Source organism: Spermophilus citellus (genome assembly GCF_964194105.1).
Source record: "Spermophilus citellus genome assembly, chromosome: 5".
Classification (NCBI taxonomy): domain Eukaryota; kingdom Metazoa; phylum Chordata; class Mammalia; order Rodentia; family Sciuridae; genus Spermophilus; species Spermophilus citellus.
Genome location: NC_138186.1, coordinates 50,264,193 through 50,319,247, shown reverse-complemented (window position 1 = coordinate 50,319,247; position 55,055 = coordinate 50,264,193). Strand labels below are relative to the sequence as shown.

The 55,055-nt window shown below is 48.8% G+C and overlaps 2 protein-coding genes and 1 long non-coding RNA gene across 4 annotated transcripts; 2 read left to right on the top strand and 1 right to left on the bottom strand.

Annotated features, from left to right (window-relative positions):
* Window positions 1–11,972: 11,972 nt before the first annotated feature.
* Window positions 11,973–19,296, bottom strand: LOC308649398 (gametogenetin-binding protein 1-like; the record flags this gene model as incomplete). The annotated part of the gene is made up of 6 exons (XM_081294975.1): window positions 11,973–12,085; window positions 13,796–13,935; window positions 16,679–16,828; window positions 16,999–17,094; window positions 17,532–17,614; window positions 18,809–19,296. 6 exons carry the CDS (start codon window positions 19,294–19,296, stop codon window positions 12,032–12,034), a joined length of 1,011 nt encoding a protein of 336 aa, XP_081151101.1. The 3' UTR covers window positions 11,973–12,031.
* A 1,107-nt stretch (window positions 19,297–20,403) lies between these two features.
* BAK1 (BCL2 antagonist/killer 1) lies at window positions 20,404–28,297 on the top strand. The gene is made up of 6 exons (XM_081294552.1): window positions 20,404–20,638; window positions 22,659–22,753; window positions 23,718–23,850; window positions 24,161–24,304; window positions 26,185–26,365; window positions 26,461–28,297. Exons 2-6 carry the CDS (start codon window positions 22,690–22,692, stop codon window positions 26,563–26,565), a joined length of 627 nt encoding a protein of 208 aa, XP_081150678.1. The 5' UTR covers window positions 20,404–20,638; window positions 22,659–22,689; the 3' UTR covers window positions 26,566–28,297.
* Window positions 28,298–38,513: 10,216 nt separating this feature from the next.
* LOC308650496 lies at window positions 38,514–46,740 on the top strand. 2 transcript variants are annotated; one of them, XR_014022331.1, is made up of 3 exons: window positions 38,514–39,010; window positions 41,439–41,573; window positions 46,632–46,740. It is a non-coding gene; the product is annotated as an uncharacterized lncRNA (long non-coding RNA). The 2 variants fall into 2 exon arrangements; XR_014022332.1 differs by lacking the exon at window positions 46,632–46,740 and adding an exon at window positions 42,615–43,496.
* The last annotated feature ends 8,315 nt before the right edge of the window (window positions 46,741–55,055 follow it).

Sequence of the window (55,055 nt, the reverse complement as noted above, 5' to 3'; positions counted from 1 at the left end):
ACAGCAGCAAGAGTCCAGAGTAAGTGACAGCTGTCCTTGGATTTAACAAGTTATGGAAGATGAGGATGACTTCTCTGCCCTCAGGGTCCCCCAACCTGAGGGTGTCGTGGGACATGTCTCAACATGGGAGCTGACAACCAGACAGGCTATTGTGAGTGGGGGAGGGAGCTTCCATCCCTTCCACATTCGCTTTCCCTCCTCCAGCCTCCCAGGGCCTGGGATCTCACAGGGTGTCCACCTGCTTCACAGGAAGATTCTAAGCTTCTGGGTCCCTGCTTTGGCCCAACTCAACTCTTCTGGAATTCTGAGCCCCGGGGGTGGGGAGAGTCCAGGGGTTGAATCATTGCCCTGCTGACGTCCCCTCTTCAGTCCTGACCTCATCCCACGGTGGGTGGAGCCCTGGGCGGGCAATTCCACAGAAAGTTCCAGCTCTGCTTTCTAGCCCATAGGTTGCTCCTTTTCTTTTTCCACTAATGGACTTCATTTTGGGAAAACGGTTTGTTTATAGAATAATTGCGCAGATAATGTAGAAGTTTCCCATATACCTCAGCTCTTGATTTTCCCTATTGTTGCCATCCTGCATGCGTGTGGCACATTGGTTACAGTGATGAACCAATATTGATAGATTACTAACTCACTAAAGCTCATAATTTACATCAGGTGCCCCTCTTTTTTTTTCAGGTTTAGAGTTTTATTCCATTACATGCGTGGGAAAAGTCAATTGCTTATTATATATATTACTTCTACAGATTCCCTTGCTTTGGGGCTGGGATTGTGGCTCAGTGGTAGAGCACTCACCTAGCACAGGCAGGACCTGGGTTCGATCCTCAGCACCACATAAAAATAAAGGCATTGTGTAGATTACTCTTGCTTTAAATTTTTAAATTTTTATTTTTTAGTTGTTGATGGACCTTTGTTTTATTTATTTATATGCGGTGCTGAAAATCGAAGCCAGTGCCTCGCACATGCTAGGCAAGCGCTCTACCACTGAGCCCCAGCCCCAGCCCCTCTTGTCTTAATTTTTGAAAATAAAATAAAACTAAAATTCTAGATTTGGACTTCATCCATCCTCAGGCTCCCCTCTGAATGGTGCACATTTCCAGGGGTCGGGACAAATGCTGAAGGTCGTGCGTTCTGCCATCACAGTATCCCACAGAAGGGTTTCACCGCCCTGGGAGAGCGACTCCAGCGCAAGTTCCAGCCAGTGCTCTCCAGCCCACAGAGCGCTCTTCACCTCTTGGGAGATGTTATCCTCACCACCATTGAGAATGGTCACCATGGAGATGCTTGATGGATGAGGAAATCAAGTCTCAGAGAGATTAGTCATTTAATCTGCTCAAGGTCACATGACGGTAGTGACCAAGCTGAAACCCTCGCTTCCTTTGGGTTTCCTTAAAGCAGACCCTGAGGCCAGGGCTTAGGGGGAGATCCCAGCAAGTGAAAGCCCCACGGGTACCTGTGACTTACCTGCTGGACACTCTGTGGGGAGCAGATATTTACCCACTAACTCCTTCCCTCTCTGTGGCTCAAGAGAGTGAGGAGGCCCGGAGCACAGAGCGCTGCAAGGGCCTGCAGAAGTCAGAGGTAGGCTGAGGGCAGCCTAGGTCCTCTGCTTTTTCCTCCAGGTGTCTCCTCTCAATCATTTATCCTTCAAACCCTTTTGGGTGCTTGCTGGGTGCCAGCCCAGTGTGTGACAGGCAACATGCTGTTACAAAAAACTTTAGAGCGTAGAACCCCAGGGTCCCCAGAAGGAGAGTCCTGAGGCTGGGAGGACCTGTGATCCGCCTCCTCGAGGCCCAAGGGGTGTGTTCCTAGAGGTGGATTCCCACCAAGTACTGCCCTGCTCAGGTGTGACCAGGGATGAACCAATCCCTAAAGGACATTGGGACCCTCTTGCCACATCTCCCCACTTCTTCCCAGCTAAAGCAAAGGCATGAAGATGAGGTCTTGCCAAGGACCTACATGCCCCTGGTTGCTGGGCCCCTAGTCCCCACTCAGCTCCTGACCTCCTGAAGGCCTTTCACAGACATGGGGTGGGCACAGCTGAACCTCAGTGGCTCCTTCCTTTGGGTGGCACTGCCCTGGTCCTGTGCTCTATTGCTAAGCATAGCTACTCCCAGGAGTGGACCCAGGCACATCAGTGGGCCCTCTGGAGTTGTCCAGGGTTGCCTGGGGAGCAGAGGGAGGCTGCCCAAGGCCAGGTGCCTGCAGGGATTCAGAAAGGAGGAACCACCCATGGCCAACCCTATGGCCACCCCTATGGCTATGTTAGAGCACCAGTCTTCACTCACCCTAGTCCCATTTTACAGATGAGGAAACTGAGGCACTCAGAGTCACTCGGAATTGCAAGCAAACCAGCTAATGATGGGGTGGGAACTCAGCTACTTAACAGGTTGGTGAAGTTTGGGCAGCTCGTAAGGTGTTCTTGCTTTTCACATAAGGAAAGCTCACTGAGGTAAAGGGATTCATTCAATGTTTCAAATTAGTGACAGAAGTGGGAATCAAACTTGGATCCGCCTGATGGCAGAGCCCGCGGGTTTCATCTCCACGTTGCAGAAGGGTGGCAGACAGGAAATCGAGGAGAGAGTCTCACACACTCAGGGGTTATACCCAAAGACAAGGCAGAGCATGGTTCTCCTGCCCTTCAAGATCCTGCTCCAAACACCTCCTTAGCAGTGGCTGGGAGGAGCCCCAAAGTTGGGACAGGGATTCAGTCAAGGCCTGTGTCTCCATCCTCCAGCTACAGCCATCTAGATTTTTTCCTCGGGCTCTACCTCCCAGGGGGGTGCCTGGCATACTCCCTCAGTCTTGGCCTCTGCACTCAGCGGTGGGCTCTCTGGGCACAGTCTGGAAACCACACACAGGTTCTACCTGCACGATTCCAGCAAATTCCAACACCAATCCCTGCAGTTTATATCTCTTCTTTTATCCCCAGAGACAAAATGCACAGCAGTAGGAAAGGAGGTTAGACAGCAAGAAGTTCTTTCAAGTTGTCAGAAATGGAGATGAAGGCTTGGGTGGCAGAAGTTGTGCAGTTCTTTAAAAGAGGACTATGCCCGGCTGCCTGTGTAAAATCCCAAATTTAGGGGCTCCAGACTATAACTTTTGTTTTTTCCAGATCTCTGCTTTCAGAGCCTTGGTGTGGGAACACAAGCTTCAAGGTCACCTGTAGAACTTGTTTAGACCTCCAATCAGGACCACACCCCACAGCTCAAGCTGTTCCCATTCAAGGTCAATAACAATTACTTTGTTTTGTTTTGGGTATTTTTTTTTTTTTTAGAGATCAGTTCTAAATTACCCAGGCTGGCCTTAACTCACAATCCAAGTTGCTGGGAATATAGATGCACCACCATGCCCAGCAACAATGAGCATTTATTGAACAGTTACCACAGGTTCTTTATGTCTGTATCAACTCAGTTACTCCCCAAACACCCTATGGGAGGGGTGCTGTTGTGCCGACTTGACAGATGAGAAAACTGAGGCCCAAGAGTCTCCCAGGACTCTCCATCTCCCTGATGTTTGTTCATTCTTCAAGTCTTGGTTTAATGCCCCACCTCCTGAGAGGTCAAGGACCTCTGGCCTACCTCTTTTCTGTTCCCCACAAGATGGTTAGCACAGGGACCAACAGACCACCCTGCCACTTCCTACCTCCTAATCTTGAACACACAACTTCCTTAAACCTCAGCTTCCTTATCTACCAAGTGGGGAGAGAAAGTAGCAAGTGTGGAGATGTGGTGCATATTCAGTGAGACAGCAGACATCAAACTCCACCCTCGCACAGGGCTGGCCCTTCACAGAGGATCACCATTGCTAATTTCTTACATATATTCTTTTTTAAAATATTTTTTTATTTATACATGGGCCCAGTATCTTTGTTTATTTATTTTTATGTGTTGCTGAGGATCGAACCCAGGGCCTCACCTATGCAAGGCAAGTGCTCTGTCTCTAAGCCCCAGCCCCAGCCCCTTACATATACTCTCATGGGTCCTTCCTTATCATAGCTGTATGGATTTCCCCTCCCCACCCGATTATAACTGCACTGAAGACTTAATCTCATTAGCTTGGTCTTGGTTTAAGTTTCCCCAGATGCAAAGGTGGAGGAAACGGAGGGAAGACACCAGAACAGGCTTGCTGTCTAAGCCGTCATCATGGTGGCCAAGAGAGCCCGCTTCTCTGGGACCTGGGAGTAGGGTTACGACAGCCAGCCAGCCCAGGTGTTTGTTCACCGGCTCCTGGTGACCGGTCACTGCTCGAGGGCTGCTTCTAGAGATTTAACTCATCCCTCGTCCCTCATCAAGGCTAATGGCTGTGACCAATGGACTTGCCATAGCCAGATCAAAGGCCTTCAGGCAGAGATTGCCAAACACATTGACAAACAGCCTTCCTGGAGGCTTGGAGGACACTAAGAGACCTTAGGTCTCCCTCCAAGGTCCTTCCAGGTTCCAATTTGGGGTGCCAGAGCCCACAGGGCCAGGCCTGGCCCCAGCATCTGTCTCTGCCCTGCCCTACCTGTCGGGGACAGTGAGGGCCATGGAGAATCGGAAGTGTGTGTCTGGAAGGAAGTGAGGGGAGGGATTGGGACTCTGCACCTGGGTCTTGGGTTCAAGGGAGGCCAAGCCACAGCCAATCTTCAGGAACACTGGCGGCTTCCTGGCAGCCCGTGGTGGGCATGGAAGCACCCTCAGAGACTTCCCGTGGGGGACTTGGAGGACCAGAAAGGCCTGGTAACACATGGTCTGCAGTCCCCTCCTTGAGGTCCGGGCCATTTTGCAAGCCCTTCACAGAATTCAGCCTGTCCCAGCTGTCTCCCAACTGCTCTAACCTCCCAGCCAGCCCAGCCCCCAACCACATTAGCCCAGGGCCAAAGAGCCCAAGGCAGGCCAGTGTCCCAGTGGGCGGCAGCCAGTCACCCCTGACCCTCCAGCCCTCCCACAAGTAGTGACCTGTTCAGGTACACACAAGAGCTCTCAAGAAAGATTTGTTTATGAATGGGGGGGGGGGGCAGGATGTGTTCCAGCCCCTGCCCCTGGCTTCCTTGTGACTGGCCTCCATACAGAGTAGCTGCCAAGGTGACAAATGCCCAGCTCCAAGCCCATTCCAGAGGCCCGCCCAGGCCCTCTGGGTACTTCCTGAGCAGCAGAACACATCCTGTCCTTCAAGCCCCTGAAAGGAGCAACTTATCAAAGAGAAAAGGACACTTTGTTCAGGCCCGGCCACTGCCTCTGGTGGAGGTGCCATGTCCAGGCCCTGGCAAGGGAACCCCAGGGAACAGAGCCCCTGGGGGGGGGGGGGGAGAATGAGCAAGGCTGTGCCCCAGGCCACATGAGGACCCTGCCCCTCCTTTCTACAATCCCACCTTCTCCATCCCCCTCCCACCTGGGACTCCTGGTGGAGCTTTTCAAGACATATAAACATGCATTATCCCAAACTTGTCATCCTCCTGCCTCAACCTCCTGACTAGGCGGGTTTACAGGCATGCCCCACTATGCCCAGCCATTCAAGCAATGTTTAAGGAATGCCTTGTAGGTGCCAGGTAAAGCTCTTGGCTCTGGGCCCACGGTAGCAAACACAGCAGGGCACAACACTTGCCCCCAGGAAGCTTTTGTTCCAGTTGAGAGAGACAGAAAGAAAGCACATGAGTAACAAACACCATGTGAGACAACAAAAGTGATCAAGGAACAATAAAGCAGGGAAAAAAATACAAAAATAAAAATTGTAGGGCACAGTGGAGCTCCTCTGGTTACCCCCAGGAACTTAGGAGGCCAAGGCAGGAGGATGGCATGTTCGAGGCCAGCCTGGGCAACTTAGTGAGACCCTGTCTCAAAATTTAAAAAAAAAATTTAAAGGGCTTGGGATCTAACTCAGCAGTAGAGTGCCCCTGGATTCCAAAATGAATCACCAATACCTCAAAAATAAATTAATTAAAATTAAATTAAAAATAGAGCAGAAAAAACAGGTGCTTGCTTGCTTTACTTCCTCAAAAGTGGTTAAGCAATATCCTAGCTGGGCAAGGTGAGCACACCTGTAATCCCAGCAATTGAGGAGGCTAAGGCAAGGGAATCGAAGGTTCCAGGTCAGCCCCAGCAACGTAACAAGACCCTGTCTCAAAATAAAAAACAAAAAGGGCTGGCAATATAGCTCAGTGATAAAGCACCCCTGGGATCAATCCCCAGTACAAAAAAAAAAAAAAAAAAGGAAAGAAAGAATAAAGGAAAAGAAATATCCTCCTGAGAAGGTGACAGCTGAGAAATCCAGGGGGGTGTGGTAGTGAGTGACATTGATTCCTACAGGAAGAGTCTCCAAGGCAGAGGGAACAGCAAGTGCAAAGACCCAGAGGCAGGAGTGACCGAAGTATGCCCAGGGGACAGCCCAGAAACCAGTGTGCACAGTGCACGTGGAGTAAGAAGGAGTGCAACAGGACACAGGGTTGAAGGGGTAGGGAGAGTCAGAGGACCAGGTTTCCTCCAGGGTGGCATGTCTCAGCACTGTTGACATGTTGAGCTAGATGACCCTTTGCAGGGGGGTGGGGGGGTGCTGTCCTGTCACTGTAGGATGGTGAGCCGCATCCCAGGCCTCTGCCAGTAAATATCAGCAGGTCTCTCCCAGCTGTGACCCCAGACATGTCCCCAGACAATGCTAAATGTTTCCCAAGAGACAAAATGTCCCTCCTCCTCCATTTCAGAACCACTGCTCAAGTGTCCTGTCCACCCCATCTGCCACTGTCCCTAATCAGGCTCCTCCGTCTTCCACCGAACACCTTACCATGCCATGCTACAATTTACAGCCCTCTGTGGCTCCCACTGCCCCAAGGGTAACTGCCAGGCCACTCAGATGGGTGGAAGTGGCCCCATGAAATCCAGTCCCTGCCTAATTCTCACCACTCACCCTTTTCCTTGAGCCCCCTCCTCCTGCTAGCCACTCTGCTCACTCATTCTAGTACCATCCATTGGACCTGCCACTGTGCTGGACAGGGCTATGCACGACGGAGCAAACTGTTTGTCCACACCTGCTGTTTGTCCACACCGGGGGAGAGCAAGTAAACACATGCTGTGGGTCCTGTTAGCCCTGGTGCCAGGGAGCTTAAGGACACCCAGGGTGGGGGCGCTGCTGCAGCTGAGCTGCACAGGATGGGGTGATGGAGGGGGAGCCCGGAAGAGAGCAAAGGGCATCCTGGCACCGGGCAGGGCGGATGTATTGGGAGGACAGGGAAGCTCTGCAGGTGATTTAAGGCCCCAGGGAGGGCACAGAGTGGGGTGTGGAGCAGGATTGGTAAACATAAATAGGTGGACCAAGAAGGAGGCCCGGGTTGAGAGCCGACTCAGGGCTGGCTCTGCCTTGGCCAAGAAGGTGCGAAGTGGGGTCCTGGTGCAGACTGGGGGCTTTTCCATATCATACAGCTCCCCTGGCAGGCAGGCCCTGCTCCCCTGGGCTTCGCCTGTCAAAGGATCTGCTGCAAGTCCACATGGCAAAGGCGCCTCCTCCTGGAAGCCGTCTGGATTCCTCCCTGCTCCCTCCTCTGAGCTCCCCCAACTCATGCTCTAGCAACATCCCTGGCTGGTGTCCCCTGCACGGTCCCTCCCGGATCTCCTCCCTGGGATCCCGGCAGGTTCTATTAAGCCGCGGAGGCGCGGAGCCCCGCCGCGGGCGGAGAGCGAGGCCGGGGGAGCGGAAACTGCGCACAGTTCAGCGAGTCCCAGGTGCGCACGCTCCGTGGGAGCCTCGCCGCCCGACTGGCGTGGCCAGGACTCATTTACTGCGCTTGGGCGCACACATACCCAGCCACCTGCTGGTGCCAAACGCCTGGTCCCGGCCTCCCACCGCGGGCACCCACGCGTGACCCGGCAGCCCACAGGCCTTGAACCAGCCCCTTCTGGACTCCACGCCCCGGACCTCCCCGCCCCACCCTCTGGGTGGGAGGTACCACCGCTGAGGGGACCAGATCGTCACTTGAGAGGTGCGGACCCAGGGCTGCCCCCTAGCGATGAAGACCTCAGGGACGGCCTGCACCCCCAACCCCTTTCCATACAGTAGCAACCACAAAGGAGAGGGCCAGCCATGCCACCCTAACTGGCTTCCCTATCCAGGCCCCGCCTCTGGCAAGGGAGGCTTTCAAAGTGTAAACCACATCGCCCTACTCTGATAACAAAGAAACCCCCAAATCACTGATTAGCAAAATACATCAATCATCTCCTCACTTTCCTTCCAACCTCACCCCTGATTCCTCCCTCTCCCACTCACTCCCTTTTAGCCACTGGGATCTCCTTCAGGCTTCTCCAAGACATCCATTCCCCCCTCCTGCCTCAGGGCATTTGCACTTGCTTCCCCCCCCCCTTTACCTGTAATGCCCTTCTCCTGGATATTCCCAGGGCTCCCTCCATTGCTTCCTGCAGATCCCTCCCTACATATAACCTCCTCAAAGAAACCCTCCCATCCCATCACCCTAAAACACCATCTCTAAAGCCCTATCCCACTACCCCACTTCATCTTTCCTCCTAGTCACCTGTCTTTCCTCCTAGTCACCCCCCTGACATATTAGTTTATTGTTTGTCCCACCAGCAATAACTGAAGGCCCTGAAAAGTGGAGATTCCCCCCACCACAGGGCTGGGGACCCAACTCAGGCATGCTAGGCAAGCTCTTTGCCACGAAGCTAAATCTCCAACCTCAAAAGTAGAGGTTTCTTATGCTTTGTTTAGTGCCCAGAATAAGATCAGATATAGTAGACGCTTAAGGAAAAACATTTTTTTTTTTTTTTTTGGTTCCATGGATTCTTTGGGAACATTCTGAGCCAAGCAACAATTTTTGTTTGTTTTGTTTTTTATTTGTTTGGTTTTGGTGCTGGGGATTAAAGAGCCAAGAAGTCTTCATTCAGCCCACATGAGAAGCCTGTGATTCACCCATTTCGCAGATGTGGAAACAGATTCAGAGGCTGGTCTAGAGCCTCCACTGAGTCTCTCCCCTGCCTTTCTACTCTCCGTCCAACTCATTGTCCAGCTGTGGAATAATGCAGGTGGCTTTGCCCTCCCTCACTCCAGGACAGGCAAAGCTGACCGTTGGCTGAGCTCCCACACAGGGCAGGAGGCACCGTCTCCCTTGTAGATCCTGGCCAGGGGTCCACAAAGAGAGGTCTCATGCACCTCTTGGGGTGAACAGGCCCGCCTTTGATCCCATCCATATTTCCCCAGTAAGACCCACCCTGGCCCTCGATTCCAAATGCATCCCAAAATATCCTTTCAGTCTTTCTTTCAGCTTCCATTGAATCCCAAAAATATTCTCTGAGTGGACTGGGGTGGGGGGCGGCTTTTCTGCCCTCATTCCATAATACGTCAGGGGGTGAGGCAGTGAGAGAGGGCGACATTTGGCAACAGAGAGAAACAGATAGGAACACACAGATTCACGTAGACCAACAGAGAGAGTAGGGGACGATGGGAGAGAAGGGACGAACCCGGAGAGCGAGGAGGACACTCCTGTCCTCGTGGACCTGGCCAGGGCCACTGCCAACCCAGTTGGCCCTGGTGAGCAAATCAGAAAGGCACCGCTCTGGAGGACACCGCCCCGTGCCAGGGAGCAGGGCGTGGTGAGCTGAGCCTGGTGGACTGGGTTTCAGAGCCCCCTGGACCTTCAGCCAAGACCCTGGCCCAGGGCCCAATCTACATGGTGTGCCTGGAAGACATCCCTGCTATCTGCACACCGGGGGAAGGCAACTTTGAAAGTGACCTTGAACCTCTGCACTCACCCATGGGGTCTTCCCCCAGAGTAAGTCCTTGTACCAGGTCACCCCTGCCATGGTCCCCACGAGTGCCAAGCCAGGTCATTCACAAAAAACTGCCCAGGACCTTTGGGGCTGGGAGGAGGCCCTCGCTCCTACACCAGCACACAGATCCTTGTCCTGTGGCAGGGACAGCACCAGCGTGCCACAAGGCCCAGCCCACAGCTGGGAATCCCAGGAACTGAGAGGATGTGCCATAGTCTGTACCTCAGACTGGGAGACAAGGAGCAGGGAGGAAAAGGGCTTCAAGGTTCCAGAGGACCCACCATCTGCCCTCCAGGCCCCCACCCTTCCCGAGAGCCTGCACTCTGGGAGGAAATGATTAGCAGGGCCATTAGGGCACAGGTGAGTCATCTGGTCACAAGGCAGCCTCCTGGCTGACTCAGAGGCTGCAGATGCCCTTCCACCAGCCCTGCTCCACTCTGAGTCAAGGGCTCCAGGGTTCCTGGCCAGGAAGCCCAGGAGAGAGACCCCCACACACTGCAACCCATGAGAAACTAACCCTGGCTAACATCCCCAGCCCCCTGCAGGCTGCGGATGGGAAGTGGGATTTTGGACCCTCAGCAGGTTGGGTTGGGCCAGGACATCAGCTGCTGCAGTTTCCTTCCCTCCACCCTAACATGTGGCCACAGGGCCAGTCACCTAACAGCTGTTGTTCTCAATCACAGTGATTATTAAGGGTGGCCTGAAGCAGTGGCACAGGCCTATAATCTCAGCAACTCAGGAGGCTGAGTCAGGAGGATGACAAATTCAAGGCCAGCCACAGCAATTTAGTGAATGCGGTCCCAAAAATAAAAAGGACTGGGGATACAGCTCGGTGGTAGAACATCCCTGGACTCAATCCCCAGTACAAAAAAAAAAAAAAAAAAAAAAAAAAAGAATGGTCACCTCGATCTGTGTTGAACTTCAGTTCCACACCAGGCCCCAGACTGGACACAGTGGGGACACACAGGAAACGTCAGACCAGCTTCCTTGGATAGCTGTCACTCTGGGAAGAATGGAGGCAACTGAGCTTTCTTATACATATATTGGGGATGCTCAGAGCCTGGGACTGTGGAAAAGGAAGAGTTGGGGCCCCTCTGGGATCAGCAAGACCTCCTGGAGAACAGCACCCCCTGGTGTCCAAAAAAGGCCTGGCCTTCCTGCCCATGGGATCCTGGGAAGCCAGCCTGACCCTTCCATAGACCATTAGGACGCATGATTATGCACCCTCATCCCAAGCCTCCCCTCACTTCTGGAATTAGGCAGCACTGGGCCCTCCAGCAATCTGGACCTCTCCTGAGGCCATGCCACACCCCTTTGACCTGTCCTGCCTGGAATACCCAGAGGTGCCCAGCCGTGAGCATGGCACAGCATGGGACCTACCCTAACCCCATACCATGGACTTGCAGGGGATGGGTGCCCCAGCCTGAGGAGTCACCCCTCCTATATCAAACCCAGGGACTAGCCAGGTGCAGTGGGGGCACGCCTGTAATCCCAGAAGCTCATGAGGTGGAGGCAGGAGGATCGAGAGTTCAAAGCCAGCCTTGGCAACTCAGTGAGACCCTGTCTCTAAATGAAACACAAAAGGGGGCTGCAGCCATGGCTCAGTGGTTAAGTGCCCCTGGGTTCAATCCCCAGGACAAAAAAAAAAAAAACACTTAAACCCAGGGACCCCCTCCCTCGCCTGTCCCCCAGCCCAGTCCTCCTAAGGCTGGCCCCCGCAGTTCCAGGGCCCCTTTCCTGGCTTTGTCCCTGAGCTGGCTGGGCAGGAACTTCCTGTTGGAGAATTCCCGGATCCTCCCTGTGAGGCCACAGCATGGCTGGGAGCAGCAAGGGAGGGAATTCAGAGATGTTCCTCCTAACCCGGCAGAACTTGCAGGCAGCGGGGAGCCCAGGGCTGGGGTTCCTTCCCCATCCCAGGTCAGGCCTCCCTGCTCTCCCCACGCAGAGGCTCTGCAGCCAGCACTGTGCTAGAATCTCTGGGCACAGACTGGGGACTCAAGTGAGACCCCAATAGACTGGTCAGGGATGAAGGGGCAAGGTCCAAAGATAAAAGCCACGGAGGCCAAAGGCAAACCAGGTTTTTATTAATAACATCATAGGCCCGAGTCTTATGGATGGGGACAGTATGTTGGGCCACCCTCCAGATGCGAGGACACTGTTCATTCCAAAGCCCCCCAGGCTCTAGGGGCCTCTCAGATGTGTCCTGGAAGAGTGACGTGTGTTCCTACTACATGTGGGCCCAGGGGGTGGGACAGGACAGACTCTGGCCAGCAGGGGCCTCACTCCGGAGGAGGCCAGTTTCCCATCTCATCGATCTCCTCGAGGAGCAGATGCTGAGGGGCAGAAACGGAGAAAAGGAGATGCCTCCGCACCTGTGGGCTCCTTCCCTTCCCTGCTCTGCACGCCAAGACCCTCCCCTGCTCAGGAAAGAAGCACCCCGGAGCCACCTGTTCCAGAATCCCAAGGCTGGCTGGGTGCCACCAACCCGAGCTACCTCCTTGCCATAAAATGGAGACTCCATTCTCCCTTCAACTTGGGGGGGTTCTCTGCAAACCCCAGGACCCAGGTACTCCAGCCAACCCCTTCCCTCCCTCACCTCTGCCCTGGACGCCACACTTAGGGGACTCTGCACCCTTCCCTCCCCCAGGCCCCCAGCATTCTCCAAAGGCCGGGAGGTGGATTCGTTCCCCCTCAGCTTGGTGTCCCTAAGGGCAGAGAAGGAGAAAGTGGGGGTGGTAATGAGGATGAGACCCTGAAACATTGTGGATGCAACTCTGGCCCCAAAGCAAGGACTGGATAGGACCCCACTTGTATCACCCAGAATCTCCTCAGGGCCCTTCCATGTTGCTCTGCTGCTCAGCCTACCCCAGGACTGGGAGCCCTGGGACAGGACAGCCTGGCTCAAGGGACAGTTCAGAAGAAGAGGGAAGGAAGGTGAGGGGGAGTCCCAAGATTAGAGCCCTTTAGCATGAAAGGGAAAAAAAATGAGGGGCCTGCCCCTTAAAAGGGGAACTTGTGTGTTGTTCTTTTATTTGGCGGGGGGGTGGTACCAGGGATTGAACCCAGGGCACTCAAGTACTAAGCCCCATCCCCACTCCTATTTTGTATTTTATTTAGAGACAGGATCTCACTGAGTTGCTTAGTGTCTCACCATTGCTGAGGCTGGCTTTGAACTTGTGATCATCCTGCCTTAGCCTCCCAAGCCACTGGGATTACAGGCGTAAGCCACCGCTCCTGGCAAACTTGTATGTTATGGATGAGAGGACATGGGGCCTCCCATGACCTAGGCATTCAGGGAGGTTCAGGACAATGGGAGAGTGACCCCAGTGCCCAGTGTTTATAGTAATCACTACCCCAGGAGGTGAGGCATATGTCACTGTCCCCAGTGTGGCAGGGCCTTTAACTGTAGACCCTTGAAGGCTTAGAGTCAATGTCATAGAGCAAGTCAATGCCTGAGTTGAGACTTTGCTTAGAGACGTTGGCCTCTCAACTTGGGTTCATTCCTTCTGGAAGCCACATGGACATGGCAGGGGGGATATCAACTCAAAACAGCGCTGACACGTGTTCCAACAAGAGATCCATCCGGGCTCGCAGAGGAGCTGAGACAGGCCTAAGCTTTCATGGTGGGTGTCAAGGAGGGTGAGCAGTGAGTCGTCCTTGGTCTGCCCAGTGGGGTTGCTCCCTAGAGCCTCTGGGTGCTTGTGAGAGTGGGTGAGAACAGGGGAGAGAATAGAAGAAGAGCAATATCGCGTCTAACTTGATTTCAGCCTGTCTAGACAAATCCCCTCATTGTTGATGACTCTGGTTCAAGTGAGAGATGACTGAGGAAGTGTGTGGGGGTAGGTGAGGCACACATATGTGTGTCTGTGCCTGTGCATGTGAGTTCAGGGTCGCAGGATCCTGAATTCAGAAATGCTACAACTAAAAAGGGGTCTTCCCCAACCCTACCCAGGCAGTGGGGGCTGAGCCCTGAGGAGGTGGGAAGCCTCTTTCACCAACGTCCTCAGGCAGGGGCCTTGGTGGTCTGGGGTGGCCAGGCATACCTGGCCATCCACCATGCCAGCCTCCTCCAGGGTGATCTCTGGCCGGGTCAGCAGCTCCCGGCCCTCTAGGCTGCCCATCTTCCAGAGGCGAGCCTCTCGCTGTACTGCCAGAAGTTTCTTCAACTCCGACTCCACAAAACCTGAGAGCCAGAGAGATGGGCATATGTGAGATTGTGAAATATATATTTGGTCTTCATCCTGTTTCCTGGCATGCAACTCCTGAAATCCTTGGCATCTTCAAAGTGGTAAGTGTCTTTGGGTATGCGGATGGATGACTGAGAGCTGACAGCCCTTCTGCAGCTTGGGGATGCCAGCTGTCACCTGAGAGACCAAGGTGGTTTCAGAGGGTTGGGACTTTGACCTCTGCAAATCCAGCCTCCAGGGAGGGGAGAGGGGATGAGGGTTAAATGGATCACCAGTGGCCAAAGATTTAGTCAATCATACCTATGAAAAAGCAAAAGGATGGATCTTGGAGAACTTCCGGGTGGCTGAACTGCTGGGTAGCTGGGGTGCAGTGGCCGGTGGCCAGGAGAGGGTGTGAAACCCCCATGCCCTGCCCTAGGCTTCATCTGTACCCTTTGTGATATCCTTCATAATAAACGGGTAAAGGTAAGTCAAATGTCTCCTCTGTTCTGTGAGCTGCTCAAGCAAGTTGAGCTTGGGGAGGGGGTCACAGGAACCCTGACTGGTAGCTGGTTGGTCAGAAGCACAGATAAAACAACCTGGCACTTGAGACTGGCATTTAAAGTGGGGGACATGCCAGGTACGGTGGCCTGTGCCTATAATTCTAGCAACCCAGGAGCCTAAGGCAGGAGGATTAGATGTTCCAGGCCAGCCTTGGCAATTTAGCCAGTGGCTGAAGTAAAAAATCAAAAGAGCCGGGGGTACAGTGCAGTAGTAGAGTACCCCTGGGTTCGATCTCCAGTATCGCAAATAAATAATGTGGAGGACAGTCTTGTGGCACTAAGTCCTCAACCCATGGGATCTGATGTTCTCTCTAGGTAAACAGTGTCAGAGTCAAATAGACTGGAGGACCCTGGGTGGTTTCCTCTGCAGAACCTGGGGAGCTGCTCGATGGCTTCGAGCGTGGGGATGTACTGCCACACATCTGTATCACAGTATTTTGTGTTATGACAGCGTAGGAGAAACCGAGTTTGCTATTCCAATATTCCCAGAGCGTGAGAACGCAGGAGCAGAGTGGAACCAGGTGCCAGGGACCCAAGGACCAAGAGGGGGAGGCTGCTTTTCTAACCTCGCTCCAGCTCGGCCACCCAAGAATGCCCCCTCAAAGCTCTTCAGTTACCGGGAGCCAGCCAGGCCCTCCTACTCCAGGAAGGGGGGCTCCTCCTGCAAAGCCGAGATGTGAGGCTGCTCCTGGGCAGAGCATGGGGGGGCGGGCAGATCTCTTCACCCACATACTAAAGAGCTTGGACCCAGCCCCCGTGACAGGAGCCTGTAATCCCAGAGGCTCAGGAGGCTGAGGCAGAAGGATCCCAAATTCAAAGCCAGCCTCAGCAACTTAATAAGGCCCTAAGCAATTTAGTGAGACCCTGTCTCTAAATAAAATATTAAAAAGGGCTGGGGGGGGGGCTGGGGATGTGGCTCAAGCGGTAGCGCGCTCGCCTGGCATGCGTGCAGCCCGAGTTCCATCCTCAGCACCACATACCAACAAAGATGTTGTGTCCACCGAAAACTAAGAAATAATAAATGTTAAAATTCTCTCTCTCTTTAAAAATACATAAATTAAAATAAAATAAAAAGGTCTGGGGATGTGGCTCAGTGGTCAAGTGCCCAGGTACCACACACACACACACAAAAAAAAAGAAAAAAAAAAAAAAAGCCTGGATCTGTTAGTTCAATTCCAGCTCTGCTCATTACTAGCTGTGTGACCTTGGACATATTATCTAATGTCTCTGTGCTTCCCTGCTATAAGTGGTGATGATAACAGGACCTACTTCAGAGTTGTAATCTACCATTTTATGAAAAGTGCTTATGTGAGGGTCTGGTCACCCAGTGATGGCTAAGTAAATGTCAACAATTACTTTTGGGTTTTTTTTTTTTGGGGGGGGGTTTGGGAGGTGAACGTTGGTGCTGGAAATTGAACCCAGGGGCCTCATACATGCTAAGTACTCCCTCTACCACTGAGCTACACCCTGGCTCAATAATTTTTTTTCTTTCATTTGTTTTCTTTTTGTGGTCCTGGGTGTTGAACGCAGGGCTTCCTCTACCATTGAGCTGTATATCTCTAATCCCAGGGCTTTGTTTAAATTTTATTTTGAGAAAGGGGCTCCATAAGTTGTCCAGGATGGCCTTGAACTTGTGGTCAATCCTTCTTTCAGTCGATCCTCCTCCCTCAGGCTTCCAAGCAGCTGGGATTACAGGCCAACAGTGATTTCTGTCATATATTCTTTTTTGGTTTTGGTGCTGGGGATTGAACCCAGGGCCTTGGGCATGCAAGGCAAGTACTCTACCAACTGAGTAGATCCCCAGCCCCTGTCATATATTCTTACCAATTCTGATCCAACTGTCCTTCATGTTTGGGGCTGTACTAGGAGAGAGGGCTCTCCAGGGCTCAGACACAGCAGTGCATGAACCAGGGACTCCTCCCAAAGAAATAAAACCTCTGGGCTGGAGAAAGTACGGGGCTCGAGTGGCCCCACCCCAACCCTGCAGCCTCAGAAACCCTGAGGGACCCTTGCTGGACCTAGAGACCTCCAGCCCCATCACACACAGGTCCCCCATCCCTGTTGGTCATCTTAGGTCCTCTGATGCCATCTGGTGGTCAATGCTTACATTTTACTCTTGGACCTCGTGCAATAACAGGAGGGGCTTCCTGGGTCTCGGAACAATCTGGGAGGCGAGGGGTGGGGTGGAGAGTCTTACCCACTGTATCTGTGGACCTAAAAGTCTTGTGCAGTGGTGACTGGAAGCCAATAATTCTTGGGACACAGAGCTTGAATGAATTGTCTTCTTCCTCCATTTCCTCTTCCTCCCCTTTCTCCTGGAGGGGCAAGCCTTCCTTGAGAGGAAAGTCTCTGAGCAGGTGCGGAGGGCCAGGACCCCGAGCCTGCAGCCCCCACCCTCCCTCAAGAAAACAGAAAGTAGGAGAGAACAACAGTCCCCGAAGGTGAAGAAAGGAGACTGTTCCCAAGGGACCAAGCCACATAGCCTGGGCTCAGCCAGGACCCCACCCCCACCCCCACAGACCTTGACAACGGCTGACTTCTGGAGCTGCTTGTACAAACCAAGGAGGCGGTTCCAGGGAGTTCCTGCCTTGGAAGAGGCCAGCCTGGGGTCTCCTGTGGAAGGACAGCAGTCACTGATGAGCAGGTGGCTGGGAGGAAGGAGGGGTCCCGGGCCAAGGAGGTGGGGCAGGGTTACCAAAGGGTTCTTTACCAAACCCTTGCTGTGTGCCAGGCCCCGTTTTAGGCCCCCGAGGAAGCCACCTTGGTCAATCCTTGCAACTGATTTACTCTCATTTTATAGATGAGGAAACTGCTGAGGTTAACAACACGCCACCACCACACAGCCTGACGGAAGGGGGCTTCGAACCCAGGCAGTCTGACTTCAGCATTCCTCAGAAAGGGTCCTGTGTGCTGCCAGGCCCTGCACCCCTCTGCCTAGGGCCACCATTACTCACCATCAAGTAGGCACGCCTCCTCCTCCTCCTCCTCCTCCTCCTCTTCCTCCTCCTCCTCCTCCTCCTCCTCCTCCTCCTCCTCCTCCTCCTCCCTGCTGAAGGCCTCCGGGCTGACTTCCAGCAGCTCCGTGTACTTCAGGCCTTCTTGCTCCTCCTCCAGGGCCTGGGCCAGGTGGCTCCTAATCCCAAAGCACAGTCAGCTAGGGGAGGCAGGTGGACCCAGAGAAGGGGCAGTGACCTTCCCACCCCAAACCTCCCAGGCAAGGCTTTCCCACAGGCCTGCCTGGCCCCCTCCATTAGCCCTCTCCTGTGGGCCCCCTGGGGTCTTGGTCATGGAAGGAGCTATCCTCCCACCCCAAGAAAGTCAGTGTTGAGGAAAGAAGGAGACTGAGAGAGGCGGTCCCCCTTTCTCACTCAGAAGGCCCAGGCCCAGGGGGAGTGGGGAACCAGAAGGAGAGAGTCTGGAGGGCAGGCAGCGGGAGAGGGAGGCTGAGGGAGCCCACCCTGTGTATTCCCTCCAGCCCTTAGCCCATCCCCCTCTCTCCTGGTTTCCCTACCAATGCTGGGCTCCAAATCCAGGCCTCAAGTGCTTAGGCAAACCCTCCACTACAAAGCCACACCCCCAACCGCACCCTTCATCACCCTTTCATCCACAACCCTGTACGTGTGGAGGACCCCATGGGTCTCCCCTCCAAACCGTCATCTATAGACCTCCCCACTCTTTCTTTTTTTTGGTACCAGGGATTGAACTCATTTACCACTGAGTTCATCTTCAGCCCCTTTTATTTTTTATTTTGAGACAGGGTCTCACTAAGTTACTTAGGGCCTCCGTACATTTCTGAGGCTGGTCTCCAACTGACGATCCTCCCTCCTCAGTCTCCTGAGTGGCTGGGATCACAGGCATGTGCCTCCAGGCCCAGCGCAGACTCCCCAGCTCCTGATGCTCCCATCCCTTAGTCCTACTCCATCTCTGCCTTCACACCTTAGTGCTCTTCTAGACCCTTTACCCATCCACTGACTCTGCTCACAGACCCTCCCCAACTTGGGTTCCCTCATCTCAGGCCTATATCCTTCCCCCACCTTTTTTTTTTTTTTTTTTTTTTGTACTGGGGACTGAACCCAGGGAACTTCACCACTGATCTATATTCCAGTCCCTTTTTAATTTTTTTCTTTTGAGGTAAGTTCTCTCTAAGTTGTTGAGGCTGGCCTCAAACTTTCAATCCTCCTGCCTCAGCCTCCTAAATCACTGGGATTACAGGCCTGAGCCACCATGCCAGGCATTACGTTCAGGCCTCTTCCCAGTACCTCTACCTTAGGCTCCTGCCCCATCCGGGTCCCCAACACAACCACCCTCCTTGACCCCAGCACCTCACCTATCCCCTGAGTCCCCCGAGGCCTCCCCTGCTGGCTCCTCTTCCTTCTCTCGGTTCTCTTTCTTCTCTGACGTGTTGCCCAGCACCTCCAGGCTTCTTCTGGGAAGGATTGGCTTCACTTCTATGCACTGGGCTGTAAGCCTCAGGACCTCCTTGGGGTTAGTGGTCTGGGAGCCCATGTCCCCCATGCCCAGCCCAAAGGCCTCGTGCTGTAACAGGCGTGCGGAGCCCCTGGGCACGGCCACTGAGAAGGTACAGGGCAGCGAGGCAAGGGGCCCTGGCTCCCTCCACCCGGAGTCCCCCTGGAGGCCCGTCTTCAGGGAGGTGGTGTCCTGTTCTTGTAGCAGGCACAACTGGCCCCTGGCCAGGGCCTTGTCCGAGCTCTTTGGGTTGCCCTTGCTGCCCACCAAGCTTCGGAAAAAGCGGAACATAGGAGAACGGCCCAAAATTCGTGACCGTGATCTCGAGGTTCGAGCTGGGGCCTCCATCCTGAGAGGGACCCTGACTCAAGGAAGAGTCGCAGCAGCCCAGGACCAACTGCTTAAGAACAGGGAGTTTTCAAATTAAAACCTCCAGTTGGAGACTTCCAGGAGTTCTAGAAGGCAAAGATGAGGCGGGGGTGGGGGCTCAGTATGGGGTGGGGGACACAGAGGGGGATGTGTTAACTGGAGACAGAGAGGACGGGGTGGACGAGCAGAGGAGAGGGCGCAGTCTAGCTGGGCTCCAGGTTGACGAGGCTCCAGGGAGCATGGGGGACAAGCTGGGGGTGGCCATGGGGCTGGAGTCCAGGTCAAGACTGGATGGAGAAGAGGTTTTTGAGAGCCCAGAAGGCCTGGCAGGGGATGGACAGGAAGACTGTGAGGGAAGGGACCCTAAGGAGGAGGCGGGGGCTGCTGGGGACTCTGCACACACTTCTGTCCTTCTGTAGTTTATTCTGTGCTTGGGAACATTCCTGAAGCCACACAGTTTCTGTCCTCCCTCTTGTCCCCACTGGCCTGCCCAGGTTTAGGTGGTAGCACAGACTCCAGGGTCTACATTTCTGCTTCCCTGCCAGTCACCTTCAAGATTTGGGATCCCAGAGACTTCCAAGGTGCCTCGTTGCCCAGATTTGATTGTATATTGAATCCCAGTTTAGTAGTGGTATTCCCCGAAGCACCCACGAATCTGACCATGAACCCAGGTCGGTGACCTTGGGAGAGTTCCTCAAACCAGTAGAGCCAGCCTCACTTTGTCCATTTGTAAAATGGGCCTAGTCAACCATCCCGACTTCCAAAGGTGTGGGGAAGATACGAGGAAAGAATGATTTCTAAACTGCATTGCTAAGCTGAGGTGCTTAAGAAACTTCCCAATCGTGTTTTTTTATTAGTGTTGACTGAGGGAAGAGAGGGAAAATCAAGTAGGACTGGAATAAGGGATGGGGAAAAGCAGTGAGCCCCAGGAAGCCTCTCCGTCTGGCTGGGAAGTGGGCAGGGGGAGGGGGAGAGAGAGGAGGGGGAGAGAGTGAGGACCAGCTTCCCCCCACAGCCCGCCCAGCCTGTGCCTCCAGGCTATAGGCCTGTGCATCCGCATCCGGTGGCCACCAAGCAACTTCCTCTAGAGGGAGCTGATTGTAGCTGGGTGCTGCCGGCACCTCTAGGATCGGTGGAGCCGCGCGGGTCCCTGGGGCCGCACCAGGACAAGCAAGGGCTGCATCCTGACACCAGGAATGCACTGACACCGGTTCCTGGAAGCTGAGCCCAAAACCCTGCCGCTGGGAGCAGCCACCAGCCCTTGGGGATCTTCGGCCTTGGCCCTGCCGAGCTTTCCGGCTCTGGACCAGAGACTGGACAGGTAAGCCGGCAGTTCCCTCCATCTTCCCTAATCCTGCAAGTTTCAGCCCCAGCGTGAGGCAGAGAGCCCACCGAGAGCCGGGTAGGGAGGAGAAGTCTCGAGACTTGCCCAGGCAGGTCCCCATGCCCCGCTGGGGGTCTGGTCGCGACAGGCTACCTCTGGCTCCCCTTTCCCAGATAGCTCCCCCTCTAGCCTTGGCCCTGGATGGCCCTGAATGCCAGAGAACCAGGCAATTTAGCAATCTGGGGGGGTTGGGAGAGGAGGTCAGAGCCAAGGTCAAGGGTAGGGAATAATACTTTCACAGAGCTTTCTGCTGCCCCGGGATCTCTAGACTGGGTCTGGGGCCAGGCCAGGCGTATCTTCCTGGGGAACATCTTTCGTAGGCCCAGCAAGCCAAGGAGATGGGGGTGGAATGGGAAGTTAGGCCACTGGGATGGTGGGGGTAGGCGGAGGCCCTGGTGAGCATAGGCCGCCGGCTTTGGGGGCTGTTCTGAGACTCCGTCTGCTCTCCAGCAGTGAGCCCCTGGGGAGGAAGGAGTTAGAGGGAGCTGGCGATTCCATCAGCATCCCCTGGCAGTGCTGTCCCAGGGGGACCAGATTTTGGAGACCAGAGAAGAGGAAAGGGCATCTTAGGAAGAGGCTGGGGGGTGAGGTGTGCAGGCAAAGAGCTGTACAAGGCCTGGCGCCCAGGGGTGGGGGAGGGGAGGGTCTGCCTTTGCCTCATCCTTGTCCCTAAGAGGGTAGAGGTAGGAAAAACTGAGTGTACAGGTGGGTCAGTGCTCCGCTACCTCTTCTCAGGGAGCTCTTAGGTAACTCAAAAATGATCCCAGGCCTAAGCGGAAGGAGGGTGAGTGTGGGAATGTAGGCCTGGGGCCAGGTAGGGGTCTGCAGCCCTGGATACAGGGTGGGGCTGAATCCTCTTCAAGGACGGGAGGAGGGGCGCTTCCTGCCAGGGTGATGGAGGACACTTGGAAATAAGTGGGGCTCTGGAAGGGGCACAAACTGAAAGTGAAACCGTTGAAATCAGGAAATACTCCCTCTGCCGGAATCGAGGCCATGCCCGGACTGGGCGAAGAGGAAAACTGGGGCTGGGAACCGGAGCACAGGTGTATGGCAGAGCTGCGTGGTGTGAGGCAGGTTGGGGGCTGTGTCACGCTGACTCCTGAGGTCCTGCAGGAGTGGGGAGGGCACAGACGGGGAGTTGCCGGATGGAGAGAGCTGCCCCGGGGAAAAAAAGACACCCTCTGAAATCCCAAATCCACAAACTGGAAGAGAAGATAAACGGTGTGTGCACTCCTGGAGATCAGATAACCGTCCTGACCTGCCCCCGACTAGCTGTATGGCCTCAGGCACTAACCGCACCTCGCCTTCCTTTTCCCACCTGTCCCTGAGGGTGGTGATGCCTTATCTCACTGGGGTAGGTGGGTTTTCAATACTTAAGTGGTAGGAGTACACAGCAGGCTCTCAGGAGGTGTTTGCTGAAAGGTCTGAGTTGGAAAAAAAGTATGTTTCTGCCAGCCAGGGGCCCTCAAGGGTCACTGGCTGGGAGGGGTCAAATGTGGTAGTGTGGGCTAGAGAGCCTGCAGGTGGCCCTAGGAGTAACTGAAAGAAACCTCAACCTCTGAAACTAGTGATGTGAAATGGGACACAAGAGCCACCAGGGCATGGCTGTGACCTTACCCCTCCAAAAGGTCCTGATTGCCAGTACAGATACCTAGATACCTTGGTCTCTCCCTAATGCCTCACCTTTCTTTTCTTCTTTTTTTTTCTTGGTGGTGCTGGAGGTTGGACCCCGGGCCTTGGGCATGTGAGGCAGGCACTCTACCAGTTGAGCTGTATTCCCAGCCCCAACTGCCTCACCTTTCTGACCCCATCTCCTTAGAATGATGGCCAGTGAGTCATTCAGTGAGATCTCTTTCCTCTTGGAACATACCGCTGGGACCCAAGGTAGAGGCAGCCTCTCTCCGGTCCCTGGTCAGAGCCCATACCTATCTCTGCTTTTTCTTACTCATTCCCACAGGCTGACCCTGTCCTCTACTAAGACCTGAAAAATGGCATCCGGGCAAGGCCCAGGTCCTCCCAGTGAGGAATGTGGAGAGCCAACCTCCGATTCTGGTAAGGGTCTTCTTGACCATGAACTCCCATAGACACAAGGGTTATCTGGAGGCTGGAGGGAGCCCATGTGGGTAGGGCCGAGAGGACTAAGGGCTGAGGTCCTACCTCAGCTCAGCTCCTTGAATAAAGGAGGAATGTATCTCCCAGTCTAAGGCTGGTGGCCCCTTGGGCTCAGAAATGGGAGCTGGAGTTGGAGCTTGAGTCAAGCTTGAGTGGGCGGAGCCTGGGCTGGGAAGGTCCAGAGGTTGGGACAGGCCCAGGAGCCAGCATGCAAGAGGGCACAGTGCCCTCCCTGCGCAGAGGGCGGGATTGAAGGTGAGGAAGGAGGGCAGGAGGATGGGGCCTGGCTGTTGTATCCCTGTAGGAGGAGAAATAAGGAAGTGAACTGGCTTATCACTGAGCGGAGTCCGCCGAAAACTCATTTGTTGTGACTTGGGGGAGGAAGTAAGATGGCCGCCTGCCTTCTCTCTTCCAAGTGGATGGCAGGGAGGCCAAGCTTAAGGCTCACTAGAGGCTGTTCCTTGGACTTGGGGTTCAGGTCTCATGACTCTATCTCCCTTTGTGACTTTTCTTGGCCCAAAGCTACCACTTGGAATTCTGTCTCTCCCCAAGGCCTGGGTGCCTCATGCACATAGAGGTAAACTCGGGAGCCCACATGTCTGGAATTACTCCCTGGCTCCACTGCTGGTTCCAGTTGTGTGACCTTGTGCACATTACTTGGTCACCCTCTGCTGTGGTTTCTATAAACTGGAACTCTTCCCCCTTCCCAGTTGATTGTGAGGACTGAGTGAATATCCCAGCAGAGGACCCCAGAGTGAGCACTAGGTGTCCACCACGGGGCCGGAGGGGGAACATTTCTATCTCGGGTGAGGACAGTCATGGCTTTGAGGAACACAGAGCCCCCCACAAAGGATGCACTGCTAGGGTCCAGTCTTCCCTTGCTGACTCCCAGCTTTGATCTCAGAGCAGCAGGTAGTCCGGGACACGGAGGAGGTTTTCCGTAGCTACGTTTATTACCGTCACCGGCAGGAGCAGGAGGCTGAGGGAGCAGCTGCCCCTGCTGACCCAGAGATGGTCTTGGCCCTAGAACCTACCAGGTAAGCCCTAGCCCCGTAGGGACATCTATAAGGGGACAGAGGCTCATATGGGGCTATGTGTGGGTCCTGGGAGCCAGGGAGGCCTGGGGGGCTTCTCTCCTCCCATTACCACTCCTTTCTCATTTGGGTTCCCACTCCCATAAAAGATCATGCACCCTTTCTGACACATGCCTTCCCCTTGTCCCTGAGCCCCGCCTTCATGTCAGCTAACACTGTCAGGGACCTTCAAGGAGAGGTACACAAGGCCGGGGCCCCTTGGGCAGAACCCCTCTGCTATAAGCCCATTTCCCACTGCCTCCTACTCCTGCAGTACCATGGGGCAGGTGGGTCGGCAGCTCGCTGTGATTGGTGACGACATCAACCGGCGCTACGACTCTGAGTTCCAGAGCATGCTTGAACAACTACAACCTACAGCTGCGAATGCCTATGAACTCTTCACCAAGATCGCCTCCAGGTACCCGGCTGTCACTCTGTTCTGCTGTCCCGTCACCACTGTGCTGCACCCTGCCTATGTGATGGTCTCCCCAGCATGGACAGGCACACTCTTTCTTGTCAGTGTCAGGGGACATGTGTGCAGTCCCTGGTGTCTGTTAGCTCACATGTGGTCTTGGCGCCCCTCTCTCTCTCTCTCTCTCTCTCTCTCTCTCTCTCTCTCTCTCTCTCTCTCTCAGTTCCAGATTTGTCTTTTGGGCATAAGGTCACAGCTCTTATGAGTTCTGACACCAAGGACTTGACCGGTTAGATCAGGACACTGTGGGGGGCCCTGGGTTGGGAGGGTAAGATGGGCCGTCTAAGGATGGCCCAGAGATGCTAAAGGTACTAAACCCCCCCAGGACCTGGAAATGGCTCCCGATAATCTGGTACCTAAGAGGCAATCTCATATAGGGAGCAAAGCCACCAAAAGCTCAGTGGAAGAGTGCTTGCTTAGTATGTGTGAGGCCCTGGGTTCAATACCTAGAACCTCAAAAAAAGAAAAAAAAAAAAAAAATCCTGGGCTGGGGATGTGGCTCAAGTGGTAGCGCGCTTGCCTGGCATGCGTGCGGCCCGGGTTCAATCCTTAGCACCACATACCAACAAAGATGTTGTGTCCGCCGAGAACTAAAAAATAAATATTAAAAATTCTCTCTCTCTCTCTCTCTCTCTCTCTCTCTCCCCTCTCTCACTCTCTCTTTAAAAAAAAAAAAAAAAAATCCTGATTCAACTCTCAGTTTTTTTGTTGTTGGTGGTGGGTTTTTGTTTGTTTGGTTTGGTTTGGTTTGGTTTTGGTGCTGGGGATTGAACCCAGGAAGCTTTACCACTGAGCCACATCCCAGCCCTTTTTTATTTTTTATTTTGAAGCAGGTCTTGCTAAGTTGCTGAGGGCCTCACTAAATTGCTAAGGCTGGCCTTGAACTTGTGATTCTCCAACATCAGCTTCCTGAGTTGATAGGATCACAGGCATGTGCCACCACACCCAGCCTCATCCTAGCTTTGTCTCTAACTGCAGTTGTGAAACTTCTACCCCTTGGTCTCTTGATCTTTGAAGTAGGAAAAATACACTTAGAACAGTGTCCTCTTTTGCAAAGTGTCAGCCATCATTTCCACATGAGTTAGGGAAACAGTGTCAGGGAAATTTGGTTTTTTGTTTTGTTTTGGTTTGGTTTTAGTACCGGAGACTGAATTCGGGGAAACTCAACCACTGAGCCATATCCCCAGCCCTACTTTATATTTTATTTAGAGACAGGGTCTCACTGAGTTGCTTAGAACCTCACTGTTGCCTAAGCTGGCTTTGAATTTGCAATCCTTCTGTCTCAGCCTCCCAAGCCGCTGGGATTACAGGAGTGCACCATGGCACCTGGAGTGTCAGGGAAATGTAAAGGTGGTAAAGGTGCGAGTAGGTCATAGACTTACAATTAGTGCTCAGAGCTAAAATGTCTAGCCACCATGCCCCCATGCTGCTGTAATTCTGGGAGCTGTCCTAATCTCTCTTCTGTCGTTTTCTCTCTGCTGTCCCCTCGGGCTGCCAGGCCAGCAGCAACATCCACAGGTAATCTCCCTGCTTCCTCTGTCCGCTCATCTACCCTCTGCCCTTTCTGTGCCTTGTTGGCCTGTGGCCTTGGGAAGCTACACTCCAGTAGTAGCTCCTATGCCCTCTGAGATTTCTCCTTTCACAGAGACCCAGGCCCTTCCCAAATCAAGGCCAGACTAAGGCAGCCTCTGCGGCCCTGATTCGCAGCTAAGCCATTTAGCTTCCCATCTGGGAGAGGGGTGGGGTACAAGGAGGCAGGAGAGGGAGGGCAGGTGGAAGGGGCCCCCAGGAGCTCTCCACTGACCTGTGGCATGCTCTGCTCACAGCCTGTTTGAGAGTGGCATCAACTGGGGCCGTGTGGTGGCTCTCCTGGGCTTTGGCTATCGCCTGGCCTTACACGTCTACCGGCATGGCCTGACAGGCTTCCTGGGCCAAGTGACCCACTTTGTGGTCGACTTCATGTTGCATCGCTGCATTGCCCGGTGGATTGCACAGAGAGGAGGCTGGGTGAGTGCCTGGGGGTCACCCAATCCTTCCTGCTGCTGGGGTTGCCCTGGGGCCCGGTATCAGCCTTTCTTTGACCACCTTGTCTCTTCTGGCAGGTGGCAGCCCTGGACTTGGGCAACGGCCCAATCCGGAATGTGCTGGTGGTTCTGGCTGTGGTTCTGCTGGGCCAGTTTGTGGTACGAAGATTCTTCAAGTCATGACTCCTGGGGGGCCCTCTGGGGTTCAAGTGGGGACACCTGACTGGATTTTAGCCAAAACTCCCTCCCCTCTCCCCTGCAGGGGTTCCCCCCAAGAGTACAGAAGCTTTAGCAAGTGGGCATTCCAGCAGTGGACCCCGTCCAGGGGTCATTCAGGCCACACAGGTGCCCCAACATTGCATGGTGCTAATGGGCCCCTTCTCTGGGCACTATCCTGTCAGAGAGAGGCTGTAGCCTCTTTCCTCAGTTCTCTGGGACCCCCTTAGTCCTGTCTTTAGGGGGCTGGGGAGATTGATACCTTAGGGAGGCAAGAGGCTGGGAACCACTTCTTCCCAGGAAGTTCTAATGGTTTTAGCTTTTTATATACCCTTGGGAGGACCCATCCCCTTTCCCACCACTCTGTCCAGGGTCAGGATATCTAGGGTATGCTGGTCAGTGGATCAACCCTGTGCCCCCCAGGACTCAGCTATTCTGGAAGATCAGAGCCTGAGAGGTGGGACTTGAGTACAGTCCTGGCCCTCCCTAAACATGGCTCCCAGGAACAGGACTGGTTGGTGTAGGGGGTCAAGGACCTGCTCAGCTCCCCTCCTGCTCCGCTCCCCTCCTGCTCCCACTCCCCCACTCCTCCACTCCATGTTGGCCTTGTGGTTGGACTCTCAGGGATTCTGGGCCTGGGGTGTGAGGCAGAGGTGGGATTGGAGGTGGCAGTGCAGACTAGAATGTTCTGAACATATCCATCAGGACCCTCCAAGCCTGCCACCTTACCCACCCCCAGGTCCTCTCAGTTCTTCCCCTTCCCCTCACCTGAAACCACTTGTTTCCAATCCAGTCACTACAGGTAAAGACCCTCCCTTGGGTTCTTGGGTAAGCAGGTGTGCTGAGGCCCCTGCTTGCCAGTTGCAGGGCCTAGGGCTTGGTTTATTTTAAGAAAAAGGAGAGCTCAGAGGCAGTGTCTGAGTGGGAGGGGGTCTTTATCATCAGGAGCCATCCTGAAGCTGGAATTGCCTCATGGCCTGGGCATAGTGTAATCTGAATGGGAGAACTGTGAATACTTGAACTCCACCCCCACCCCACACTCCATGCTCCTCGCCTGCCTAGGCTCCTCCTGGAGGCAGTGGCAGTACCTTCTCTATCTTGCACAGCCTAGGGACTTGGGGACAAGGGGAGGGAAGTTGTTGATTAAGCCAAATGCAGAGAGGGGATGCAGATGGAGACTGCTGGCCACCTGACACCCTGTCCTCTGACTGTGTTTGGAAATAAACTGTGCAATCCCCCACCTGGTATTTCTGTATCCTCTGCTACCTCTCTCCATCAGGCTGGGGTGCAGGAAGCTGAGCATGCTGACAGGTACCTGTCTTATTATTGAAAAAGATCTCAGTAAGCCTCCAGAATTCTGAGATTGGGTGTTATTCTCCACCCCGTTGACTAGAAGACCTTGGTCCCTCCCCACCAACTCTAGGCCCTTCTCCATGGACTTCCCATTCCTTTGGGTTCCAGGTCATTTCTCACCCCTTTAAGAAGCCAGGGACCCTTTGACTACTGAGTAGGTATAGCAGCTACACAAGACTGAGGACTCCCTAGGCCACCCCAAGTCTGGCCTGAATTCCTCTCCCTCCCTGGGCCTGCTGCCTATGCTGGCTCAAAAGGCTCTTCTCCCCCACGTTAGTTCTGCCTGGGACACAATGTCCCAGCTCCCCCTTCCTGATATCGCCACAGGCACACCACACACACAGGGCTTTTTTCATTCTAGGAGTCTTGATTCTGCATGGGAGTCCCTAAAGGGAGGCAGTCAGAGGTGATAAAAATAACAAGCATGGGGGCGTTGAAATGTTCCAAAATCTACCAAGTCTTTTCAAGTCCTGGGCTCCCTGGTCTGTGTTTCTGACACCCTTCCAAAACTGTCACATGTGAGTCCAAGAGGACCCGTGACCGTGCTGGCTTGCCAAGCCCCTTTCCTCTCCACAAGGGCTTTAATAGTCTGTTTCACTATCAGTGGTGAAAAGGAAAAAGCAGAGGCTGGGGCAGTAGTGGCAGGAAGGATGGTTGCTGCAAGACCTGCTACAACCAGGAAGAGCTCATACACAACATTTATGTTACTATGTGCCAGGCTTTATGCTGAGAATTTATTATCAATGCCCAAAATTAAAGTTATGGGCAGCAGGGGGTCTAAGGTTGTGACTCAGTGGTAGAGCGCTTGCCTAGCATGTGCAAGGCACTGGGTTGGATTCTCAGCACCACATATAAATAAATAAAGGTCCATCAATAATTAATAAAAATATATTTTTTAAAACGTATGGGGTTGGTGCACGCGTGTGTTCTCGAGTGTCCACTTGACAGATCAGGAAGCAGGTTCCTCCCCAGAGTCACTCAGGAAGGAAAGGACAGGCAGCTAGCATAGGCTATCTGAATAATGGCTATAGGTTTTACTTGGAGACAGAAGGGCAAGGAAGCCCATGGTCTCGCGGCCATGTACCCGCCGTGGCAAAGGGTGCCAGGTGGCCTCTAGCTATCCCTGTGCAGCCGCGGAGCCACCCTCAATCTCACAGTGAGGCTCAGGGTGCGCGGCTGCCCGAGACCAAAATGGCCGCCGCTGCGTCGAGCACGCAAGCGTACCCTTTTGTGGGCGGGGTCTCCGAAGACGTGTCCCTTTCCGCTAGCTTTTGCGGTTTGGGGGATGATAACAGCGTGAGGCACTGAGGGAACAGCTGCGGATGACTTGCGGTGGGCAGTGGCAGGAACTGTGTGATCTTCTCTGCTTCTTTAAGAAAGGACTTGGAACACTATCCTGAAAGGCGTGGAGAGCCTCAAACGATTTTTGCCTTTTGGCCTTCACCTAATTGGGTTGGATTTTTTTTTTCCTGCGGTGCTGGTGAGCGGAAACCATGTTCATGCTTCTTGGGACTCTTCTCTGAGTTGCATCCATCTTTCTTTCTTTCTTCTTTTCTTTTTATTTATTTTGTCTTTGCCTAGCCTGGCACCCTCCACACCCTTTATTCTGCTACCAAGATAAAGTTTCAAAAACCTAAATCCAATGCATTCTGGAGTTGTGAAAACCAAGGGGATTAAAGTTAGGTTAGCCAGAATAAGCCAAGGGCTAGGGAACAGAAGGGAGCAGGAATTAAGGCTATTGAATCAACGAAACTTGTGGGTCGGGAACCCAGTGAGGCACGACTGTGATCTGAGTAACTCAGGAGACTGAGGCAGGAAAATCACAAGTTTGAGGCCACCTGGGTAACTTGGCGAGACCTGTCTCCAAATTAAAAATGAAAAAAATCTGGGGATGTTCAATCAACATTGCAACAATAACCCCCCACCCCCCTCAAAAAAAAAAAAAAAAAAAAAAACAAGTGAACTTACTTTATTCCTCAAAAGTTGTAGTTGTTCTGAAATTGGGACTTATTTCCACCAATATGTCTGATTCCTTGTAGTTTGGTACCCTTGAGCTCACAGGGAAGCCATGGGAAAGGAGCAGTGTTTAGCTGTCATCTGCTCAGTTCTACAGTTTCAGTATAAATATCTCTCCTTGTTGACAGCAGCCTTGCATTCTCCTAACCCCTACCCCCAAAGTTGCACCTTCATGTGTTTTGTTTGTTTGTTTTTGTTTTTTGTTCCAGGGATTGAACCCAGCGGTGCTTAACCACTGAGCAACATCTCCAGCTTTTTATATATTTTATTTAGAAACAGTCTTGCTGAGTTGCTTAGAGCCTCACTAAACTGCTAAGGCTGGCTTTGAACTTGGGATCCTCATGCCACTGCGCCAGGCATGTATTTATTTTATCTGCTCTGTAGAAAGTAGATTTTAGGTCACTGAATGTCCATTCAAATCCTTTTATTTGAAAAAATCCTTTTTCTAAAACCACTCAGTTTATTTGAACAAGTTTTTATCCTAGCCACCTGGATACCATAAAAATAAACTAAAATGAATTATTTAGTTAATTAAAATAAATGGAAACACCATATCCTGTTCCAATTTTACACACATCAAATGCATAGGCCCCTGATTCCAGACACTTGTAAAATGCATATTTAATTCAGTTTGAGCAAAACAAATACTCATCATCTGATGTGTGTGTGTGTGTGATGTGATGTGTGTGTATGGAGTTACCAAAGATTGCTGGAGGTGTTCAAAGTCAGGGATCAGAAGATCAGCAAAATCCAGTTTCTGGGGTGTTCTCACCAACTGCTGGGACATGTTAAAAATAAACATAAGGGGGAAAGATGAACACAAGGCTCCTGGGATATAAAAGTAAGATGTGGACACCAGGAGGATTCAGTTCACCGGGTAATAGAACAAAAAGTAATGAACTAACCTACTGAGAGAGCTGTGATTAGAAGCAGATCCCCTGGAAATTTTGATGAAGGATGCATTAGAGGGGGGATTTCGCATGACCAAGATCAGGTGATGGAGAACAACAGGCAAAACCCAGACTTGAGAAAAGTCCCTTCATAACTATGAGGACTGGCCTCAGAGTGCTCTGAGACCAAGAAAGGCAGACAGTTCCTGGATTGCATAGTTCTTGGGGGACTTACTGATGAAAGTGTGGCCCTGAGCAGCAGAGAGACTAGTTGGAGCCACACAATTTGGGTTAGAAAGAGGGGCATATTTGCATTAGGACAAAAGGTAACTTCATCTAGGTTGGAATGAACCTGGTGTATCTTAAGCAGTCTCATACCTAGAGCTAGGGTCCGATTATCAAGTCCCACATATGACCCTAATGGTTTTATCTATTTATGGTTTGCTGAGAAACTATGCAGGAAAAACCAGGTTAGGGTTACTTGGGGGATTGATGGCTATGACTCAAGATAGCTTCAATCATATCAAAATGAAGTGGTATAATGGTTGACACAAATATTGAAACCACAGAATCTTCCTACACCTGGAGTATGTGACTTTGCAATGGATGGGGTAGGCACCAAGAGTATGCATGTGAGGTCGTGAAAGTGAGTGTGTGACATTTGGTGAGTAACAGGAGTAGGGATTGATGGTTAGAATCAACGTAGGAATCAATTCAACTCTTAGCCCCATTTTTCTCAACACTTTCTTTGCAATCTTGGAACTATCCCTGGTTCCCAGTGCCTCAACCTTTTCCAGTCAGCTTTGGCTAAGGACACAGCATAAAGACAGCTCAAAGCTGTGTGCCCCAAGACATCACCAGGTGAACCTATTCTGTGAAGTTCATGGCACAGACTTATGTGATAACTGGCTACATGGAAGCTGGACTCACCAACTTTCTCATGTTTTGACCTAATTCTCTCTAACCTGACCTCTGATCCCATTGAAGGCTGTGGGAGACCAAACTTTACCATGACTGAGTCACTCCCTGCCTGGGTGATGAGGCTTCAGGCAGCAGCTGCTGCTAGACTGCCCCGTCCTTCTTGGGTTCCAGTGACAGTGTCTTGTGCATGGTGGGCGTGCCTTCCTACAGCCCCATGGGTGGAGCTACGCTCACCTGTTCTTTTGTAATATCACCCCTTTCCCTGTTTGGGATAGAATGTTCCATGAAGACACCCTTTGAGTGTCCCCTTCTCTTACTTTGCCCTTGGGTGTGGCCTACCTAGATGTCAATCAACCTGCTGACAGTGGACATCATCTAGACTCAGCCCCCTGAAACCTGACCCCTTGCCTCATTTGAATGGCTTCTCCTCAATAAAAGGGGTCAGCACGTACAGGCTCTCTCTTTTTTCTGAAGACCCTTAAGGTCAGAGGAGCCGTTACAGCAACCCCAAAGAAACAGGTATTTGTGTCTCTTGTGTGGTTATTTCGTGCAGCCCAGTTAGCCCAGTTCCCCTGGAGTAACCCCTGAGTGTTTTAGTCACAAAGAAAACCCAGCAGAAGGCATCTTTTCCAGTTTATTTCTAGTGGATGGTTGGGCTTCCTCAAGAATATGAACAGTGGGCTGGGCATGTAGCTCTGTGGTAGAGCACTTACCTAACATTCACAAGGCCCTGGGTTCAATCCCCATCCCTATCTCTATCTCTCTATCTCTCTCTCTCTCTCTCTCTCTCTCTCTCTCTCTCTCTCTCTCTCTCTCTCATACACAAACACAAGAGCCCGGTGTTGTGGCACATACCTGTAATCCCAGCAACTCCAGAGGCTGAGGCAAGGAAGATCTCAAGTTTGATACCAATTTGGCAACTTAGGATAACCTCAACATAAAAAAAGGACTAGGGTTGTAGCTCAGTGGTAATTCACCCCTCAGTTCAATCCCCAGTACTGCAAAAAGAAAACAACAACAAAATGTAAAGAAGGGCTATAGGCAGCACTAAAACCCAAGTGATACCCTAGTAAGGGACTATGAGAATTCCCCTGGTAGTATGTGTAGTATAATGTGTAATGGGAAAGTTTTTGTTTTTTTTTTTTTTGGTACTAGGGACTGAAGCCAAGGGCATTTAACCACTGAAACATCCCCAGCCCTTTTAAATTTTTTTATTTTGAACTAAGTTGCTTAGGGCCTTGCTTAGTGTGTGAGGCTGGCCTTGAACTTACAATCCTCCTGCCTCAGCCTCCTGAGCCACTGGAATTACAGGTGTGCACCATCACACCCAGCAAGACTGTCTTAACATGACCTTGGACTTTCATTCTGGGTGGCCTGAACAAGGGCCTAACTCTCCTGGTGAGAGGAGCCACACCTAGGCTCCCAAACTCAGCTTATCACAGGACTGGGAACTGTTCTGAGTATCCCACACATGGCTTTGCCTTCTCTGAGCATCATCCCTACCCTCATGGAACACTATAATATGCACAGGCCTACAATGTCCAGGCTGGCATGGAAATCAGCTGAGGCCTAGACACATTTGACATAAATTCCTTCAATAACAAAGTTCTTAAGCTGTCTTCCAGGAAAAGCCTCCAGGTTCTTACTAAGGATTCTTAGGGTTTGGGGCTAGGGATGTAGCATAGTGATAGAGTGCTTACCTAGCAAGTACAAGGTTCTGGTTTAAGTCTCCAACACTGCAAAGAAAAAAAAAGATTCTTAGGGGTTTGAAATTAGCCTTTCAAAAATGGACATGAGCAGATGCCAGTTTGTCCTATTTAATGACATCACAAACTCAAAATCCCTCGTGCAGGGTTGGGGATACAGCTCAGTTGGTAGAGTGCTTGCCTTGCATGCACAAGGCCCTGGGTTCAATCCCCAGCACCACAAAAAGGTGAAAAAAAAAAAGAAATCTTTCATGCTGAACATAACCTTCCCAAGAAACATGTACCTTCTTGTCATTCAACCAATAAGCTGCTTATCCTCCCTCCCTTCCTATGAATTCCCCCACTACCGACTAATCCAATCTAGGAGGGAGAGTTGAGTTTATAGCTCCTGCTCTCCTTGCCAGTAAGCCATACAATCCCTCTTTGGGCTGGACATACAGCACCTACCTAGTATGTACAAGGCCCTGGATTCAATCCCCAGCACTGTAAAAACTTAAAAGAAAAAAAAAAAAAAACATTTTTGCAAAAAAGAAAAACCAGTGTGCCATGGTATTGATTGCATCTGACAGTGAGCCTTGCTCAATGACAACAGCCTCAGACAGTTCTTGTAGTGGGCTGGCACCCTACCCCAGACTGTGGGGGTGGGGTGTCAAGCAGCCTGATGTTCCTAGGTTTACAAGGTCACTCTCTCAGGCTGGCCCTATGCACAGGTAGAGGGATGGTAGGAAGATCCTTTGTGGACCCAGCTGCTGCTGTGTTGGTGGCCTCCCACAGGAAGAGAGTAGGGTCAGGGACCCATGCAGCCCCCCTTCCTCCTGACACTGTGTGTGTGTGTGTGTGTGTGTGTGTGTGTGTGTGTGTCAGAGGATTAAACCCAGGGGCACTTTTGTGTGTGTATATGTGTATGTGTGTGTGAGAGAGAGGATTAAACCCAGGGGCACTGTACCACTAAGCTACATTCCCAGCCCTTTTTCTTCTTTATTTTGAGATGGGTCTCACCAAATTGCTGAAGCTGGTGTGAACTTGTGATCCTCCTGCCTCAGCCTCCAGAGTTGCTGGGATTGCAGGCCTGCGCCACCACGCTTGGCTGACCACTTGTTTTCTCTTTACCAAATATAGCCTATTACCAGGTTGTGTGATGCTGCATAATTTGTCTCAAATCTAGTGTGTGACAGGGAGAGACCTAGAACAGTTTATTCTAAGTGAAAAGTAACTTGTAGAAAATGATGGAGAGAGCTGGAGCAAAGGGGGTCAGGGGAAGGATGGGATCTCCTATTACATTGGACTCCTAGCTTCTCAGGGGCCGCCCTGGCACCAAGGTTTCTTGTCATTGTGCCTCTTCTGCTTCTGGCCTCCCTGAGGCAGATGTACGTTCCTTACTCATCTTTCTATCTCTGACTTCTCATTTCCACTTTTCTACTGCAAAGGCCTTGGGGTGTATTCTCTGTTTTTTTATTTTATTTTATTTTATTTTTTTGGAGAAGGGGATTTTGCTCTGTTGCCCCAGCTGATCTTAGATCTGTTAGACTCAAATGATCCTCCTGAGTAGCTGGAACCACAGGCATGTTTAGCATGTGCCACCACACCTGGCTTTTAAGTTAAATGTTTTATGCCTGTTTTATGCCGGGTGTGGTGGAGCATACCTATAACCCCAGCTATGCAGGAGGCTGAGACAGGAGGGTCTCTTGAAACCATGAGTTCAATCCCAGCCTGGGCTGGGGATGTAGCTCAATGGTAGAGCTCTTGCCTAACATCCACCACGCCCTGGTTAAACCCTAGGTTCAATCCTCTGTACTACAAAATAAGGTATACCTGACTGGGTGCAGTGGCACACAATTCTAATACCAGCTACTCACAAGGCTGAGGTAAGAGGATTGCAAGTTCAAGGCCAGCCTCAGCAATTTAGTGAGATGTGTATCAAAACAGAAAATAAAAAGGATGTAATTCGGTGTTCAAGTACCCCTGGGTTCAATCCTCAGCAGCAAAAAAAAAAAAAAGCTTTTTTATTTTTTTATTTTTTTTTAAATAATACTAGGAATAGAACCCAGGTCCTCACACATGCTAAGCAAATGCTCTACTACTAAACTATACCCCAATACCCCAACCCAGAGGTGTATTCTCAGTGTTCCAGATTTTGGTAATGGGCCCACCCAACTCAGCTCACCCCACTAGACCAGTAGAATTTGCATGTCATCCTTGGGCAGGGGCTATGCTAATCGTCTCTGTATCATTCCAATTTTAGTATATGTGCTGCTGGAGGGAACACTTATTTTTTATTTTGAGATAAGGTCTTGCTAACTTAGGGCCTTGCTAAATTGCTGAGGCTACCCTTGAATTTGCAGTCCTCGTGCCTCAGCTTCCAGAATTCATAGGATTACAGGCATGTACCACCATGACCCAGCTTAAGGTGTCTATTTCTTAATTTGTTATAATACTCAAGAGAATCTGGTATATTGAAGAATCTGACAGGTAAGTCTTGTGATATCAAATTGAATTTAGTAATTTATTTATTTTTTTTAAGAGAGAGAGTGAGAGAGAGAGAGAGAGAGAATTTTTTTTAATATTTATTTTCCATTTCTCGGCGGACACAACATCATTGTTTGTATGTGGTGCTGAGGATCGAACCTGGGCCGCACACATGCCAGGCGAGCGTGCTACCGATTGAGCCACATCCCCAGCCCAATGAATTTAGTAATTTATTTTAGACTTGTGACTGGAAGCTGAACGTTGAAGATATTTTGATTATGTTTGTAAACAATATTGGAATCTTTAAGATGACTTGATTTGCCACATTTGAAAGCTTGAATTATTAGTTTATGAGAATTATTTACACGTTTAACATTTTTTTGTTTCTCGTTTGACTTGTAAATCTGTCCTTTGAGGAATTTGAAGTGCTTGGGAAAAAAAATCAAGTATGTTAAATTTGTAAATGTAGTTTAAATATTTAAGAGAATTTAATTAACTAGGTTTGTAAATAGTATGAAAAATGTTCAGCCAAATTTAATATGTCAAGCCCATGGGTTAATTGAACATTAATCAGGGAACAAGTTATTGCTCTTATTTTTATACAAAATTTATAAGATTTCTAAATAAATCAGGGTATGCAAATTAACCTTAAGAATTTAGGAAAATCTGGACTGGGGATATGGCTCAAGCTGTAGCCCGCTCGCCTGGCATGCTTGCAGCCCGGGTTCGATCCTCAGCACCACATACAAAGATGTTGTGTCCGCCGAAAACTAAAAAAATAAATATTAAAAATTCTCTCTCTCTCTCTCTCTTTCTCAAAAAAAATAATTTAGGAAAATCCACTTTAAAATTTACAAACTTAAGAAATTGAAAATTAATTTCAACATAAGCAACTGTGAATAGTCCTTTTTGCTCTCAAATTTATCTGTCTTAGGATGTTCATCCACCTAGACATGACTATTCTGTTGTCAAATGTTTTCCTTCCTGAGAACTCTTTCACCTGGCTCTGTCTTTTATCATGTTAAATAACATTTCAGGAAAAGTTGGTTTTGGACTGGGCTCCTGCACAGGGCCCTATAAACTAGGCTGAAAATCAAAATCATGCTAAAATTTCCTGTCCCTGTAACTGAAAGCTGGGTTCCTGTCCCCAAAGAGAATCAATGACAATTTAATAATGAGGATACAGATTTGAGAAAAAGGAAAAATGAAAAATTGTTGCTTTGCTAGCAAAGGAGAAACACAGGGGACTCCAGTCCCAAAGGCTGTGACTCTCCCAATCTGGAGGGACTGGGTGGGTGGGGGTGGAGTGTTTAAAGGAACTCTTCAAAGTTTACATTCCAGGTGTGCTCTGGTAGGGGGTCGCAGGGCACCTTCATGGCCTGTTAGAATTCACTTGTTAATTTGGGAGAAATTCACTTCGCAGATCCTCTGCAGGCTTCTCCTTCTCATAGTGGGTGTTTATCAAGGGCAATAAACTTGGGGAAGAAAAGATAACATGATAAGATTGTCTTCCTAATCTTGTTAGGGAGAGAAAAACGGGAGAAGAGAGAAAAAAACATTAAAAAAAATAAAATAAACCTTAGAGCAATGATTATATTCAGAAGGCAAAGAGTCCACTGTCACAACCCCAAACCTAAACTAAGGTTTTTGTTTGTTTGTTTTGGTTATGGGGACTGAACTCAACGTTTACAGCCTCACTAAATTGCTGAGGCTGTCATTGAACTTGTGATCCTCCTGCCTTAGCTTCCGGGCCGCTGGGATTACCTCTGCCACCGTGCCAAGCACTCTAAATTCTTATTTGACCTCAAGGAAATCAGGAGTGATAACAGCCAAAGTTCATCGAAAGGCTAGTTTCAATTGGCATGAGGATGAAGTTTCCTCTGCCTTAATCCTTACTTCAGCTAACCTGAAGTAATCTGATGTTAACCATTTTGCTATTTTTGTTGTTTTCTCTGTTCTCGCCTTCAAAGGAAAGTAACTTTGAAATGACCCATCTGCTTTGTGTTTATGTTTCTGCTTTCATTTTATTTATTTATTTTATTTTATTTAGTCTTCTGTCTTATAAAACAACTTCAGCTGGGCTCATTAGAACATTTCTATGCGATGAGGTTTTTGCCCCATTCTAAAACGGATAATAAAGCCCAGTAGCCACTTTAAATGTGTCATTTTGTCCTTTGACACTGGAAGAAGATTCACTAAACTGTAGAAGTAATGATTTCCATTCTACTGGGAGAATTGCTTTCTTTTCTTGGGGAAAAGGTATTTGACAGTTCACATATAACCTGAGCACCGGGGAGATGGCGCCTCCTCAGCCGCAGAGAAGGTGCTCATTTTGGTCGGGGACTGAGGCCCGAGGTCCGGCCCCCGCCCCCGCCCCCGCCCCCGGTTCCATGCGCTTAGATGGCTATACCCAGCTTCGCAGGGAGCAGCGCACAGAGACGCAGGTCCTCCGCGCGCCTAGAGGGGACGCGGACGGCGGCGGGGGGGGGGGGGGGGCGGGGCCTGGGGCTCTGGGGCGGGGCCTGGGCTCTGGGGCGGGGCCTGGGCTCTGGGGCGCTTGGCAGCTACCGCGAAGTTTCACCGCTCCAGAGCGGTTGGTGGGAAGCTGTGCAGTGGAGCGTGGTCATCCGGCGCTGTACCTCCTGCCAGTACCTTCCTTCTCTCCTAGGTGTGTCCCTCGCGCCCAAGCGCCAGCCGCCGGTGCTTCTCCCGACGCTCGATGCCGTCGGGGCCCTGAGAGCCTCGGTGCCGCTTGACGGCTTCTGGTCGGACTTTGTGTACCGCGCTAAGCCTCCGGCCCTGTGTGTCTTTGGAAGAGCAAGGGGGCGTGACACCAATCATAGCCTCGTGTCCCAGGGGCCCGTTACCTTCGAGTCTGCACCTTGGGCTTCGGATACGAAGGGTGGAAGCTTCGGGATGGGTCCCGGCAGGGATCGGTGCTGTAGAATTGTGGAAATGTCGTCGCACCGAGGGATGATGACCCCGAGCGGCTCGGACCGGAAGTCTCACCATTTCTTACTTACTGAGGAGGGGGTTCTCCCATACCCCATCTCGCTTTTGGTGAGGAGTGTCAGGATCTGGAGAACTTCCAGAGTGTCAGAATAGATCCTGAGCTGTCTATCGTAGTAAGCAGTTTGTCTCCACCTTGTATTCTTTCTTTCTTTATTATTATTTTTTATTTTTATTTTTTTGTGGTGCTGGGGGTTGAACCCAGGGCCGTGTGCCTGTGAGGCAAGCACTCAATGAGCTGTATCCCCAGCTCTACTCCTCCACTTTCTCAGTATTTATTTGTTATTTTAAACTATTTTTTTTAAAGAAAGAGTGAGAGAGAGAGAGAATTTTTTTTTAAATATCATCTTTGTTGGTATGTGGTGCTGAGGATCGAACCCGGGTCGCACGCATGCCAGGCGAGTGCGCTACCGCTTGAGCCACATCCCCAGCCCCTAAAACTATTTTTATGTCAGACAAAAGGCTTGGAATTTGCCCGTGTCCCCTATTGATAGGGCAAGTCCTCTTGGCAGGGCACTGCTGAGTAGAGCTGGAATTGCAGATCCCCTTGAGGTCTAGTGGACTCTGAGGCAAGATACTTCTGCTCTCAGACTCATCCTGATTTTTTTTTTTTTTTTTTTTTTTTGCATCGGCTATTGAACTCGGGGGCAATCAACCACTGAGCCACTTCCCTAGCCCTATTTTGTATTTTAGTAGAGACAAGGTCTCACTGAGTTGCTTAGCGCCTCGATAATTGCTGAGCCTGGCTTTGAACTCGCGATCCTCCTGCCTCGGTCTCCCTAGCCGCTGGTATTATAGGTGTGTGCCACCGCGCCCGGCTAGAACTGGGTATTTTGATAAGAATCAGGATGAGTCCCTGTGCGGTGGTGTAATCCCAGTGGCTAGGAAGGCGGAGGCAGGAGGATCGCGAGTTCAAAGCCAGCCTCAGCAATTTAGGGAGGCGCTAAGCAACTCAGTGAGCCTTTGTCTCTAGTAAAATACAAAATAGAGCTAGGGATGTGGCTCAGTGGTTGAATGCCCCTGAGTTCAATCTCTGGCAGGAAAAAAAAAAAAAAAAAAAAAAGTCCTAAGGGTTTGTACAGCTGGAGTTCTCTGGAGCTGGTGCCACAGCAGGATTCCAGACCTGGGGCTGATCTATAGTTCTAGGGTGGCCAGCCCATGACCAACACACAGGAGGAGTTTCTACCAGGACCATATTGCTTTCCAGGCCTCAGAGTATACACCGACCCCAGAGAAAGCATATTTCTCTAACTTCCTCAAATATGTGAAGTGTGATTTTTTTTTTCTCTTTTATCATGATAATCTTGTGTTAGAATGACTTAGATTTAAATGGGGGGGGGGGCATTGGGGTGGCAAACTTCCACTTAGTGTTTGCTAGTTCTTTGTACTCTTATAGTTACAAAAAGGAAGTCCCCTTCTCTCCAAGCCACACCAGGTAGAGCATACCTGTGGTCCTGTAAGCTGGTCCTGTTAGACCAGGACGCAAGAAAAGACCATTGACTCCAATTAAAATCAAATTAAAGCAAGCTTATTATTTCGACCGGCCGGGCTGCCTTTCCTTCCCAAAACGGCGGGAACAAGACAGCAACCCCACCTTTTCTATAGCCCAGCTTTATAGCCCAGAAAGTTACACAAAAGGGGGATTACAGATAACAGAACTCTGACAAGCATCACACTAATGGTAGTTTACATTTTTTTTTTGCTGGCCCCAACATCAGAATTTATGAGGACCATTAGAGCCTCAGAGAGGGTCGTTGTCTGGCCAGGGAAGGCCAATATTTATGAGGTGTCACTAAAGTTTCAGAGAGGGCTGCTATCTGGTCAGAGAGCCAGGCATGGGTGAGTTCAAGGCACCGGCAGGCATACCAAGCAGGTTCAGAATTTGCAGTAATTTATAGTAAAGCCAAAATTAGCTTTTCATGTCTTTGTGGCAAGATGGCTCCCAATTTTAATAAAAGATCAGGTTGGGTCTATCAGTCCACTTCATGCTCTGAGTACAAACCTTGCTGCTCCACTGCAAGTGACTGACTTGTTTATGTACTGAGGATTTAACTTGGGGGCTCTACTGCTGGACTGCAGCCCATCCTTTGTATTTTTTACATTAAGACAATGTCTCTCTAAGTTGCTCACGGTCTCTCTAAATTGCTGAGAGCTGGCTTCAAACTTGGTATCCTCCTGCCTCAATCTCCACTGGATTTATAGGTGTGTACCACCATGCCCAGCCAGATGACTTGTTTTATTTAATGAATTAATTTAGGTATCAGGGATTGAACCCAGGGCACTTAACTACTGAGCCACCCCCAACTCTTCCTTCTGTGGGTGGGTTTTTTGTTGTTGTTGTTGTTGTTTGTTTTTGTGGTGCTGGGGATTGAACCCAGGACTTTGTGCATGCAAGGCAAGCACTCTACCAACTGAGCTATATCTCCAGCCCTGAGCATGTGTGTGGTTTATTTTAATATTTATTTTTTATATTTTTCAGCGGACACAACATTGCTGAGGGCCATTGCCAAGTAGGAATGACGCATCGAAATTTCCTTGCCAGCGTACCCCCTGTTGCTTAGAGGAAGGACTCGTGGAAATGGACTTGCCTTGGACATTCGCTGTGACATTGCATGTATGTTTGAGAAAGGTGACCCTGCTCAAGGACCAGGGTGGATCCAGGTTTAGGGTGTATCCTGCAGGTTTTAGGAAGTATCCTGCTCCTTGGGTTTAGGGCGTTCTGGTTTAGGACAATTTGGGTTTAGGGCGGTCCCAGTTTAGGACAATCTGGGTTTAGGGCAATTCCAGGTTTAAGGTTATTCCTGCTGGGAATAGGGCGTATCCTGCTGCCTGAGTTCCCGTTGAGTTCTCGTGGAATTCAGAAAGTATTTGGGATTAAAAAGCCTGGTGGAGTATGTGAATTTTGTGGGCAGAACCTGAATTTCCCCAGAACGTGTTTGTAGAGGGCCGGTGTGAGTTCGGGAATAAAGAATTACTGTTTGAATCTACAAAGCTGTGAGTGGCTCGTGATCTTGTGCCCAGCCAGACTTTGGCACAACATCTTTATTTGTATGTGGTGCTGAGGATCGAACCCAGGCCGCACGCTTGCAAGGCGAGCACGCTACCGCTTGAGCCACATCTCCAGCCCCCTGTGCATGTGTTTTTTTAAAAATTTTTTAGTTGTAGATGGATACAATACCTTTATTTTATTTATGTGATACTGAGGATCAAACCCAGTGTCTCATACATGCAACATGAGCACTCTGCCACTGAGCTACAACCCCAGTCCTCCTTTTTTTTTTTTTTTTTAAAGAGAGTGAGAGAGGGGAGAGAGAGAGAGAGTTTTTTATTTTTTAGTTCTCGGCAGACACAACATCTTTGTTGGTATGTGGTGCTGAGGATCGAACCCGGGTCGCACGCACGCCAGGCGAGCACGCTACCGCTTGAGCCACATCCCCAGCCCCCCCAGTCCTCCTTTTGTGTTTTATATCCAGACAGGGTCTTGCCAAATTGCTTAGTGCCCGGCTAATTTGCCGAGGCTGGCTTTGAACTTGCCATTCTCCTGCCTCAGCCTCCTGAGCCATTGGGTTTACAGGCATGCATCCAGCCAAGTGACTGATTATAAAACTGACTTTTTTTTCTTCTTCTTCCCTTTTTCCTTCTCCTTCTCAACCAGAGACATGACTGACCTTTATACCATTGCCTGGAAGAGTGTCATTGCCCAACAAAACAAAACAAACCCGGAAACTGAATCAATGACTGTCTGAAGGACATCCAATGGACACTAATTAATTATATCTACTGATAATATTTGGATTCCAGCCTTTGTATTGCTTTTTTTTTTTTTTTTTTTGGTACTGGGAATGAATTCAGGGGCACTCAACCACATCCCCAGCCCTATTTTGTATTTTTATTTTAGAGACAGGGTCTCACTGAGTTGCTTAGCACCTCCCTGAGTTACTGAAGCTGGCTTTGAACTCCTGCCTCAGCCTCCCCAAGCTGTTGAGATTACAGGTGTGCACCACTGCACTCAGCTGTATTCCTCTCTTCCCCCTGGCAGGGAGAATCACAACCTCTAGTGCCGCAGTCTGGCTGGGCACAAAATCACGAGCAACTCACAGCCTTGTAGATTCAAACAGCAATTCTTTATTCCCGAACTCACACCGGCACTCTACAATCACGCTCTGGGGAAATCCACACTTCCACTGGGCTCCGCATCCCAAAATACTCTCTGAATCCCGTGAGAACTCAAAGGGAACTCAAGGAGCTGGTGGGCGCTTGAGGCAGCAGGATACGCCCTATTCCCAGCAGGGTCCACTTTAAACCTGGAACCGCCCTAAACCCAAGGAGCGGGATACTCCCTATTCCCAGCAGGATACACCCTAAACCTGGACCCACCCTAATCCAGCAGGATCCTCCCTAAACCCAGATCCACCCTGGTCCTTGAGCAGGGTCACCTTACTCAAGCATACATGCAATGTCACTGCAAATGACCTGGGTCCAAAGGCAAGCCCATTTGCACAATGGAGAGTCCTTCCTCTAATCAAAAAGGAGTAGGCTGACAAAAGAAATTGCCATGTGTCATTCCTACTTGGCAATGGCTCTCAGCACTCTAGGATAGAATTCACGTGTTTCTCTTTTGCTGACAAATCAATAAATCTGTTTTTCCTTTTTCTCAAAACCTTTTCCTCTTTACCAAGTTTGGCAATGGAGACAAGAACCGAGCTTTTAGTATCAATCCCACTGACTGGAGGCTGAGACAGGAGGATCTCATGTTCAAGGCCAATTTCAGGCGACTTAGTGAGACCCTCAACAACTTAGCAAGAGCCTGTCTCAAAATGAAAAATTTTATTTATTTTTTTATTTTATTTTATTTTTTTTTAGAAAGAGTGTGGGGGGGAGAGAGAGAGAGAGAGAGAGAAAGAATTTTTTAGTATTTATTTATTTATTTTTTTTAGTTCTTGGCGGACACAACATCTTTGTTTGTATGTGGTGCTGAGGATCGAACCGGGGCCGCACGCATGTCAGGCGAGCGCGCTACCGCTTGAGCCACATCCCCAGCCCCTCAAAATGAAAAATTTTAAATGGCTGGGAATATAGTTCAGTGATAAAGTGCCCTTGGGTTCAATCCCCAGTACCAAAAAAAAAAGGTCCCCCAACCAAAGTGACAAATGTTTAAGTGTTGGAGACAATTATGAAAGGATGGTGTATAGTTTAATTCAACACTTGATATGGAAGTGGGTAGAAAGGAGATTCCCGGGAAATACAGACCAGGCTGTAGGTACCCATTAGTGACTAGCAAAAAAACCTTGATCTGAAGGACGGGGGCATATAGCTCAATTGGTAGAGTGCTTGCCTTGCACACATAAGACCCTGGGTTCAATCCCCAGCACCACATATAAATAAATAAATAAACACCTTGATGTGAGAAGCCATTTCAAGTGAGCTTAGACTCTTAGGAAGAAAATGGAGTGCTGGGGAGCATGTAAGTTTAGTCATGGAGAGAGTATGTCACAAGATTATCTACTGGGGGAGCTCTGGACACAGAAGGAAACAAATTAGGTATCTAAAGCCCCTGGGAAGGAGCCCAGGGGTAGGAATCAAGAGGGGCTAGTTTTTGTGGAGCCATATTAGAGGGATTAATGAGCAGGCAGTTTGCTCAATACCCAATTTGTTAACACTTATAAATGTGGTGGTCAGCTGGTTGGAGAGAGTTCTTATGTATCCATGCTGGACAAAATGGCAACTAGTTGTACCAAGAGAGCCAGGCAGGTGAGTGTAGAAAGGATTTGGGGCTCCTGTTTGCTCTGCTTTCACGTGGAATTTAAAGTGAATAATTCTAGCTGAGTGCACTGGCACATGCCTATAATCCCAGCAGGTCCAGAGGCTAGGGCAGGAGGATCACAGTTTGAGGCCAATTTAGTGAGACCCTGTCTCAAAAAAATTAAAAGGGGTGGAGCTGTAAGTCAGTGGTAGTGTTCCTGGGTTCCACCACCAGTTCTGGGGGTGGGGAATGAATAATTCTATTTTTTTTAATATTTATTTTTTAGTTGTAGTTGGACATAATACCTTTATTTTATTTATTTTTATGTGATGCTGAGGATTGAACCCAGGGTCTCACATGCGCTAGGCACACATTCTACCACTCAGCCACAAACCCCAGCCAGGAGTGAATAATTCTAAAGGTTCTGAGTTATATATTTATTTGCTAAGATTATAAACTAATTTTAATTATTTTTTTCCTCTTGATTTTTATCTTAGATCTTGCTCTGATTTGGGATTACTGTGAAGGTCTTCTTTCTTTTTTTCTTTTTTTTAAATTTTTTCAGTGTTGGGGATTTAACCCAGGGTCTCATGTATGTCAAGCAAGGGTTCTACCACTGAGCTACAGAGCTACATCCTCAGTACCCCCCTCCCATCCCCCCACCTCTTTTTTTTTTTTTGGTGGTGCTGGGGATGGAACCCAGGGCCTTGTGCATTGGAGTCAAGTACTCTACCAACTGAGTTACATCCCCTACCCCACCTTCTTTTTTTGATACTGAGTATTGAATCCATGGGGCACTTTACCACTGAACTCTTTCTGCAGTCTTTTTTTTTTTTTTTTTTTTTTTTTTGAGATAGGGTCTTGCTAAGTTGTTGGGAGGGTCTTGCTAAATTTCTGAGGCTAGCTTTGAACTGTGATCCTCCTACCTCAGCTTCCTGAGTCTCTAGGATTATAGATGTGCACCACCATACTTGTCAGTAATAAGTTTTGTTTTATTTTTTGTACCGGGGATTGAACTGAGGGGCACTCGACCACTGAGCCACATCCCCAGCCCTTTTTTTAATGTATGTTTTATAACTTGCTTTTTTATTTTCTAACCATAGAAGTAATTATAATTATTGTTCATTATAGAAAATTTGGGAAATATAGAAAAGACATAATTTTTACAGAATTACAAAATGAAACATGTCATCTCTAATAACATCCTGAGCTGTAATCCCATGTTTTGTAAGAGTTCTGTCAGTATTTTTTTTCCCTAAGCGTATATTTAAACTTAGCTGGGATCACTTGATACATCTGTTTTGCAACCTGATTTTTAAAATGTCTTCTTGTGAGGGCTGGGGTGTAGCTCAGTGGTAGAGCACTTGCCTAGCATTTGCAAGGCCCTGGATCCCATTCCTAGCTCTGAAAAAAAGAAAAGAAAGAAGGAAAGGCCTATTGTGAACATTTTCCCATGGCATTTTCTACTCATTTACATAGTTTTTTAATGACTGTATAGTCTTACATTATACATGAGCACTATAATGAATTTTGTTCTTAACCATTCCCTATTGTTGGACATTTATGTAACTTCCAAGCTGTTCTGATTAACCAGCATGCCAATTTACGATCATATATCTGACAAGCAAATAAGACTATTCTGCAAATTTGTCACACTTCTTTTCTCTATGAGAGTATGTAGGAAATCAAAGTGTATAGAATTCAAAAAAGGGGTATTGATTGAGCTCAGCAACTGAAATCAGCAAGCTATATGACAGCATGTTGATGTATCTGGACTATTTCAATAAGATTGTCTACATTGCAGCTTTCCAAGTTACATTAGAGACAATCCCTGAATCACATGCCAGATCTCCTCAACCATACATCTAGAGATCCCTTGAGGTGAATGGTTCTACAGATGATTAATCTTCTCTTCCCTCCCACTTTCAGGGTGCTGAATGCCCTTTACCATCATCCCATGGACTGGTATTTGAATACCTCCCATGGTTGACCTTCTTGAGTACATACTGCCCTGCAGACTCCTCGACATGACTTACATCTCATTTCCTTGTATGGAAAGAATCCCTATCCCTGGATGAATACATAGCTAAGTGAAAACCTGTTCAGTACTCCTTTTTTGGGAAGATATTTGCAAATTTATTTAACATGTGTTATTTTTTCTTACTTTCATTTTGTTTTGAGATGGAGTCTCACTATGTTGTCCAGGCTGGTCTCCAACTTCTAGGATCAAATGATCCTCCTGTCTCAGCCTCCCAAGTGGCTGAGACTGTAGGTGCATGCTACTGCATGCCTTTGTTATGTGTTATTTTTTTAAAACTATGCACAGTCTTTTTTTTTTTTTTTTTTTTTTTTTTTGCTATATATATACTCGTTTGTTTAACATTTTTTCCTTGCACACCTGTATGTGCTAGTTACTGTTCTAGATGCTTGGGATCATCAGTGAACAAAACAAAATCTTTTCTCTCATGAGTTTATGTTCTGGTGACATGAGTACTGTTTAATTTTACAGTATAGCATCAATTACTACTATGTACTTATCTCTCTTGTTTCAGATTTAGTGTGAATTCAGCCAGTTTTGTTTGGGGTTTTTTCAATTGTTGTTATTGTTTGTGGTACTAGGAATTGAACCCAGGGATGTTCCACCACTGAGCTATATCCCCAGCCCTCTTTCTTCTTCTTTTGGTTTGGGAATTGAACCCAGGGTTACTATACCACTGAACTACATCCCAAGCCCATTTTTAAAATTGTATTTTGAGACAGGTTCTTGCTAAATTTCCCAGGCTGGCCCTAAACTTGTGATCTACCTGTCTCTTGAGTTGCTAGGATTACAGGCATGCACCATTGCTCCCAGAAAGATCTCCTGGTTTAGATAATTTAATAGACATTAACTTAGCTGGTGTGTTGGTCAGCTTTCCATTACTGTAACAAAATACCAAAGACAATCAACTTATGAAGTAAAAAGTTTTATTTTTGGCTTATAGTTTTGGAGGTTTAGCCCATGCTCTTTGGCCCTGCGTTAAGACAGTACATTACAGTGGGGAGCATATAGATGAGCAAAGTTGGTCACCTCGTGGTGAATAAGCAAAAAAAGAAAAAAGGGGTTGGAGATATAGTTCAGTGGTAGAGTACTTGCCTGCCATATCTGAGACCCTGAGTTTAATCCTCAGGACTGCCAAAAAAGAGAGCGAGGTGGCCAGCCAGTGTCCTACTTCAAGGACATAGCTCCAAGGACTGGAACACCTCCTCCAACATTTATTTTTTAGTTGTAGGTGAACATAGTATTTTTATTTTATTTTTATGTGGTGATGAGGATCAAACCAAGTGCCTCACGCATGCTAGGCAAGTGCTCTACCTCTGAGCCACACCTCCAGCCTCAGCCTCAGCAATTCAGCAAGGCCCTAAGCAACCTAGTGAGACCTTATCTCAGAGTCAAAAGGGCTGGAGATGTGGCTCTGTGGTAAAGCACCTCTGAGTTAAATCCCTAGTACCAAAAAAAAAAAAAAAAAGATACGAACTATGATAGCTGGATTCAAAAGATAGTTTAAGCTAGGTGGGATGACACACACCTGTAATCCCAGCAACTTGTGTAGCTAATGCAGGAGGATCACAAGTTCTAGGCCAACTGGGTATCTTAGTGAGATACTGTTTCAAAATGAAATAATAAGGGCTGGGGACATAGCTCAGTGGTAGAGTATCATGAATTCAGTACCCAGTACTGGGTGGTGGGGGAGAGACAGATTAAATAGTGGTGTTTTGTTTTGTTTTACTTAAAATTTTTTTCTTATAACATGTGAAGAGTGTGAAAGTAGAGTAAATAGGAAAAGGAGAGAGTAGTGTGTTGACAGGCTGCAGCAGTATTTCATAAATATGAGAGAAAACAAATGTGTATTGAACATTTTCCTTTCAAAGATAGGATCCTGGAATCCTATAAACTTGATTGAATTTTGCTGTACTTGTTTAAAATGTTTGCAGAGTTGCCTTTGAAACTGATAAATATATATCAGTTTCTATTGGAACTGCATAGGTTTGGTTGGGTTTTTTTTGAGGAAATTGACATCTTAGAAAGTTGTCCAGCCAAAATATGATATGCCTTCTTCTTTATTTAAGTTCTTTTGTTGTTCTTGTTTTCTTTTATTTTGTGATGCTGGGGATTGAACCCAGGACCTCACACATGTTACTACCACTGAGCTCTATCTCCAGTCCTTTTTAATTTTTATTTTGAGACAAGGTCTTGCTAAGTTGCTTAGGGCCTCACTGAGTTGCTGAACCTGGCCTTGAACTTGCAATCCTCTTGCCCTCAGCCTCCTGAGTTGCTGGGATTACAGGCATGCACCACCATGCCTGGCTACATATATTGTTTTTAAGATTTTTTATTTATTGCTGAACTGGAAAGAAGTGCTATTGGTTGATATTATATCTAGCTTCTTTGGTGAAGTCTCTTATTAGCAATAACAGAGTGTTTTCTTTAATAGTTTTTTGATTGATTCTAGTTGATTTTTCCATGTGGATAATTAAATCATCTGCAAATAGTGAACTTTACCTCTTCCTTCCAAAACTTTATGCCTTTTAGGCAGGGGTTGTGGCTCAGTGGTAGAGCACTTGCCTGGCATGTGTGAGGCCCTGGGTTCAATCGTCAGCACCACATATAAATTAATAAATGAAGTAAAAGTCCATCAACAATTAAAAAAAAAAACTTTATGCCTTTTATTTGTTTTCTTTCCTAATACTACTGACCAGGATTTCTAGTACTATATTAACTAGTAACAGTCGTAGAGGTTACCTTTTGTTCCTGATTTTTCTTTTTCTTTTTTTGCAGCACTAAGGATTGAACCCAGGGCCTCATTATATTAGGCAAATACATCACCAGCACCTCCTAATCTTTTTTTTTTTTCTGGTATCAGAGATTGAACTCAGGGGCACTTGACCCCTGAACCACATTCCCAGCCCTATTTTGTATTTTATTTAGAGACAGGGTCTCAATGAGTCGCTTAGCACCTCGCTTTTGCTGAGGCTGACTTTGAACTTGATCCTCCTGTCTCAGCTTCCCAAGCCACTGGGATTACAGGTATGCACTACCACGTCTGGCCAGAAAATATACATTTTGACAGCTTTCACTGCACCTGGCCTGATCTTTTTTAATTTTATTGTTGTGTGTACGTGCCTCTGTGTGTGTGTGTGTGTGTTGGGGATGGAATTTAGAGCCTCATGAATGCTAAAATGAGCTATACCTCTGAGCTGCACCATAGCCCTTGTTCCTGATCTTAAAGAAGTATGTCTAGAGTTTTTCCATGAAATATATTTTCTGAAGATTTTTGATAGGTAATCCTTGCTAAGTAAAGGACATTTTCTTCTGATCTTAGTTTGCTAACTTTTTATGTGACAAATCTTTGGGAGCATTTCTAAAAATAGAGCAGTACATTGTTTATTCAGTATGTCTGGGATCTGACCTATTGCAGATTACCTCCAGGGCTTAGCTATCTGAACTCCAAAAGGAATGCAGTGATTAAAAAAATTTACATATTTTGGGATATATGTAAAGTTTATAATTTGGGACATAAGGTACTGTTGGAAATAAACAAATTTTAAAAGCATAATGTCTCCAGAAAACTTTATATAAGTATGTGTGACTCATTAGGACATTTTAAATAGCTGACATTCTGTATAGATGAAAAATATGTCCAGGTTTACCTAAAATTAGAAAAAAATAGTGTTACATAAAGTGGGAATATTTAATAGTTTAAAAATAATATGTTTTACTTAATATCAATTCTCATATTGGGAAACACAGCTGGGAGTAATAAAATGGCATCTGAATTTTCCTTTACTGGCTTACTCTGGGGTATGATACAGGAGTGGGAGGAAAGATCATATTTCACATTGGCTGCAACCCAAGGAGTAAGTAGAGCCACAGTTAACTCCGCAGGATTCTCTTTTGTTGTGTTTTGTTTTTGTGTTTGGTTCTGGGGACTGAACCCAGCGTGCTTTACCACAGAACCACCTCCCCAGTCCTTTTTATTTTTTATTTTAAAGCAGGGTCTTAGGTGTGGTGACATACACCTGTAATCCCCACAGCTCTGGAGGCTGAGACAGGAGAATCTCAGGTTTGAAGCCAGCCTCGGCAATTTAGCGAGGCTGTAAGCCATGTAGTGATACCCTGTCTCAAAGTAATAAATAGATATAGATAGATAGATAGATAGATAGATAGATAGATAGATAGATAGAGTTGGGAACGGGGCTCAGTAATTAAGTGCCTTTGGGTTCAATCCCTGGTACCAAAAAACAAAAACAGGGTCTTTATAAATTGCTACAGCTGGCCTCCTGCCTTAGTCTCCAAATCTCTGGAATTACATGCATGTACCATGGTAACCAGCAGGTTCATCAGCTCCTGCTTTGGACTCTCTGATTTCTTCCTGAGTCTGTAAATCTGGTAGTAATGGACATGGTAGAAGTTCTCTTATGTTAAAGAAGTCTAGAGGTGAGCAGTTCCAAACAGTATAGTGGCTCCAGGCTCCCTCTTTTTTCCCCACTTCCATCCCTATCATGTGTCTTTTTTTTTTTTTAAACTCAGGGCCACTTAACCACTAAGCTACATTCCAGCCCTTTTCTCTAATATTTTATTTAGAGACAGGGTCTTGCTGAGTTGCTTACAGCCTTGCTACATTGCTGAGGCTGGCTTTGAACTCTTCATCTTCCTTCTTCTAAGCCACTAGGGTTATATGATAACCACACCTCCAGCCATCACATCTGTATTCCAGACAGAAAGAATGGAAGCTAGAGGCTGGGGTTGTGGCTCAGTGATAGAGCATCTGTCTAGCATGCGTGAGGCACTGGGTTCGATTCTCAGCACCACATAAAATTAAAGGTTCATTTACCATAAAAAAAAGGAAGCTATATCAGTTCCCTCTTAAGCAACACTTAACAAATTTTAGTGCATGTGTCAATCAATAGGGCATCTTGTTAAAATACAGGTTTGGATTCACCAGACAAGGGCTAGAACCCAAGATTCACATTTATTTCTAAAAAGGTACCCCATACTCTACTTGAGTAACGAGGCTTTAGAGAACTTTTAGTAAACCCTGTTCAGCAACTTCTGCTTTCATTTCATTGGCCTGAACTATATCATATAACCAGCCCTGGATACAGAAGAGGGTGGGAGATGTGACTGTATTTACTTTATTTATTCACTTTTGCAGTGCTGGGAATTGAACCCAGGGCCTCATGCCTGCCACGGAAGTGGTCTACCACCTAGTTGCAATTCCCAGCCCCCTATTTTATTTATTTATTTATTTATATGCAGTACTGAGGCTTGAACCCATATTTTTCATACAGGGTCTTGCTAAATGCTGAGGCTGTCCTGGAACTTGTGATCCTCCTGCTTCAGCTTCCCAGAGTCACTGGGATTACAGGTGTGTGCCACTATGCCTGGCTCAGATGTGATCTTTCTAGCTGAGCTCCAAATGCAGGTAAGTAGCAGCCTCTGATGGAGGGCCCAGGTAACATTTGTCTGTTTGTGTGAATTTGGGGAAGTTTCTTTTCCTTTTTTTCTTTTTTGGAACTGGGGATTGAACGCAGGGGTGCTTAACTGCTGAGTCACATCCCCAGTTCTTTTAATTTTTTTTTTTAATATTTTTTCTTTTAGTTGTTGATGTAGCTTTATTTTTAATTTCTTTATATGTGGTGCTGAGGACTGAACCCAGTACCTCACACATGCTAGGCAAGCACTCTGCCACTGAGCCACAACCCCAGCCCCTTATTTTGTTTTTTTGAGACAGGGCCTTGCTAAGTTATTAAGGCTGACTTTGAACTTGAAATTCTCCTGCCTCATCCTCCCAAGGATTTGCCACTGTACCAGGCTTTATGGTCTGCTTTTTTTTTTAACATATTTTTTAGTTGTTGATAGACCTTTATTTTATTTATTTACATGCAGTGCTGAGAATTGAACCCAGTGCCTCATGCATGCCAGGAAGGTGTACTACTGCTGAGCCCCAGGCCCAGCCCCTATAGTCTACTCTTATGGAAATTTTTGTCTGGGAATTGTCTCAGTGAAGCCAAAATACCTGTAATGTATATAAATACCTGTAATATATATAAATACCTGTAATATATATTATATATATATTATATAATATATATATTCATATATATATGAATAATAGATTCTGTTGTAGTTTTTCCCATTGTGATTTGTAAAAGAAGTGACTATGACATAATAAGAAATATAATATGTATTTGGTCTCTGCTTCCCTTTTCCTTTCTTGCTCCTAAAACCCTTGTAATCTCCTGTGATAAATGTCTTATTTTTTTGGAGGGGGTGGGGGAGTACCAGGGATTGAACTCCGGGACACTCGACCACTGAGCAACATCCAGTAAATTGCTGAAGCTGGCTTTGAATTCTGGATCCTCCTGCCTCCACATCCAGAGCTGCTGGGATTATAGGCATGCGCCACCCCACTGGCTGTGATAAAAGTGTTTTGTATGCTAATGAGATGACAGTTTCTGGGGCTCCTGGGTCATTGCAGTTTTTCCAGGGAACCAATGATTAGATGGTTGCAACTTTCAGCCCATCCTACCCTAGCCTCCTGGTAGGGAAGAGGGGGTGAAAGCTAAGTTGATCACTGGTGACCATTGATGATTATTAATAAACTATGGCCACATAACGAGGCCTCCATAAAAACACAGTCAGGATTCAGAGCGCTGAGAACTCTGAAAACGTGGGAGTGCAGAAAGGAGAAGACCCCGAAGCTCCAGCCCACCCACTCCTGCCCCAGGTGTTTCTTCGTCCAGCTCCTCCCTATTTGTATCCTTTATAGGGAATGGGGACCCATAGGGAAGTACCTCCAAGTTCTGCCAGCCACTCTAGCAGGTGGTCAAACCTAAGGGGGAGTTTGAAACCTTAGATTTATATTCATTCAGATGCATGGGTAACAATATGAACTTGGATTGGCACCTGAAGTGGGGACAGTTTTGAGGGGTTGAGTCCTAAACCTGTGGGATTGGATGCATCCCATGGTATAGTCCTGTGAGACACTGCCTCCAGGTAATAGTGTCAGAATTGAGTTAAGTTGTAGTACACCTAGTTGGTGTTGAAGATGAGAAAATATAATTTTCCTCCAACCCTCATAAATTTCTGGTTGGAAAAGGTTCCTGCAACAAAGGACAATTTAACAAGAGCAAAGCAAGCAAGTTTATTAATGCAATGCCCCCTTAGAGGCTGCTTTTGCTGAAAAGCACTGACTATTGGGCAAATAGATGTCTAATGGGTAATGAAAAACAAAATAAAAGCTTGACACCTCTGCCTCATTTCATCTGACTCCTTTACTACCATAAACTTTGAGTCAAATTCCTGCTCACCTCTGCCTGGAGACTCATTAATCACTTAAGAAGTGTTCCTCTAAACCTCGAAATCATCCCCCTTCAAGGCTGAAGAGACCAAGATAAGAGTAACAAAGATATTTTCAAGATTCTAGGAACAAAACCAGACACAGTGGCACATGCCTGTAATTCTAGAGGCTCCAGAGGCTGAGGCAGGGGGATTGTGAGTTCCAAGCCAGCCTCAGCATATTAATAAGGCCCTAAGCAACTCAGCAAAACCCTGTCTCTAAATAAAATATAAAAAGGGCCAGGGATATAGCTCAGTGGTTGAGCGCCTCTGGGTTCCATCCCTAGTATAAAAAAACAAAAAAAAAAAAAAAAGAAAGAAAAGATTCCAGGAACAGCAGAGCCCGCAATTGGATCACCATGGTGGGATTTCCCCCATAAGCAAGAGCATCACCTCCTGATTGGACCCGTGCTGCCCCCTAAGCAGGAGCAGTCATCTTGTGCTGGGAACTGAAGTGCCCCCTGAAGCAGTAGCAAGTTCCCCAGAGCCAGCAGGGTCTGTAAGAACCAGACTGAGACAATGACCAGCCAGACCACAGTGGCACCAAGACTGCCTACCCACACCTACTGCTCACACCTCCTTTTGTTCCTTCGCCTGTTTGAACTGAAGCTCTTGTCAGTACTGCAAATGAAGATAAGATGAGAGCTGCGGCAAGGCATTGGGTCCGTGGCTCCTGTGCTCTTTATGAGAGAATTTCAAGCAAGATGTAAGATTTAGTAAAAGTATAGCAACATTTATTAGAAGAGAAAGAGGAAGGGTAGGAGGGAGATTGTTAGACTCCACCCAAGTATCACCTTTTGGCTCCGGACTGAGACCACATTGGCTCACAACCTAAGGTCATCGTGGTCATTGTGGCCTGGTTGACAGGTCCTGATGGGAACTGGTTTTACAGGATTTATGGTCAGTGGGCTCTGAGCTTAATCATCCTGCTTTCCTAGGTCTGGGAATCTCTGGTCTAGGTGGTTTGTTTAGGG

Excerpts from the sequence above, each read along its gene's own strand:
- BAK1 (XM_081294552.1), top strand. The coding sequence starts at position 22,690 with ATGGCATCCGGGCAAGGCCCAGGTCCTCCCAGTGAGGAATGTGGAGAG. Across the intron at positions 24,305-26,184 it reads TTCACCAAGATCGCCTCCAG|CCTGTTTGAGAGTGGCATCA; the intron begins GTACCCGGCTGT and ends CTCTGCTCACAG. Across the intron at positions 26,366-26,460 it reads TTGCACAGAGAGGAGGCTGG|GTGGCAGCCCTGGACTTGGG; the intron begins GTGAGTGCCTGG and ends CTCTTCTGGCAG.